Here is a 72089-nt window from a genome sequence, read left to right on the forward strand (position 1 = left end):
TGTAATACCGCACGAGTTGTCCTGCAAAGGCAATAAGTGTACGGGATTAGGCATGGTGCTATGGGATGCTAATGTCTTTGTAATACTGCGCGAGTTGTCCTGCAAAGGGCAATGAGTGTACGGGATTAGACTTAGTATTGCCTAATTCAGGGGATGTGGATGTCTTAGTACAGCTTAGACGTACTTGTATGCTTGAGATTACTCGCATACATGTATGACTGAGCCACCGATCAAAAGTAATATATTGTAGATGGGTTGATATGTAGAAGCTTCCAATGTGGGATGCCTGGAACTTCTATATATGTTCGCAGCTACATAGTATGTTTTAAATGATTTCTATTAGTCGGTGTTTGCTATATCAGCTATGAGGGTTTTCAAAAAAAAGTTAATAAATTGGTAGCTGTTATAGTGCTCGCAAGACTGTAAAAGAAAAGTTGGTTCTTTGCGAAAACTCAGTGAATAGTATACCTCTGAGGTCTTAGTGTAATTATTTATGCTAAGCCGGTGGGCTCATAATTCCACCTGTACGGATGCGGCAACCCCCACAACCGTACAGACATTGATATTTTGGTTGCAGATTCTGCGGATATAGATATTGACTCGTCCACCTAGCGTATAGGATGTTATGATTGGAGCACATCGCGACAGTCATAAGTTATGGACTTATGGGTAGTCTGTATTTTGGGTATTCTATTTATGGCTCATGTCCTATGTAGCATAAGTATTCGTTGAGTCTGTATTTTGATATGTAATTATAGTAAAATGTTTTATAAGCTTTAATCAGTTAAACATGTAAATGGTTCTTGTTGTTGATAACATTTATGTATTAGATGCATTTCCGCTATTGATATGTGTTCCGCTACACATTGATATTTTTATTCCGCTATGTTAGATGTAACTCTGAATATCAGGTACATGTTATGGAACGTGTACGTTAGGTTGGCTGAGCGACAAGTAGTCGCGCCACTGTGAAGATCCATTTATTTATGTTAAAGAAAAAAAAAAAAAAAAAAAAAAAAAAAAAAGGGTTCGTCACATATTCTGGACAAAAGCCAATGATTAAATTAATACATGCACAAAGTAAACTGTCGGAGAAAAACACAAACAAAATCAACATAAGAAAAGCTCAAAAGAGAAGCTAGCTTTCGGAAGAGCCGTCGTTTGTGGCTGCGCGTGTAGCCGCCAAAAGATGCCTTTCAACACTCAAACACCAAAAAGCCTCCAATCACCACCAGCACACCAGACACGGTAAAACAACTGGTTTGTAGCCATCACGCGCAGCCCAACACATAAAAACCACCCAGGTGCATGATGACCACGCGCCGACCACCAAGAGACTGCACGGCCGTGAAAAGCGGCTGAATCACCAGAGACTGACGGCGAGTAAGACTAAAGGGCGTGTGTCCAACAGAAGATGATGGAAACTCATAGATCTAGCCGCCAAAAATCTGACAGTGATAAAACTCGGCCACAATCTCCGCCGTCAATACGCCATGGACGATCACTTCCCTCTGGCACTTTCACCAATGAATTCACCTGCCACCACAAACTAAAAACAAGAAATATAAAACAACCTCCACCGAATCCACACCAGGAAGACAAAACTTTCATTGGTTCACTCTATGGAAGGACAAAAAAACCACTCCATAGCTCAAAAGGCTAGGAGAAAGTCCTTACCGGTAGGAGGGAGGCGTGAAGCCATCTTACCCTAGCGAAAAAACCTCACCCGAAGACTTTCTCTCACAGAAGAAATGGGAGCTTCTCTCTCCTCTCTAATTGTCAAAACTCACAATTTTGAATATAGTAAAAAATAATATAATATTTTTTTTTTAAAAAAATGATGTACCGGAAGCAAATGAGTTTGTAAGCGGTACTTCCATACTTTTATCGGTGCAATGCCACGGTGATATAGAAAGATGAATACACGAATAATGCAGGGAGTCGAATAGTTCAGCCCTTGTACTAGTCAACTACGGGAATGGAAGCAGTTGGCAATATCATAATTCATAAATAAGCTAGAGGTCTTAAAGTCTTGAGCTCAAAGATAGCTTAAGCGTATTTGATTTAGGTCGTTTAGAATTATTTGTTCTAAGCGTAAAGAATTTAGATAGAAAAATTTAGATAGGTGATTGTGACAAACTATTTATAAGACTCACCTGACTAGATAAAATTTAAATTGCCAAATCATTTATTCGATCAGGTAAATTTTATAAGTAGTTTCTCGCAATCAATTACCTAAATTCTCTATACTTCAGACAGATAATTATAAACGATTCTGATTTAGGTATACTCATTGGAAATAAATGAGCAGGACCATCCCCAAATAAAATAAGAGTTATTTTCTCTCTTAAGTCTCTGTTTTATTCTTTTTACGAATATTCTATTGGCTTAACCATTCGACGCTACTTTGGTGGTCATTTTCTTGTCTTGCAGGTAGCCCGTCGACCGGTCTAACCTGTACAAAAAATATTCAAAGCAATCTCATACTTCATCTTTATTTCAATTAAAATATTCTACACCTAGCTTGTTTAGTCTCATACATTTTTTTAAAAAAAAGCGGCTAAAATATTAATTAATTTATTAAATTCACTTGTGATGATTTGAAAGAATCTTTGGCCAAGAACATATAAGGGATTAGCTAAATCATTGTAGAATGAGTAATTTTATTTAGATTTATTATCATTGTATTATGTATGAATCAGAACGTGGGACTTTGGCGTCATAAAGCAACGTGAAATGCTGTAAACAAATATAGAATCTTAGTTGCATTAATATATCTCATGTTCAACAAAAGAGATATATCTCCTAACTCCCTCCGAGTTCTCTCTAGCGAACGAGGAGGTGAAGCTGTAGTCTCTCTCGTCCCTGGACGTAGAGCTTTATTATAACAAGGGTGTGTGTTTTTTCTTAGTGGCTGTGGTGGTATGATGGAGGAGCTATCTTCCATGTGGGGAAAATTCTCCCTACGGGAGGAAGAAAACGTGGGAGTATCTTTAGAAGCACCTGAGATTGAGCCTCTGGTGAAGCGGGGGAGAACGTGCATTGTGGGGAAACTGATTGCAGATCGGATTATTCCGAAGGATTATTACAAGGATCCATTGACCCGAATCTGGCGTCCGATGGGGGAGTTAATGTTCAATGTTATTGGTGAGAATTTATTCATTGCAGAGTTCGAATATGGAGAGGACAAATCTCGGATCATTGAAGGGAGACCGTGGATCTTTGATGGATATTTGGTTTCTTTGGCTGACTTCGATGGGCTGACCCCGCCGAAAGAGTTGAAGTTTGAACGTGAGTCCTTTTGGATCCGGATGTACAACCTTCCATTGGCATGCATGGGCAAAACAACCGGTGAAAAGATAGGGGCTTCAGTGGGGGTGGTGGAAGAAGTGGACGTGTGGGAAGAAGCGGCAGGATGGGGTGAATATCTGCGGGTGAAGATTTCGATAGACCTATCAAGCCCTCTAGCGCGGGGACGCATGTTACACCTTCAGGGTCGCTCAAATTGGGTAGCTTTCAAATATGAAAAGCTGCCTAAATTCTGCTACTGTTGTGGTGTCATAAAACATGGGAGGTCGGGATGCATTGAGCAGGGGGCAGGGAAGAAAAATGGTGACGTAGAGGGGTATCCATATGGGCCATGGCTTCGGGTAGCCTTCCCTCCCAGAAGAGGCACAGGGGGTGACGTGCGGAGGGGAGGCCGTCCAACTACAGAGGGGCAGGATAAGGAAAGGCCAGACATGAGCCCCCAACCTGGCGCTTTCCAGCAACGGCGTCCTCGAACGTCGGAGAAGGAGTCAGACGGTGGATGGAACTCTTTTCTGCCGAACACTAGCTTGCAGAGGGAACAATCCAGCATGGAAGGGGAACAAGGCAACATGGACAGGGAACAACCCATCATGGAAAAGGCACACTCGGCAATAGCAAAAGGTAAGGCACACTCGGCAAAAGCAAAAGGTAACGAAGGAATATTGCACATGAATGGGGCCAAGGTCCAGTTTTTGGGACAGTGGGATAGTGGAGCTGGTCGGATGGTGTATGAACCCATTGGCGCATCTGATTGTCCAAATAAGCTGGAAGAGGAAATATTAGACCAGCTTCATTGTCCACGTGTCCGGAGTGGGAGTAAAGAGAAAACAAGTGAGGATGCAGGCCCAATCAACGTGTCGGCCAGCATAGAAGTAACTGATGGTCTGAACAAAAGGAAAAAGCAAAAAGAAGCAGTCCCAGGAGATACCAACGGAGGCAGTAAACCGGAAACTCGGGGGTCAACCATCTCATGGAAGAAGCGGGTTAGACAGGGGAGACTCCTCCCAGAAATACCCATTGACGGGGGGAGTCCGGAAGGGAAGAGGAAGGATGAGACGTTGGACGATGAGGGTGCTCCACCGAAGTCGAAGAAATACTCTCGGTCGTCGGAGAACGAGTCGGACGGCGGGGGGAACTCCACTCCTCCGAATCCAAGCTTGCAGAAGAAACAGGCCAGCATGGAGAAGGAACAAGCCAGCATGGGAAGGGAACAAGCCAGCATGGAAAGGGGACAAACCAATATGGAAACAGCAGGCTCGGTAAAAGAAATAGAAAAGGAAGGAATATTGCACGTGAATGGGCCCAAGGCTCAGTATTTGGGACAGTGGGATGTCGACGCAGGCCGGATGGTGTATGAACTCATGCGTGCAACTGAGAGCCCAAATAAGTTGGGAAAGGAAATATTAGACCAACAGAGCCATCCACGTGTCCGGAGTGAGAGTAAAAAACAACCAAGAGAGGAGGCAGCTCCAAACAACGTGTTGCCCAGTGTCCGGAGTGAAAATAAAAAACAACCAAGAGAGGAAGCAGCTCCAAACTGCGTGCTGCCCAGTCCAGAAGATACCGAGGGTCTGAACATAGGGGCAAAGCATAAAGGAGCAGCTTTAGGAGACATCCATGGAGGCAGTAAACGGGAAGCTCGGGCTCAAACCATCTCGAGGAAGAAAAGGGCCAGACGGGGGACGCATTCCCCAGGGAAGCCCACTGACGGGAGGAGTCCGGAAGGGAAGAGGAAGGAAGAGAGTTTGGATGAGGAGGGTGCTCCTCCGAAGCCGAAAAAAGGTAGGAAAAATGTCTCTTTATTCTCTGAAGAATCAACAGATAAGGCAGGGGCTGTGGCACAGTCCCGGCCATCCAAATGAATGTTTTGAGCTGGAACTGTCGGGGGCTTGGGAACCCCCGAACAGTTCGAATTCTCCGCCGTTTGGTGCGGAAAAAGAAGCCTGATGTGGTTTTCTTAATGGAAACCAAGCTCGGAAGTCAGTCTATGGAGCATGTGAGAGTCAAATTAAGCTTTGATGGTCTGTTTGTAGTAGACTGCCATGGCCGAAGCGGTGGTCTCGCGTTGATGTGGAAGTCCGAAAATAATATCCAAGTGCAAAACTACAGTAAACGACACATCAATGCAATTGTAAAGAACGTGAACAATGGCAGGGGGTGGAAATTCACAGGTTTCTACGGCAACCCAGAAGTCACGAGGAGATCAGAGTCTTGGAGTCTTCTCCGCTTTCTGTCCTCAATGGATCCGGCACCCTGGCTTTGTGTTGGAGACTTCAACGAAATTGTGTCGTTATCAGAAAAGTCTAACTCATCGTATAGATCTTCTAGACAAATGCAAGCATTTAAAAATGCTCTGGAGGATAGCCACCTCTCTGACTTGGGTTTTTCTGGGCCGAGGTATACATGGTGTAATGGTAGGAGTGGAGAGGACTTCACTCGGGAGAGACTGGACAGAGCAGTAGCAAACGAGGAGTGGACAAATTTGTTTAATGTTGTGGAAGTCTTGGTGCTTCCACGGAGCAAATCAGATCATCACCCCTTATTGGTGTCTTTCTCTAACTCGAGGGATGTCAAGTGGAGCAAGTGTAGAAGGTTCAGATATGAAGCCTGCTGGGGCAAACACAGGGAGCCACACCAACTCATCAAACAGGTTTGGAGGGCCACACAGCATTCTAGGAACCCATGGAATATCTTTCAAGGGAAACTGTTGGGCTGCAAAAAATCTCTGAAGCAGTGGGTGAGGAAGAATTCAGATGCAGTGGAGGACAAAATAAAAAGGAAAGAACAGGAGCTAAAAGTTATCCAGTTACATGATAACGGGGCACAAATGGAAGAGGAAAGACAAATAGAGGAGGAGCTGAATAGTTTGCTGGAACAGGAAGAACTAAAATGGCAACAACGAGCAAAGGTTAACTGGTTGCAGCATGGAGATCGAAATTCTAAGTACTTCCATGCTGCCGCTACCCAAAAGAATCGTCGTAGCAGAATATCAGAAATACAGGACATCAGTGATCAGAGGTGCACCACAAAGGAGGCGATTGAAGAGGCTTTTATCTCTTATTTTCGAGAGCTTTTTAAGGGGGGAACTCAGCTTGAACTGGATCAGTGCATCCAGGCCCTGGACAAAAAGGTTACGGATGCCATGAATGATAACCTGGTGGCGGTAGTTACGGTGGAGGAGATTTCCAGGGCGTTGCTTCAAATGCCTCCTCTTAAAGCTCCAGGCCCAGACGGATTCAGTGCATGCTTTTATCAACAAAATTGGGGACTGATCCACTATGAGGTTTGTCAAGCGATTATTCATTTTTTTAACACTGGAACGCTGGAGTCCAGTATTAATATCACCCACATAGCTTTAATTCCTAAAGTTGCTAATCCCCGCACTGTCTCTGATTTCCGCCCTATTAGTCTCTGCAACGTTATTTATAAAGTGCTCTCAAAGGTGTTGGCGAATAGGCTGAAAGCTATTCTCCTTGTCATCATTTCTCCTACTCAGAGTGCTTTTATTCCAGGGAGATTAATTACTGATAACATCCTAGCTGCATATGAGACTATGCATACAATGCAGACTAGGATGTGGAGCAAGGAGGGTTACATGGGAATCAAACTAGACATGAGCAAGGCTTATGACCGAGTGGAGTGGCCTTTCCTGGAAGCGGCGATGCTAAGTATGGGGTTTGCAGAAAAATGGGTGAAGTGGGTGATGACTTGTATCAAGACTGTCTCCTATTCAGTGATTATCAATGGAAACCCAGTAGGGCACATCATTCCTTCTAGAGGGATTAGACAAGGAGATCCTATCTCTCCTTATCTTTTCCTCATTTGTGCCGAAGCTTTAAGTGCCCTTCTTTTCAAGGCTGAAAGAAATGGGGTCATATCTGGGGTTCCCACTTCCTTTAGGGGCCCCAGGCTGAGTCACCTTTTTTTCGCTGACGACAGTGTGCTGTTTTGTAGATCTAATGCAGTAGAATGGAGACGCATTATTCGAATTTTGGGCATATATGAGAAGGGGTCAGGCCAGAAGCTCAATTTGGCAAAGACCTCTATCTTTTTCAGCAGGAACACTAGCCAAGCTAGAAGGCAAGAAATTCTGGAGTTTTCGGGCTTGTCAGAGGCTCACAGAATTGATTCTTACTTAGGGTTGCCCACCTTTGTAGGCAAATCCAGGACTTTTGCTTTCAAGGATATAATTGGTAAAGTTTCTAGAAGGCTTGACAATTGGAAGACAAAATTTCTGTCCCAAGCAGGGAAGGAGGTTCTATTAAAAGCTGTGGTGCAAGCGATCCCGACGTACAGCATGGGGGTCTTCCAGTTGCCTATTGGTTTGTGCAAGGAGTTAAACAAAATGATGCAACACTTTTGGTGGAGCCATATGTCAAAAAACTCTAAGATTCATTGGATGAGCTGGTCCAAAATGGGAAGACCCAAAAGTATGGGGGGTCTTGGTTTTCGAGATCTAGTAATGTTCAATAAAGCTATCCTCGCCAAGCAAGGTTGGAGACTCATGCAAGATCCAAATTCAGTGGCAGGCACCATCATTAAAGCAAAATATTTTCCCCACTCCTCCTTTCTTGATTCAACTCTGGGGGCTAAGCCTTCCTATGCGTGGAGAAGTATTTTTTATGCCAAGGATCTTTTATGCAAGGGCTTAGTTTGGAGGGTTGGAGATGGAAGGAAGATCAAGGTCTGGGGTGATAAATGGTTGCCCACACCCTCAACCTTTTCGGTTCAATCAATTCCAAAAAGGCTAAATGGAAATTCACAGGTGGCGGATTTAATTGACCAGGACACTATGAGATGGAAGGTGGAGCTCATTCAAGCAGAGTTCAAGGAGGAGGAAGCTCAGGTTATTACTAGTATCCCTTTAAACCCCTTGAGGTCCGAGGATAAACTCATATGGAGATGTTCAGCGAATGGTGAGTTCTCTGTTCGGAGTGCATATCATCTAGGCATGGAGTTGCAAGTTTCAAAGGGGGGTCAATGCTCGTATACAGGAAAGGAGGAAGATTTCTGGAAGGTTGTATGGGCTTTATGTATTCCAAATGTGACAAAGCTATTTACCTGGAGGGCTTGCAATGAGCTACTTCCCACTAGGGTAAACCTGGTTCGTAGGAAGGTGACGAAGATGAAAGCTTGCCCATGTTGTGAGATGGAAGAAGAGGATGCCCTGCATGCTTTGTGGCTTTGCCCCGCTGCCAGAGATGTTTGGGGTAGCTCTGTATCTGTGTTCCAAAAGTATTGTTATGCAGGTACCAATTTTAAAGGACTTCTTGCTCATTGCATGGAGCGTGGTACGAAGGAAGATCTAGAGCTAATGGCAGTTATTGCTAGACGCATCTGGTTACGACGTAATGCATGGGTTTTCGAGGGGCGTTTTGATCATCCCAACACAGTCTATTGTGAAGCTTCAAGGGCACTTCAGGAGTACAAAAGATGCAACACTAAAGAAAAGGAGTCGCCTCTCTCGGAAGGAGGGGAGGAGGCACAGAGCAGTAGACAAACACACTGGATTCCCCCACCAGATGGTGTTATCAAGGTGAACTGGGACGCAGCTTTAAATGTGGCCAAAGGTTGGATTGGCCAGGGCATCATAGCACGTGATAGTAAAGGTGTATGTATGGGGGCCAGGAGTATAACGCAACAGGTGAAGACTGACCCAAAAACGGCAGAAATTATGGCAGCCTTGCAAGCTGTGCAGTTTAGCAAAGAAGCGGGTTTCTGGGAGGTTATTTTCGAAGGAGATGCAACTCAAGTGGTCAAGGAAATATTGTCGGACCCTCCTATGTTCTCAAAGGCGGGACATTTCATAGAGAGTATCCAACAGGAAAGGCACTTTTTTCGGTCAACCAGTTTTCAAGCTATCCCTCGTGATTGTAATATGGCTGCTCATAATTTAGCAAAGATGGCCTCTCATAACAACATAGATCTTTACTGGCTGGAAGACACCCCTGTGAGTGTTCGTAACATTGTTTTTAGGGAACGACCGGGTCCCTAAGATCCTACTAGCACAGGATCAATATGGATGTAATTTTCTTGAAGTAGCAATAATAACGATTTCTGTTCAAAAAAAAAAAAAAAAATATATCTCATGTTCATTTTAGTGGGTCCTTTTCTTTTGACACTGAAAAAAACGGTGTCGGAATGAATCAAAAGTAGGGGAGCCGTTTGATAACCCCGTCTAATGAATCAAAAATACGGGATATTTCGGTCCCTATTTCTTTCTCTCCCAAACGATTTATATATATATATATATATAAAAGAAAAAAAAAACGTAAAGCTTACATTTTCCTTTCAAATTATTATCAGACTGATAATGTCACATTCAAACTTTTAATTTGAACAATATTTTTACGAAACCATTAAAAATTGTAAATATTCCTCCAATGATGAAAATGCCTTAATAAGATAAAATAAAATAATATTTTTTATTTAAAATGAAAAACTAAAACTAAAAATTAAAAAATAAATACATAAAAACCAAGGGTGGCAAAATTTAAAATTTAAAAATAAAATAAAATAAAATCCATCTTGTATTTTTAATTAAGAGATTATAAGAGAAATAAAAAAAAAATCTTTTTTTAAAAAGAAAAATTAAAATTTCATTTTTACAAAAAAATTAAAAAAAAAATCTTTTAAAAAAAAATATATATATATATATATTCTTTTGAATTTTTTTTTTATTGAAAAAATTATAAGGTGATCTTTGCCTTTTTGCTAGTTTTGAGAGGAACATAGGTAATATTTTGGCAATTTGGGAAGACATTGTCCCAATTAAAAATTTGGAAAATATTGTCAATTAAGTGATAGTTTGAGAAGGTATTTAAACTTTTTTCTTAAAAAAAAAAAAAAAAAATTCCATCGTGGAGCCGTTTACTACATCTGTCCCAAATGAATCAAAAATACGGGAATGTTTCAGTCCCGATTTCTCTCTCTCCCAACCACTCTCCACCAAATAATTTTTATTTTTTATTTTTAACTCAGAGAACCTCTTTCCCTCCTTCCCCAGCACAACTCTCAGTACTTCACAATTCTCGTGTATTTCTCTTCCTCGTTTCCTTTTTTTTTTTTTTTTTTTTTTTGTGGGTTATTAGAAGCTAGATCTACCCAAAATCAACAACATTTGACTTTGATCTCTTGCAACAAATCTCTTCCGTTCCAGAACTTCTGCCTCTCCTTTGTAAAGCTCTCTTGGTCCACCGCAACTTTTAGATCCGAAATATAGACCTAAAAAATATTTGAGTTTGATGGTTCTCTACCTTACCGTCTTAGATGGTGTCTCTTCCGCCACTATACAATTACTTCTTACTTTGTCGAGCAAAACTAAGTTAAAATAGGGTTTCTTTGTCAGTACTCACACCGTTCATCATGGACTGCTACAACCGGCTTCGTTGGCAGTGTTTTCAATTACTTTCATTGCCTTCGAAAATCCCTTATGAAATTGTAATTGGATTGTGAAGGCCGTTTAATACGCCCGTCTCAATATGATGACTTTGTTTAGGCATTATTCAACAAATTCTTCATTCGCACACAGATAGAAGAGACCAAGAACATAGGAGGAAATGGAGGGAAACAACTTGAGCAACCGTGAAAGGCGTGAAAGGCTAGTGTAAAATTTCTTCGCTTTAATGTTGGTGTCACATTTTTATCTTTGGCCTTGAGTTCTATCATTTTTGTACTAAATTTTAACTATGATCATTTTCTAACGCTGGATTTCTAACGCTCAGACTTCATTCATCATTTCACAAAACAAGAAGAAAAAAAAAAAAAAAGAGTAATGCTAAATACTACATTTTTTAACCAATTTCTAGATTTATTTATTATTTTTTTTTTTAACAATAACAGATGCAACATTTGGTTGATAGTGCCACATTAAAATTATAGAATATTTGTAAAATAAAAATTTTATTTGTAACATTACCCATAATTAAATGAGCAATGTTACTTTGATTTTGGTGAGTCTACTAGCCAAAAAAAACTATTTTAGAGACCATTTTTTTTTTTTTTTATCTTCTTTTTATTCTCACAAAGTTGATGTTGCTTTTAAAAGTCAATAAAAATTCATCTAAAATCTAACAATAATTTTAAAAATCACATCAACTTTAGGAGAATAAAAATATGGTTTCTACTTCCTAATATTATTTTTATTAAATTTACCTATTTTTATCAACTATAAATTTTAAAATAAATGATGATTTTAAAATATGTTTAGCTAACAAAAGAGAAGGGATTAGCTAAATCATTAATTTTGTATAGATTTAATATGAATGTATCAGAACATGGGACTTTGGCTTTTGTTCATTTTAGTGGCCGGGTCGTTTTCTTTTGACAGTGGAAAGTTGAAACCAACGTGTCCGAATGGATCAAAAGTACGGGAGCCGTTTAGTACGGTTGTGTCCCGAACCCGAATGAATGAAAAATACGGGAGGCCGTTTAATACTCCCGTCTCAATAGAATGAAATTAAATACGGGAGGCCTTTTGATGACTTTGTTTAGCATTATTCAACTTCGAAGAAAGTGTGTGAAGCCAATTTCTCGACCCCACTATTATATATTATATATAGAAGGGGGAAATAGCTGCTCCTGCTACAACCAGTTCACCAAATTCCTCACTCCCAGACAGAACAGAAGAGAGAGCAAGAATATAGGAGGAGGAAATGGAGGGCAACAATTTGGGCAATCGTGAAAGGTTGGTGTAAATTTCTTCCCTTTTAATCTTTGTGTTTCATTTTTGTCTTCTCTTTGGCCTTGAGCTTGTTAGATATTGTCTCCATATATGGCCTATATGCCACATATACAGTGTTTATTATATTTATTATAAATATAATATACGGTATTGCGGTTAGGTAATTTAATTAATTTAGATTACCGTAATGGAATCGTTTGATTGATTTAAAATCAATTAATAATATTGTTTCCTTGATGGGAGGAACAATACGGTACTTACCATATTTGAGGGTCCCTAACCTAGCCTATAAATAAACAGCCTGTGTACACCATCAGTACGGCAATACAGTCATAGGCATAGGTTAGAAGATCCCTCAAATAACCTTTTCTTGTTCTTCAGATGGATCGTGGAGACGCTTGAGCAAATATGGCTAGAGGTAAGCCTAAACCTATTTTGTTTTTCCGCTGTGCATGTTAGCCTAAAGAATAATATGTCTATTATTTCTAACATGTGGTATCAGAGCCAACTTCTATGCTTTTTTGCTCAGCATTAAGTGTTTCATTGAATCCAGAATTTTCCTCTGTGAACATAATTTATTTATAATATAATTTGTTCACGTACCATTGGAAAGCATAAGGGTTTAAGGGTATTTTCATTTGTTTTATACCGTCTGTTTTGTGAAAAACTGCATCTGTGCCTAAAGAGATTTTGTTTTGCATCTGTTCATGTTCATATAGAGTTGAAACCCTTGTTTTTACCGTTTTTCCTTTATAAAACCCACTGTGCAATGCCTTTTGAAACCCATGGCCGATTGCTTATCTGTACAGGCCATTCGCCAGCGGTTTTAACCCGCATAAAGTTGGTACTGGTTTTTTGTGGCCGGCATCGCAGCGGCGTCGTTGCCGATTCGTGGGGAGGCCGTTACCGTGGCCTCTTCCCGTTACCATCACTGGCGTGACGTCGTTGCCGTGTGATGGGAGGCGGCCGCCTGTCACAGCACCAGAGGGCCCTTACGGGCCGACTGGGTTTTGGGCGAACGGCGACCCACGGGGTCGCCGTTGCTGCCAACCAGAGGGCCTTTACGGGCCGACTGGGTTTTGGGCGAACGGCGACCCACGGGGTCGCCGTTGCTGCTAACCAGAGGGCCCTTACGGGCCGACTGGGTTTTGGGCGAACGGCGACCCACGGGGTCGCCGTTGCTACTAACCAAAGGCCCTTACGGGCCGACTGGGTTTTGGGCGAACGGCGACCCATGGGGTCGCCGTTGCTGCTAAGCAGCGGCCACAAATGGCCGCTGCATAAGGAAACAGCGGGATTGGCGGCGGCGCATGAGGTAGAAGGGGAATGGGCGGCGGCGGCGGTTAGGGTTTCAGAAAAGGGTTTTCGGGTCAACGGGTCGGATTATGGGTAGGGTTTCACACCCATTCGGTTTTCGGGTCATGGGTCATTCGGTTTTGGGCCATTATTAAAAAAAAAAAAAAAATGCTGGTCAGGTCGTGATACGGGTCGGGTTTAAAACCCACACGCACAACCCGATATCAAGTGGGCTGACCCGAGTGGGTCAGCCCAATCAAGGGACTAACCCATTCGGGTCAGCCCAATCCAAGGGCTGACCCATTGGGTCAGCCCAAGAGACCCTATTCAGTTTAAAAAAAAAAAAAAAAAAAAAAAAAAAGAAGAAAAAAAAAAAGGGGAGCTTTTAATTGGGCTGACCCAATTCAGTTTATTGAAGGACCCATTTAAGTGGGTTGACCCGTTTTGGGCCAGCCCTATATAGAGACCCAATCCGATTAGGTGGGTTGACCCAAATGGATCAGCCCAATACAGTAACCCATTTCAGTAACCCATCAAGAATAGTAGGCTCATGTGGGGTTTAGAACTTGGGTTCACCAAGTGTAAAGGGCCTTGGCCACCTACTAAACCATTGGGCCATATTTTTTATTATGTCCTCATATTGCAGTTTTATTCCACTTATTATTTACAGTGCTGTATTTTAAGATTATTGTTTCTTTAATACATATATTGAGGAATATATTTTAATTGTTGAATTTATATTGTTATATATAAATTGTTTGATGCCTAGACCTAAGAATAATCAACAATACCATAAATACTGGTGTGTTTACAGTAATATCTAAGAATGCAATGTCGGGGAAAGTTCTGGCAAGGAAAGTCTTGGGATTTAAGTGTGTCCGGTGTGACCCCCCTCACTTTCCTGGGAGCTCATCTGCTTGCACCTTGGAAAATGCTGTTTACCCCATTTAAGTATTGGTTTGTTATATTCCTGAGCTATTAAGGGGGCATCTATAAAGTTGTTAGATGTTAATGAAGTAGTAATTATCATGATAATTTTGGGAGAGCAACAGCATCCCGGTTTTTAATGATAATTACATCAGGATTACACATAAGAACATCATAAAGAATTTTATTAGATGTTCATAAACTGCAGAGTGATTATTATGATTTTGGGAGAGCCACAGCATCTCGATTTTATAATAATTGCATAAAGATCGTACACGTGAACTTCATATAGAAAAATTAACATCGTCTTGTAATTAATTCATAAATTTAATTACTTATCCCCAAAGGGAATTTTTATTTTTATGACTTAATTAGAATAAGATAACAAATTTTGTATTAAAAGTAAAATTTCTTTCGGTTGCCCAAAGGTACGAAGAATTTTATTTATTAATATTTAAATTTGCTTTAGTCTTATTAATAAAGAGTAAATTTCATGCGTGATGCAACCTTTGCCCACAGGTAGGTTGAAATTTACTATTTAAATTGGCATTGGCTAATTTAAAATAAGGTTAATTCATAGCATTAAAGTATTTATTTTCTTGGTTATTGCAGCTGTTCATATTACTCTACTTTGGTACTTTTATATTCCAATACATTATGGTAATATTTTTCTGACTGGAAAAGGATTAATATGCTTTTTCATTTGAGTGTTTCTAATTCCATTATGGGAATGAAGGATATTGTAGTTTAGCTTAAGTTCCTAAAGATTGAGAATTTTTAAGTCATTATTGGTCTATTTCAATTTTGAATTCTCTCTTCTAAGTGTATAATTTTATCTTGTAACACACGTAAGAATAAATGGTTAGTAAATAAACTTCTAACCATGTGTGTTCAAGGATATGAGAGAATTTATAAAGTGTTAACATGATTACTCATGTCAAGGGAAGGACCAATAAATGCAATCATGTCCAACACTTAAAGCATTAGAATAAAGTGCCAATAAAGTATTATGGCAATCAAGATACTTATTTCTCATGCAATAAGAAAAATTAAGGGCATATAAAGAAAGATTGTATGAAGTATAAGAAATGACTTAAAATAAAGATAATCTCATACATCTAGTATGTCGTGAATCTCTTTTAGTGACTCAATCAAATATATTGTGGATTGATTATGGTTTAACAATCCACATTGTCAACACAAATGCAGAGTCCTTTTTAAAATGGATAACACGTGTTTATAATTTGAGCTTGTTGGGATCTATAGGTTAATTTTAAAATTCAGTTATAATTTTGACCTCAAAAATGATTTATATTCCATAATCCTTTTAAAATCTATTTTCTAGTTTGGCTTATTAAAATTTCAATTTTATTTTAAGCTTGAAAATTTTCTTATTTTTGGTGGAATATTGGTTGGGGTTTAAATAAAAGTCTATTTAAAATTGACCTACGTCCCAATTTTTGAAACAAAATTATTTGTTTAATTTTGCATAGTGATGTTGACGTAAAGTAGAGTCTTTGAGAATTTAAAATGCTCTGGTTATGGCTTTGGAGATTGAAATATATCTCCATACAGTAAATAAAAGTCGGTAATTTACTGACTTTGGTTCTTGTGTGGGCTGCATAAGGGAAAGCATACCAACAAGACCATTAGAGGTGCCGAAGATAGCATTTTGAGATTCTTGAGATCATGTACATTGAAAGGTGTTGACCTTTTCATACTCACTGCCTAAATGGTCAGAGATATTTTTTTATCTCTTTTAGTGATGACCATATAAAGTTTATGTATCCCTATCTTCTAAATATTAAAGCTGAGATATTGAATGCTTTCAATACCTATAAGGAAGAAGAAGAGAAACAATATGAAGATCAAAAGATCTAATGTAGGCATAGAGTATTAAGGTATGTACACACAAAAGGAAATGATTAGTAATACTAATCTGTTATTACCCTTATAGAGTAAAGCTTTGAAGACCGTTGTGTATATGTTAAACAGGATTCCATCTAAGGTTGTCCATAAGACACCTTTTAAAGCATGAAATAGATGGAAGCTTAGTTTAAATTATTTACACATATGGGGTTGCCTTGCTAAAGAGAGGATTTATAATCCTCGCCTTAGGAAATTAGATTCAAGGACAACCAGCGGATCTTTTATAAGCTATCTAGTAAACTTTAAAGGGTTTTAATGTTTTATTGTCCTTCATATAAGTCTAGAGTTGTTGATTGTAAAATTTCTAAAGGATGCAGAACCTAGTGGGAGTGCTCATTCACACAAATTGAAATTTGAGGAAGCACTAGAGTTGGCCAAATCTCCTCCTCATAGAGGATGATTGATTGTATTCAGGGAAAATCAGATTGATTATCCTGAGCCACAATCATTTCTAGAACAACCAACTCATACAGAACAGGTTCAAAAGTCTATTCTCCCATTGCAAAAAATGCAGAGGAAGTAGAATTAAGAAAATCCTATAGAATAAGGAGATCAACAATTCTTAGTGATCATGTTGTATATCTCCCAGAGTCTGATATTAACATTGGACATAAAGATGATCCAAATTTGTTTTCACATGCTATGAGTGGAGAAAACTCCACATTGAGATTCAGTGTCATGAAGTAAGAGTTAAATCCATTGCTCAACAGTCTAGCTAGACTCGTAGCCAATGGTTTTACTCATAAGGAAGGCATTGATTATCGTGAAACATTCTCTCCAGTGTCTAAGGATGGTTCATCAAGATGATCATAGCATTAGTAGCTCATTTTTTATCTAGAGCTACATCAAGTGGATGCGAAAACAACTTTTCTGAATAGGAATCTTAAAGACGAGGTTTACATGAAACAATCAAAAGGTTTTATAAATAACAGTCAGAAAGCTTGCAAATTAAAGAATTCTATTTATGGGCTGTGATAGATCTCTCAATGGTAAGATACTTTTTACAAGGTTATTGTTTATAGAAAACCTTGTTGACTAGTATATATACCTTAAGGTCAGTGGGAGTACAGTAATCTTTATAGTCCTATATTTGCAAGTGGTGATTTAGGTTTGCTACATAAAGTTCACAAAACTTTGAAATGAAGGATTTGGGTGAAACCTCTTATGTCTTTTGACATAGAGATTCACAAAGACATAAAGAATATTAACATTGTCTCGAAAGCCCTACATTGAAAAAGTTTTGGGAAAATTTAGAATGAAGGATTATGTACCTTCAGTAGCAATTAAGAGGGACCAATTAAATAAAGATTAATGTCCCAAAGGTATTGGAATAAGGGCAGATGAAAAGTTTTAAAAGTCTGCATTATACATAACCATATGACTGACAATAAGTATATTGAGTCAATAAAGTGCTGCAAATAAAGTCTTGCGGTATATGCAAGGAACCAAGAAGTACAACTTAACCTAAGGATACACTTTCCATTTGAAAGTGGTTAGTTGTTCAGATTTGAGTTTTGCGGATTGTGTAGATAGTAGAAAGTCTACTTTAGGGTATATATCTTTTTATTGAAGGATATATCCTAGAGATGCAGTATGCAGACTATAGTTGCTATGTCTACCAAGAAAGCTAAAATCTAGCGTGCTATGAATTTAGTACACAGGCATGATGGTTGAGACATTTGTTGAAAGTCTCAATCTTGTCGATTTTACAGTTAGACCATAAAGATATTCTGCGGTAATTCTACTATAATCTTCTTTTATAAGAATAAAGAGTAGAAGCAGAAGTAAATCGACATCAAGTATCTCAGTACGAGAGATAACATTAAGAGACATAAAGGGTCTATTGAGCATATAAGTATTGAATTAATGATTGCGGATCCCATGACTTAAAGTTTACCGGTAAAGAAAGAATAAAGTCATGCGGAATATATGAGACTCATTAATTCATTTTCGCTTGGTTTGTCTCTTTTTGGTCTATAGACATAAAGTTATTATAATAAAGATTTTTTGTGCACATTTGTTATTTTATCCATGAGGATAAATAAAGTTGGACCCGAATGACTTATAGGAAGTTCATTCATAAAGCTTGATTATCCATAAGGTACTCATGTAAGGAGTGTTTTAGATCGTGATACATGGAAGGGACGACCTAATTTTATAATGGTTTTACCGCCATGATTCGTGTGAAACATTTCTTATCTGAGTTGGAGGATTCCATAAGTGATTGGCCAAACTAAGGAACCTAATACCATAAAGTCATGTGTCATAAAGGCCAAGTGGGAGAATGTTAGATATTGTCTCCATATATGGCCTATATGCCACATATACAGTGTTTATTATATTTATTATAAATATAATATACGGTATTGCGGTTAGGTAATTTAATTAATTTAGATTACCGTAATGGAATCGTTTGATTGATTTAAAATCAATTAATAATATTGTTTCCTTGATGGGAGGAACAATACGGTACTTACCATATTTGAGGGTCCCTAACCTAGCCTATAAATAAACAGCCTGTGTACACCATCAGTACGGCAATACAGTCATAGGCATAGGTTAGAAGATCCCTCAAATAACCTTTTCTTGTTCTTCAGATGGATCGTGGAGACGCTTGAACAAATATGGCTAGAGGTAAGCCTAAACCTATTTTGTTTTTCCGCTGTGCATGTTAGCCTAAAGAATAATATGTCTATTATTTCTAACAGAGCTCTCTATCATTTTCTTTTCTTTTCAAGTAAAACATTGGTTATGTATGTGCCTTCAACCATGCATACTTCTATTCAACTTACTGATAGATAGAGGTGATCGAAAATCAAAACAAAAATGGATCATTGATTGTTTCTCTACCATTGGAAGTTGAGTGTTCCCAGATATAAGAAGATTGGTGGAAAAAGATACTATTGTATTGTTCATTGTGTCTATAAAAATATTCACTATTTTACAAACCTTTGTTTATTTGGTTTTTAGGGGAACCTATACTTAGATTTGGATGAAAAATAATTGAAATCTCCGACTTGTAAGATTTAAGCTACTTGGACCATCTTCTTTATGCGTTCCTTAGTAATAAATATCCAAGTGTCATTAGATCCATTCTTTTTTAACTATATTAAAGATCTTATCTATTAAAGTTTTCCTCAAGCTAGCTCTCTCTCTCTCTCTCTCTCTCTCTCTCTCTCTCTCTCTCTCTCTCTCTATATATATATATATATATATATATATATATATATATATATAGATTGATAATGACACCTAATATTTTCATAACATGTTAATTTTGGTATGTGATCATATATGTGGGTAGAGCTAATGGGCCTTCCAAGGATAGGTCTTGTTGATTGGCTAACCTAAGCTTGACCCACTATAAACAAACTCGAATTTCAACACTCAACCCACATAATATATAACATTCATTTGTTAATTACATGGAATATTTGGATGTTGATTGTTATAATATCTAAGTCAAGGTTGATTGATTTATCTTGTCTGAGAAAAAGAAAGGTTTGATTTGATTTCTTTTAATTTTTAAATAACATATAATAATCTTGTAATATGAGAAATTCGTAACTCCTCAATACATAACTAAATTTCTTTTAGTTTTTATGTTAAAAATTAAACTTATAAATGACCCATAGTAAAAGCGGTAAAATTATCTTCTTCTTCTTTTCTTTTTTTTTTCGATTTTGCAAATGATCAGGCAGTAATTGGATACGCCAACGGCAACGGTCAGTTTCTCATTACAACGCTGATTAACCTTATCCAAATAAAGTATCAAAACTTAGGCAATTCTCCATTTGATACACACGCTATAATCATGACCCTTTTCATTGTAGCTGCATATGTTTACGTGGTGGCATTGATGGCGATAACCCGACCAAATCGGAATAGGAACTACCTCCCTACTGCTATGCTTAGTTATGACATTTCAGGTTTTTTGGCTTGTTCTTTACTAGTACTTGTCCTCCTTCCTCCCATTGGATGGTTCCTTTTGTTTTTATGTGCATTCTCATTCGTAAGGATATTATACGGCTCATATTGACAGATTTTTGAGTTTCTCTATGCTTTCAAGATTCAATTATTCAACACATTAAAACAAGTTTTGAATCCACCTCATCAAGCATCTAACGGCAACTCGGTGGAGCAAGAAGTTAATGGTGGTGTTCCAACGATAGTGTGAATTGTGAAACCTTCAACAATTTCAGTGTACTTTTCTTATTGCTTTAATTTGTTGTACGTTGTACCATAGTTGTGAGTTTTTTATATAGATACTATCGTTGTATTCTACATGTGACATATTGCATAACATGTATATATATATATATATATATAAGTACATATTGCATAATATTTTATTTCCAATGTTGTGATTGGTCATTACATCCGATCCAAATTCATGGACTGGCCTCTTGCTTAATATTTCACCCAATAATTGCAATTACGTAAACTTAAAAGTGTATACAAGGAATTCAAATGAATCTTTTTAATATATATACCCATTAGATCCTAGCTAATGATTAATTTTTTTTTTTTTTAATGAGGATAATTATGTGATTTGATAGCATGATTATCCGCATCAGAATCTCTTTTACAATAAGTAAATGAAGGGCTTTTACAATAAGTAAATGAAGGGCACAACCATGCCAAGTAAATTAAGATGCAAAGAGTCATCAAATAGCGAACTATTGAAATTTTACCATATTGTAATTTAGGAAGAGACAGAGTATTCATGATATAGCACGTGAATTCCTAGAAGGCTATATTTTTCAACATCATTTCAAATAAGCTCCTAAGGTCAACTACCTTCCCAGTTCTTATCCAATATATTTTATGTACATAATTTATCAACACAACTATAGGCCTAATAATTAGTCTTCAAAAAATTAAAAGAGTTAATGATAATTTATTTTTCCATAAAGAACATGAGAAAGCATTTCTTTCTGTTATTATTTGTGGTGACAAAAGCGACGCCGGTTTTGAAGCAATCGAGTCGACTTTTACGCGTGCAATGCGACGGTGACACAGAAAAATGAATACGCGAATTATTCGTGGAGCCGAATTGTTCAGCCCCTTGAGATTTTTGGCCTGAGGAAATATCCACTGAAATCACACTAAAAAACAATGGCTAGGCCCAAGCGAGTTGACTGGACGTCATCACGTGCCATAAGACTTTTTGTAAACTACTTTTTTCATCCTATTCTATCGGTGAAAAAAAAAACAGAAGAAGATGAAGAGAGAATAAGGTAGTTTAGAGCATTCTTAGTAGCCTCACAAAAATAGTTTTTTAGCTATTTTGGTGAGCCAATTTAATGAAAAATCCTGAAAAACCATTCCCAGCAGCCTCACCATTTTAACCAAAAAAATTTGATGACTGAAATTACTAACCAAATTAGATGAGGCATTTTCACTCAACAACTCACTTACCAAATTTTGTTTTACATTTCTCTCTCACATGATTAGCACACTTTTTCTTTTTATCTCTCATTTTCTTCTCCCATCTCCTATCTCTTACACAATAATGTCCTTATTTCATGGATATGAATGATTTTTTGTAAAAAGATTATATAGAGAAAAAATAAATAAATATTAAAAAATTATTATTTGAATGGAATAGTGAATATTGACTAGTTAAAATGGTGAGACTATTGGGAGAATTTTAATAAAGTGGCTCACCAGAATAGAAAAAAGTGCTTTTTAGTTATTTTGGTGAGTAAAATTTGGTGAGGCTATTAGGAATGCTCTAAAAAACGTCTTATTACTGTTTGTATTTGAGACACGTCAACAGTTCACCCCCAAATTCCTTACTTTTTTTTTTTTTTTTTTAAAAAAAAATAATAATAATATTTTAAGTTTTTAAATTAATAATTAAATAAAATAATAATATTTTAAGATGATGCGGCGAAAATACTGACGTGGTACTAACAGTAATTAGAAAAATGAATGGAAAAATAATTGAATAATCTATTTCAAATTCGCGAAAAAGCTAAGCATCGAATACTTATTTTTAAAAAGTGAAGGATCAAATTTAAATAGCGCTTTGACTCAAGAATTTATTAGACATTAATCCTACATAAAAAAAAAAAAAAAAAAAAAGAAAAAAAAAAAAACACCTTAGCCCATGACTCACAACTCACAAGTGTGTATTTCGCGATATGTTATTTGTAAACATTTTTTTTTTATACATATTATGCACACATTTACATTTAGCATAGGAACCATATATACAAAATAGGTCCTACATACATGAATCTTGTCCTAAATACAAATACGTACAATATATATATTAAAAAATTTACAAATATATTGCCTTTTATTTTAGTTGGGCCTTGGTTTTATGTTGAGAAGAAACTAGAAAAGTAAAGGTTGAGGTTCAAAAGTGGGCCAGTGATGTCCACGTCAGTTAAACAATTTGGTTAAAGACTTAAAGTGGGCCACGACTCACAAGTTTAAGTTGCACAAATTAAACGAATCGTATAATTGACTTAAATTATTTAAACGGAGCGTTTTGGTCAAATACGCGAATAATTCGTGGAGCCAAATAGTTCGGCCCCTTGAGGGTTTTTTTTTTAGTACGGCTGCTTGAGGTTAGGCCGGAGGAAACATCCACTAATTCACACTAGAAGATAATGGCTAAGCCCAGGCGAGTTGATTGTTGACGTCATTACGTGCCTTAAGACGTTTTGTAAAACTACTTTTTTTCTTCCTATTCTAACGGTGGATTTTTTATGCTCGGACTTAATTCATCCTTTTAACGTGAAATAAATAAATAAATAAAAAATGCTGGATATCATATTTTTTATCTGACTTTTTAGAATTTTTTTTTTATTATTTTTACGATGCAATTTTTGGTTGAAACTGTTATATCAGCATTATACAATATTTGTATAATAAAAATCTAATTTCTAACATTACTTATAATTTTGGTGAGTCTACTAGCAAAAAAAAAACCATTTTAAACCATTTTTATCCTCTTAAAGTTGATATAGCTTTTAAAATTATTTATTGGATCAAAATTAAATAATAATTTATTTCAAATCTAATGATAAATTTAAAAATCACATTAATTTTAAGAGGATAAAAAAACAATCTCTAACATTACTCTAATTAAATTTATCTATTCTTATTAATTTTATTTTTTAAAATAAATGATGATTTAAAAAAAAAAAAATCTTTTGCCCATAAGAGAGGAAGGATTAGCTAAATCATTCTAGAATGTGTAATTTTGTATAGATTTAAAGAAAAAGGGACTTTGACGTGGAAGCAACGTGATTATCCTTTTTTTTTTTTTTTTTAGATACTTTGAAACAAAAAAATAGGAAAGCAAGAAAAACTAGGTAGAAAGATGTCTGCCGCCTTTAGAGAGGGGGGTCTTTACCACTTACAATAGGAACAAAAAATAATGGTGAAGGATAAATGAGAATGCAACGTGACAGTCCTAGTTGAATTGCTATCTTTTGTTCATTTTAGTCGCTCATTTTCTTTTGACAGTTGAAAAACAACGAATTTGGATGGTCTGGAGAATATCTAGTTATTGAAATGTGAAAGGTAAAATTGTCTGAGAAGCTATTCAATACCCTGCCTGTTTCGAATGAATATGATGCGTTTGGTTAGAATATTATTTAATATTCGAACCGGGTTTTTATTCAAAAACTCGGAACCCGAACAAAACTAAATAAAACCCGGCTGTCCTCTTGAATATTGTTTTGAATGCAGTTTGAATTTCGAGGAGATGAAATCATGAAATTGACGCATGAATTTTGAGCTGCATTTTCTTTTAGCTGGCAGAAATCAGAGGTGGCAGAAAGCAAAAGCAAATAAATAAAAAATAAAAAATAAAATCAAGAAAACTTTCGGGCCACACATGGGGCCGACGGTGGCCGCGCGGCTACCCCCAATGGCCTGGGGGTGGCTTTTGGACCACCCCAAATGGATTGCGGGGTGGCCCAAAAGCCACCCCTAGGGGGTGGGGGGTGGCGCTCGGCCACCCCCCTCCCCAAGGGGTGGCTGCCACCCAAAACACTATTCTCTCCTTCTTTTTTTAGTTTAATTTTTAATTTTTTTGTTATTTTTATTATTATTAGTTTTATTATTTTTTTTACCATACTAATTATTATACACAACTTTTCATACAATCCAACAACTTTCTACCATTATAAAACGCTTTTTTCCAATCTCAAAAATTCAACACCCAAACACATATTCGAAAAGAATCTAAATTATATTCAACATTCAAACACATTTTCATTGCCTTGAAATCCACAATCAAATTCAGAATATTATTCATATTCGAAATATTCAATACCCAAACGGACTATAAAAATTACGAGATGTTTCGGTCCCCTATTTCTCTCTCTCTCGGACGTTCTCTTAAATAGAATAATAATAAAATAAAAAAAAAATTCCCCTTAGATCTCATTCTTCCCTCTCTCTTCACCACAATTCTAATGTACTTCTCTTCCCCATTTCTACTTTGTTAAATCTACAACGTCCGACTTTGATCTCCCGCAGTAGATATCTTTTGTAACAACAAATCTTGCTCTTATTTTTAGAACCCTTTTGATTCACCAGAAATTTCAGATCCAAATCTAAACCTCAAAAATATTCAATTTTGGTGTCTCTTTGCCTTACCGCCTCAGATGATGTTTTCACTACTAATGTACAACTACCTTCCATTTGTCAATACCCAAATTGTCTACCAATGGCCACTACAACCAGTTTCGCTCGCAACTTTTTCAATTGTCTTCTCCACCTTTAAAAATCCCGGATTTATTCGGTGAAACGGGGAATCATTCACACATTTAACGATCGAGCACTCATGTGGCATCATCATCGTGATTTCGCCACAGAGTTTTCACTAACGGAATGACTTTAGTGCTTTCTTACAAACCATCACTTGCTTTGCACCTTTTCATAGGTCAATTCCCATTGAATATGAAAAAGCCCATCACTTGTGGAGGGTCGTAAACACACTCGCAACTGAGAAATATGGGAAAATGTCCTGAATGTTCGCCAAACTAGGAGACATCACGTCCGTGCACGCTGTAGGTTCGCTTGTTTAGCACTAGGGACAGCCCAATGTGTCTTGAATTGAGCTCATCCTTGTTGCCAAAACATTACATGTTCCGCATTGGTGACACCTTGCAATTCACAAGATCACCAATTTGAAACTCATATTTGTGGTGATGTCTATACGCATAGCCTTTGTCATCACTACGCTTTGAACATCCGCTTGAACAAGTGCAATCTTTTCTCGAGTCATGCACCAATTCAAGACTTACTAATCGTTTCACACCAACTTCATATCATATGAAGTGGCGTTCAACGTTTGCGCCCAACAATGTTACGCGTGGTACTACGTTAGTAGTTGTAAACTACCATAACTAGTAGTCACAACCAATGGCGGGTATCATATCCAACTCCATGGATTCCCACACGCATAACTTAGGCGTATCCTCAAATGTCTAAATAGATCTCTCGGATTTGCCGTTCACTTGTGGAAGATACTGATGAGTGTCAAAAAGTGTATATTTGGACCCCTTAATTTACATTAGTTAAACCTTTAGCTTTGTTACTTTCTGATGTTTTGGTTAGTTTTAGTGTTTTTGCGTTTTTGCGTTTTTGCAAGGCAATAAGAGAAAAATGACAATTTTCAAGTCAAAATACATAGAAAGCTGGATTTTCGGAAGTGCTGAAGAAGTAGATCAATCGAATATTAAGTAGATCGATCGATTTTAAGTAGATCGATCGATCGAATTTTTGCGGGACAAAAACCCTAGCTAACTCTATACATACATCTTTTTCTCATTTTCTCCACAACGAGAGCCGTGGCAGAGACTGCTTGGGCGCCCCTAGGGGCCGATTTTGCTCTAGTTTAGGGTTCTTGGGTGATTTTCACCTAGAACATCCTTCCTTTGTAAGTTTCCTTGTGTTTTCAATGCATTTTTGTTGCTTATTTACGTTTTCTTTAGTTATGTATAGTTAAACTTTCGTCTAGGGTTGATGATGAAATTTCACCATTTAAGAGAAATTGAGTTTCCATGCTTGTTTATGCTATTTGAGTTTATGGGTTTTTATTCCTCTTTTTTTTTTTTGTGAGAAAATATTGATGTTAGTTTTTGTTGACAGGTGTTTTGGTGTTTAAGTTTGGGGGACGCCTTGACCTTTGTCACACCTTGATGTTTCCTTACTTCTGGTAATGTATTTCTACACTACACATTGAGGACAATGTGTAATTCAAGTTTGGGAGTATGGAAAAACACTCTGTCCGTTTGTTTGTTTGGTTAGTTTTAGTTCTCTTTTTATTCTTAAAATGTTAAAAAAATAAATAAATAAAATTATTGTTGTTATCAAGTTTGAGTTAAGCCGTAGCTGTGATTTACATTTTATTGGCTTACTTAAAGTTTTGAACACATCATGTCTTTAGGAATCTGAGTCTTCTGACTTATTTTTGGGCTAGTGAAACTTCACTTGTTTGAATTGAATTATCACGAGCGCATTAGCATGTAATCTGTGGGGTATGAATTTGTGCTTAATTGTGTATTTTGAGAATTGTTAGATGATCTATTGATAAATAACCATGGCTTGCAAGATATTTATATATTTATACAAAAAAAAAAAAAAAAAAAAAAAAAGATCATTTTGAATTTTTCACTGAGTAACCGGGCCTCTCTTGCCTCACTAAGTATTGAGTGTTCGAGTTAAAAAGTGAGAATTTCAATTTGGTTAATTGTATGGCTAGTTTGGTTTCGTAATCTTTTTGACTTGAGTAATTAAGCTCTTAGGAATGTTTCTACATCTAGTGCCCTAAGACCATTTGGTTTGGGAGCCACTAGCCCAACACTCGTTATATGAGTCAATTAGAAAGCTTAATGGAGCTGAGCATTGCACAGCCCACACATAAAAAAACAAAAAACAAAACAAAAACAAAACAAAACAAAAAAATATACATAAATAAACTAAAACAATTTGCATATCTTGCCTTGGTTGTTTCATTTGATAGGGATTCCAATGATTTTTGAGGTACTTATCTTGAGGTTAAAATGAAACCTCATGATTGGATGTTAATTTTACTCTACACTTTTGAGAAAATGTGATGTCTTAATTGTCCGTTTATGAGTGATTTGATGTTGGATCCCCTGTTGATGTTGATGATAGTGTTTGTCTTTTTAAGCATGCTCATGATGTATGGACCATAGTTTGCGTGAAAATTCTTTCTTGTTGACAACATAGTGTTTGAATGTTTGCGGATATCATTTTCTGGCAAACCCTCACGAGACTTCACTCGTCCACTAGGGAGTCCTAAGGGTTTAAAAGGCTTGTTGCATATGCTAAATACAATCGTTTCTCCCACGAAAGAGGACTTATGTTTCATGCTTTGATTTTGCTTTTCATTTTGTTTTGCTAAGGGACTAGCAAAATGTAAGTTTTGGGGTATTTGATGAGTGCCAAAAAAGTGTATATTTGGACCCCCTTAATTTACATTAGTTAAACATTTAGCTTTGTTAATTTCTGATGTTTTGGTTAGTTTTAGTGTTTTTGAGTTTTTGCAGGGCAATAAAAGAAAAATGACAATTTTCAAGTCAAAATACACAGAAAGCTGAATTTTCGGAAGTGCTGAAGAAGTAGATCGATCGAATATTAAGTAGATCGATCGAAAAGTAGATCAATCGAATATTAAGTAGATCGATCGATTTTAAGTAGATTGATCGAAAAGTAGATCGATCAATTTTAAAATCGATCGATCGAATTTTTGCGGGACAGAAACCCTAGCTAACTCTATAAATACATCTTTTTCTCATTTTCTCCACAACGAGAGCCGCGGCAGAGACCGCTTGGGCGCCCCCAGGGGCCGATTTTGCTCTAGTTTAGGGTTCTTGGGTGATTTTCACCTAGAACATCCTTCCTTTGTAAGTTTCCTTGTGTTTTTCAATGCATTCTTGTTGTTTATTTACTTTTTCTTTAGTTATGTATAGCTAAACTTTCGTCTAGGGTTGAGGATAAAACCTCACCATTGAAGAGAAACTGAGTTTCCATGCTTGTTTATACTATTTGAGTTTATGGGTTTTGATTTCTCACTATTCTACTTCGATTTTTTAGATTATTTTTGGATATCTCTTGTAATTTTCGGATACAAGTGATGATTTGATATGGTTTCATTAAATTGATGGCTTGGGTTTTCATTTATGTTGGATATTCGGTGTGTTTCATTCTATGGATACATTTGATGATTTAGTTGAAACTAGATATCTTTTGTGATTTGTGGAAGAATAGATTCATTGAATGACTTAAACTATTTTTGAAGCAAAAGTAGAACATACCTAAGATTTGTTTGAGAGAATTCGAAATATGTGTGATGAGCATGAGACTTTGTTGCTTGATTTGGTGGGTGTGGATTCTAAAATCTTAGAACCCTTTATTTTCATTTCTTTTGTTAAAAACCCTAAATTTGGAACTAGGTTAAAATATGATTAGTTTGAATAGAGATTAATTTTTGCAACTCAATTCCATGTGGGATCGACCTCGCACTTGCATAACGCTATATTGCAAACGATTCGTGTACTTACGAGTACAATTAAAATTTTACAACAGATACATTGTGCTAACATTTCCAAATACACTTAAAGTCAATCTTGCCATCACAAGATTTCCTACATAGTGCTTTAGTCGTGACAGTGGCTTCAGTTGCATGACAGGACATCTTGCCATCAAGATCTCCTAACAGAACAAGCCGTCATCGCTGCCTTATGTTTCCGTCTCTCAACACCGGAGTGCATCAAGACTTGGGTGATAAGTGTGAATTTCACACACTTCAACATAGAGGCATTGCTCACAAAACAATAGAGTATAGATCTCTGCTACCAACTTCGAATCATGAGGAGAATAACACTACTCATGTTCCACAGTTGACAAGTAGTATAGGCTACATCCCAGCGATACACAGGGGTGCATCCCCGCCCTATCGCGATGTATTTGTGCAAGCCACATACCCAACAATTTCAAGGGGTAGTTTAAGTACAGGTGCAATTGTGTGTCCTTGTTTTAACATGTTGACTACGAGTCCATTCTTGCTCAGTCCATGAACCAAGAATGACACTCCCACAAACCAAAGCTCACCTCTCATAAGCTTGGCGAAGAATCCCTTTTACTAAGTACTTCCAACACTGATGCCAAGTGTCTTCCATGCTCGACACGACTGGTCAAATAGATTAACATGTCAATGGTACACTCAGCTACTCAGATGTCTAGGTACCCATGAAACACTTGATTCATCAAGTCCATAAATACCAACGGTGTATTTGTCAATCCAAATGGCATCACCAAAAACTCATAATGGTCATACCATGTTCGGGTTGCTGACTTTGATACATTTTCTTTCGCACTAAAGGTCAATGGCATCTTGGAAGAAAGCCAATCCCCCAATAAAACCGAAGCTCTTTGAGTCAACCGAACAAATCATCGGTTATCAATAAGGAATACTTCTGATTGATTGTCACTCAGTCTAGCGCACATCTAGATACCATCGTGCGCTATAGCGGAAACATCTGCACTATCTGGATGTTCCCAACTCGGATTCGGCTTGAGCTTGGCTTAGGCATAAGCCAAACACACATGTGTACACTCTCAGACATTCATTATTACCGAACGTTGGAGAGGATAGCAGAGTAACTCGCAAACGAGACCCGCAAAGTTCAGACTCTCTATACCATGGGGTAGGAACATAACTTCCTACACGTGGCAACCTATGTGCATTCTATACTTTGATCGTCAATCCACTTCCAAATTGACATCAAAGCCCTAACAAGTTAATATCGTAGCTCAACATGATAAGCTTTATTGTTTAGCATGTTGAACACCGAAGTCCTATATGCATGGATTGAAACTCAACATATTAGATGTTCAAGCTAAGTTTGCCAACATTGAAACTTTACACGCATAACACTGCTAGCTTTCCTGGCAGAGCCTTTTCTCTTGCACCCATGGAACACTTGTCCACTCGCTCCCTACAAGTGAATGTGTCACCAATAGAAATGATCACACACGTTTGACTTTAAAGGTTCGGTACTCATTATCACTACAAAAAACTCAGCATTTAATGGTGTGTCTACAGTAAATGAGTTTTTGACACTTCACTAATTAGTGGCGTGTTAAATCATAACACCTCACTAAAATTCTTAGTGGCGTGTATGAATTAAACGCCATTGAATTAGTGGCGTGTTGGATTCAGCACGCCAGTAAAATACTGGCATGTCTGACTGACACACCGGTAAATTAGTGGCGTGTCATTTATGACACGCCACTAATTTTCATAGAAACTGCGCGGGGATGCGCGGTTCACCCTTTGTTTCCCTCCCTTCCTGTACTCTCTCTCTCTCTCTCTCTATCGCCGGCCACCGCATCAGCTCCGACCACCACATGGTATGCATCTCCTCTCTCTCTCTCTCTCTCTCTCTCTAGCTCTCTCTCTCTCTCTCTCTCTCTAGCTCTCTCTCACTCTCTCTCTCTCTCGCTCTCTCTCTCTCATCTGTAGCTCTCCGCCCAGTTCAAACGCCGGCCACCACTAACGCCGTCCATCCCCGGCCGCACAAGACGTCCGGCGCCGTCCATCCGTAAGGTTAGTGCTCCATTTCTTCTTCTTTCTTTTTTTTTTTTCTTTAGCAAAAATAATTTAGAATTGTTTTTCTTTAGCAAAAAAAAAAAAAATCATGCATAAATGCTTAGATTTAGATTTTTTTTTCCTTTATTTATTAATGCCTTTTATATTAGAAAAAAAAAATGTTAAAGACATGGGCAAAGAATATTGTAATTAGGGAGCAAGTTCTCCCTAATTGGGTCAGTTTTTTTGTTATTTCTCTCTAGCTTTAATGAGGAAGTATTCTACATGGTTCCAAAAAAAAAAAATTATACTTATGCTTTTATTGTTGTTTTACTCCTCCACATGGTTTAGTTTATATTTAAAACTCTGATATTCTTGAAATTTGACAAATATGATAGATACTTAATTATTATATATAGAAAATCAGATCGAGTAAAACAACAATTATTGACAAATATTGTTGTTTGATATATACTTAATTTGACAAATTTAGTAAAATTTTCATTAAATTAGAAATTACAGTGTGTAACATTTATTAAGTTTAATATCAAGTGTAACTTGAATTTTACTCTATCTATCCGTCTCTATATACGTACAACCCCCCCCCCCCCCCCCCCCCCCCCAATCCCTCCAAAAAATACCTCTATATACAAATGTGTGTAACATTTATTTTTCTAGAAATGCTATACACACTCACTATAATACTCTCAGATGCACACCATCTAATGAAGTATTAAAAATTACTATTGGATCGAAAATTCAGTAATAAATATTCATTCAAAATCTAATGAAATATTTTAGTGTTATGTCAGAAAATATGCATTAAAGAGTGTGTGAGAGTTGGCATGTGCACGTTTAGCATTTTATTTTTTATATTTTTTATATAAAACTTGAAAGCCTACGAGTTGAGCCAACCTTCGGTCATGCACAACGTATGTCTTTATATACACATCACATGCATGTGCATTAAAGAGTGTATGTCTCTTACCTACCGAGACATACGTCCCTTATTCAAATTCTACGGGAATCCTACTAGAAGCTAGTCCAAGGCTCTAAGAGGTTTTTTTTTTCTTTTCTTTTTTAGAATTGTTATTAATTTTTTTATATTACATCAAAACATTCCTTCAAACTAAAAACCAAAAACATGTCAAAAAAAAAAAAAAAAAAACACCCACAGTTTTTCAGTACCATTTATATAAAAAAACAAAAGTCATAGTTGCTTATAATATACTTATGCTTTTAATATACTCATCTAAATTGCATTATTGCAGCTGATAAGTCAAGATTGGCCTAGGTTCAGCAGTCAACGCTGAACTCTTTAACTTTTGATACTTGTTGCTCTAGATCAACTTTGACTTGACACTATCTGACTTCACATTAAACCGAATTCCAAACAATATATGTATATATCTTAACTATGATCTTTGTGTCAGGCTAAAGATATAGGCTTTTATGGGATGTAGTTGAACTCACATGGATTTTAGGCCTGTCAGAAAGCTAAAGAATTGTTTGTAAATGCACATGTAAATGGAACAAATTAAAGATGTTCTTTGGTTTGTTTTTTTTTTGTGTATTTCCATATACTGTAGCTTTACATAGACTTTATATTTTTTTGAAAAAAAATGAAAAAGAAAATAACATTAAAAAAACATCAAAACTGTTTTTCACGTTTATGTTACATGGAAATATTTTTTCAAACAATAACATAATGGGACTTGAGAATTAATTAGATCTTTGAAGTCATGTTCTTACACCAAAAGGAGGAAGTTTTAAGACTTGATAATTAGTGATTAGTATATAGTCAATGAAATTTGAAATAAAGGTAGAGAACAATGTTCTCATGTAAGACACTATTTCCTGAGTGAGTAGGTGGACTTCGATACTTTTCTAACAAGGGATTTACTTTATTTTGTTACTATTTTGTATTGTACGTAAAGAAGAAGACAGACAAGACTTGGATGACAAAGTCTAGGGGTATGAGGGAATATAGAGATGGGTGTAGATTGTTTGTTGATTTCGCATTAGTAATTGTAGAATCCCCAATGGAAATATACATGCCCTTGTAAGTCGTGTCGAAATAACCAGTGTCACCAGTCCGATGTCGTACTTGCCCACTTGACAAGGGGTAAGGGAATAATGACTACATACTCTACATGGTTTTGGCATGGTGAGAAGCATGTTCGGGGTCCTGTTGCAGGCGGCGACATGCACTCAATGTTGCGTGATGCATTTGGCATGCACGAATTTAGAGAAGACAATTGTGAGCCTGAAGTCGTGGTTCAAGGAGGTGAAGAAATTGCGTGGAATGAAGAATCAGCTGAAAGGAACGCTCAGAAGTACTACGACATGCTTAAAAAGTCAGAGAAGCCACTTCATGGGAGTACTAAACATAGCAAGCTGAGTGCTACTGTACATTTGTACAACTTGAAGTGCATAGGCGGACTTAGCAACAAGATTTTCTCGGACTTCCTTAAGTTCATCATCCAGTTGCTGTCTGCATGTGATGACACTTTGCCAACTAATACATATGAGGCGAAAAAGTTTCTTAGTGACATGGGGCTTGGTTATGAGAAGAATCTTGCATGTCGTAATAATTGTATGTTATTCTGGAAAGACAATTAAGAATTAGAATCATGCATCGTCTGTGGAGAATCTAAGTGGAAGAATGAAATTCATTTGAACGAGGATGGTCAACCTATATCGTCGAGAAAGAAACGTCCAGTGAAAGTATTGCGATGGTTTCTACTCATCCCCCGGTTACAAAGGCTTTTTATGTCGGAATATACAACGCTCCACATGAGATGGCATGTAGAAGGCCGCACTAAAGACGGCGTGCTGAGGCATCCGGTTGACGGTGAAGCATGGAAATCATTCGATTTCTTACATCCAGAATTTTCAGCCGACAGCAGGAACGTCAGGCTTGGTCTAACCTCAGATAGATTTAATCCATTTGGGAACATGAGCACTTCCCATAGCACTTGGCCAGTAATGCTTGTTCCATACAACTTGCCTCATTGGATGTGCATGAAACAAACATCATTCATATTATCCCTGATTATATCGACCCAAGTTCACCTGGAATGGATATAAATGTCTACCTTCAGCCATTAATTGAGGAGTTACAAGAACTATGGAATGTAGGGGTACGCACATTTGACGCCTTGAAGAAAAATAATTTTGTGATGCGAGCGCAATTGATGTGGACAAAAATGACTTCCCAGCGTACGCAGATTTGTCCGGATGGCCTAACAAGGGTGAGTATGCATGTCCTTGCTGTATGTATTCAATACGGTCTAAATGGTTAAAACACGATAAAAAACATTGTTATGTGGGACATAGACGATACTTGCCCATGGATCATCCGTGGAGGGGCGAAACAAAAAAACATTTGACGGAATCCAAGAATTAGAATGTGCCCCCCATGTGCAAAGTGGAGAAGAAATTCTAGGACAGTTAGAGGGTATGGTATTTGGGGATGAGAACGCGGGCATGGCAAACAAGGATAAAAAGAAAAAAAGAAAGAAGCGGGAGAAGGGAGAAACATCGACTGAAAATGTAATTTGGAAGAAGAAAAGTATTTTTTTTAGGTTGCCGTACTGGAAAGATAATTTATTGCGGCACAGCCTTGATGTTATGCACATAGAGAAAAATGTGATGGACAACATACTTGGCACAATTCTTGACATCCCAGGGAAGACAAAGGATGACATTGCAGCCCACACAAACTTGATGGAAATGGGTTTAAGACATAAACTTCATCCGTTCAAGGCCGATGATGGTAGAACCTATATGCCCGCAGCATGCCACACGATGTCCAGGGATGATAAAACACATTTTTTGAAAGTGATTCGAAATGTGAGGGTGCCCCAATGGATATGCCTCTAATGTTTCTCGTTGTGTAAGACTTAAAGAATGTACAATATCGGGCTTAAAGAGTTATGACAGCCATATACTGATGCAACAACTTCTCCTTATTGCATTGCGTGGATCACTGCCAGATAACGTGGTTAGACCTCTTGTTGAGATGTCTGCATTTTTCAGGGGCTTATGCTCTACAAACTTAACACAAGAAGATATGGACCGACTAGATGGTGACGTCTGTGTCACTTTGTGTAAGATGGAACAGATATTCCCCCCCGGTTTTTTTACTAGCATGGTTCACATGGTCGTGCATCTTGTTCGTGAATGCCGACTCGGGGGACCCGTACAATATAGGTGGATGTATCCGGCAGAGAGGTAAAATTTGTGCATGCTTAATAATTATTTTAATTTCTTGGATATTATAATACAATTGCTAATTAGTACTACTTGAATGATGTTCCTATGTAGGAGCCTTGGGGGATTCAAATCTAATGTGCGCAATAAAGCAGCTCCTGAGGGCTGCATTGCGGAAGGCTACATAGCGACTGAGTTGATGACGTTTTGCTCGAGGTATCTAGATAACGCACCAACATTTCACAACAAAATCCAAAAAAATCCCGATGGTTCAAAGGGGGCAGGAACACGAGTCATCCTTGACCGTATCACATTGACACAGATCCATCGATATATTACGAAGAACTCTGACTAGTTCCTTCAGCTCCGGGCGTAAGTTGTGTTACATAAATATGTATGTTCAATTATGTTACAGTCTTAGGGTGAATAATAATGTGATTAATTTCCAATTGTATGATGCACATGGATACGCTTAGGCGATCACATAATATGGGGCGAACAACGGATGATCAGTTAGAAGCCCAACATCATGAACAATTTTGCGATTGGTACCGTGAATATGTACGAATTATCATCATGTTTAACTATTAAATGTTGAACTTGTACATCATATAAACTAACCAAACTAACTTTGTGCGTTATACATTGTACGTAATATACTCGTAGGTCGATCGAGTGGACGATCGAGGTAGGAAGGAAATGAGTGACAAATTAGTGATGCATTGTAGAGGGCCGAAAGAGACAGCAATAAGATATAACAGATATGTTGTAAATGGCAAACTGTTTCGCACTCGAGCACATGATGCGGGAAAGAGGTCAGAACAACGGTGTGTGTGTGTGCCGACCGTTAATGACGAAATGTACTACGGGAAGTTAACATAAATAATTGAGGTCGAGTACTACGACAAGACCAAGTACGTCTTGTTCAAATGTGATTGGGTGGACACCACGAGGGACATAGGGTACAAGGTGAATGAGTATGGGCTAGTGTTTGTCAATTTGAAAAAACTTGTGCCACACGGAAAAGCTGATCACTGATGAGCCGTACGTGCTAACTACACAAGTTGACCAAGTTTTTTACGTTGAAGATGAACGGGACCCAGATTGGGCTTGCGCTGTAAGAACTAAACCTATGAACGTATACGATGTTGGTGGTGAAGGGCATGATGATGCATGTGCTAACTACCACGAGTGCGAGTCGCTCCTATTGACTAGTAATAATGACCATGATCTGCAAGATGACTTCGATCACATCCGACCTGACGTAAATCCGATCCCAGCGTATGTGTTAAAAAAAAAAATCTATTTGAATATGTGACTCAGTGTCGTAACTCTAACTAATTAGAACACTATTTAGTACATTTTTCAGCGTTTTCTACATTGATTGGTGATTGTTAAATATGTGACTCATTTAAATACTGTAGTGCAAATGGTTGATATATAATGTATAAATACGTTATCTATTTTGCAGGGTACAATGAGTTATAGAATTCCAAGTGTTATGAAGCGGAATAGGGGCCAAGGATCGAGATCTACCAACCCTACGCACACAGAGGCAGGGTACAGACTAGTATTCGCAGATGATCACTCAAAATACCAGTACAACATGCAAGATAATACATTTGATCATCTGCCTCATATGCAGCAGACGGTGAGCCAGTAAGAGGCGTGTTCTCCTGGTCACGTGGCGCGGCTATTCGACTACAGCATATCGGGTTCACATGATACCGAGACACAAGCTCCGGAGGGCCTGCATGATGCACAGCCCACAGAGGGCCTACATGATGCACAACCCACGGAGGGCTTGCACGATGCACAGCCTGCGGAGGGCTTACATGATGCACAGCCCGAGGATGAGCTTGCTACACAAGTGCTGGGCGCGTATCAGATCCGGAAGATAAGTAAGTACATATTTTTATAAATTTAAAGGATATATACGTATTTATTGTTTTGTATTTTATATTCATTTTGAAATAATTAACATCAATATCTATTAATGTTATAAGTACTAATCCGGATGGCAACACTTGTTTTGAAGTTATGATCATTACAGACCCGCACAAGGCATGAGAGATCCCCGTGGGGAAGATGGTCATTCTGGATTATAATCCAGGCTGGCAACCCGTAGGATTTAGCGCCAATAAATTTACACGGCAAACTGGAAAGCTAATAAGGAGCGGGAACTATGTGCATTTACGGGACGACTGAGCGCATGTACTGGCTCGTACAAAGGAGGATATATGGGAAGCCCTAATGGTAAGTGGACTTTTACATACCTCAAGCTCTTTTTTTTTTTTTTTTTTTTTTTTATTTATCAACTTCCAACTTGTGTAGGTGGACTTTTACATCCCGCCAAGTTATGATTTACAAAAAATAAAACGGGGTGCGTTTCGTGATATGGGTGTAAATCTTAAGAATTGGAGACACGGCATAAAAGTTAAACTAGGCATTCAACGGGGCGATACTCCTGAGACAGTACGAGCAAGAGTAGGGGCAAGAAGACTCTCCAACTACCACCCCGAGGACTTGGATGCGTTGTTGAATAAATAGTGTGACGAAGAGTATCAGGTTAGTCATGAATTATATTCCTATTTTGTGTAGTTTCATTAATTTCATTTAGTTGTGTTAGTGTTTACATAATAAGAATGTTAATTGTGTAGGAGTATACTGACCATATGAAGCAATTACAAGCATTGCAAAATACTCCTCATTGCACGGAGACCAAAAGTTATGTGAGGTTGTCACACGAAGAAGTATGTGCACCAATTTATCCCGTTCATATAAATGTAAACATTTTATATATATAAACATGTGTTATAATGTTTTATTCTTTTGGCAGACTGTCAAGGATGGCACTCCTCCTACGCGAGCACAATCGTACATAAAAACTCACACGAGGAAGAATGGACGCTATCCAAATGATATAGTAAAAGAGATGTGTATGCTATTCACATTTTATATATTGTTTTACTTATATGTGTGATTACTTATTTATGATGCACATTAGTTTGACGCACCAACATTTAATACAACATGCAGGAGAGGATGGTGATGCTAATGCCAACCGACTCTGCCGAATTGTCAAGCATAACACAAGGAACGATACGCTGGAAACATGACGATACATATGCCCAGCCGCTCGGCAGTAAGCCGGAGTATGCCGGCAGAGTTCGGCAGATTGGGCCAAATATTTGGCCTGTGTGAGGGTCCATACGCTCATACCATACACCATCACAGCCACATTCACAAAATCAAGGGCACGCCGTCTTTTCGCAATAAATGTTTGCTTCTGAGATGGAGAGAGCACTTGAGGTTGAGCGGGCACGACAAGCTTCTAAGATCGAGAGAGTACTTGAGGGTGAGCGGGCACGACACAAGTTACAAATGGATGAGGTGTTGGCAGCACAATCTCAGATTATGTCCCGTTTTAGCCAAATTGAGTCATTGTGGTGCCAGTCAGTATCCGTGCCCGGAATGTCTAACGATAACGTAGTGCCAGACAAAAATTCCGCACATTATATGAATATATCATCTGTTGATAGCAGATCAGGTAATAATTAATAGATTTTTTTTCCCCGTGGTATGATTACATTTGTTTAAATTCACACTTTGTTGAATGCTTAGGACTTGATATAATTCGATCATATTTTTTCTAACTATATTTGTTTTATTATTCGCAGATCATACGAAAAATGCTGTGCAGTTACCCGATCATGAAAATCTTGCTGACGATTGATATTGGGTAACATTTAGGTTTAGTTTAATTGACAAATATGTACTTGCCTTTTTTGTTTTGGTTTTGTTATCAATCTATGACAAAGATTGATTGTATATTTTGTTTGTTGAAACCTTTGTTTTGATTGTTATGAATTTACGACATGTTTATTGAAACTTTTGGAATAACTTTTTGGTATCAATCTAGGACAAACATTGATTGTATATTTTGTTTGTTGTAAGTTTTAGTTTGATTGTTATGAATCTATGTCATATATATATATATATATATATATATATATATATATATATATATATATATATATATATATATATATATATATATATATATATATATATATATGTTTAATGAAACTTTTGGAATGATTTTTTTTGTAGTTGTGATTGTTGAATAAATTGTGTGGATCATGGATTGATAGATATGTCAAATTTTGATTGTTGATCAATACAGAATTTCAGATTGTAGAATTTTGGATCAATATATACAGAATTACAGGTTTTTGGATTGTAGAATTTTTATCTTTTTTTTTTAAAAAAAAAAAATACCTTAATTAGTGGCATGTCATTCTGACACGCCACAAAGTCAAAAATACTGACTCCTTGATTAGTGGCCTTCTAGAAAGGCCACTAATCACACGCCACTAATGTTTAGTGGCCTTTTACATGCCCTGAAAGGCCACTAAAAATTAGTCACAAATCACATTGATTTTTGTAGTGTATGTAATTATGCATAATGAGATATATGAATGGATAACTCTCAAATAAGCCAAATGCACACAATGCTACAACATAAAGGTATAATACCTGTGGCAGTATAGGCAGCATTTGCGGTGGTTGGACGGACTTTAGCATTGCTTGATAGAAAATCTAATAATATAATATATGGCCTTATGCCTTGAAACAAGTATTTTGCACCACACTGTACGGTGTTAGAATCAAAAGTGATATATATATATGTTCTCTTTGGTGAACTCCAATTTATAATCAAGTGAAGTGGTGGTTTTGTAACTGCCATGAAAATACTAAATGAGCAAATCGTAACAAACATGATAAGTTCAATATTTTCCTCTAAAGCTCATGAACATGAATTAAAGCCAACTTTGTAAAACGGTCACAAACGGTTCAAATAATCAATGGAAAAAACGTTTAAAATATTAATGCATGTTAATGACCAAATGGTCAAAGCAATTGAAGAAGAAGAAGAAAACAATAAAGACTTGTTAAATCCCAACGGTCAAAAACATAAATCTGTTTTTTTTCTTTTCTTTTCTTTGTCATAAAAACTCATGAATATATTTTAATACCAAATGGTAAAACATTTAAAGATGGCTGAAAAGGAAATAATGTTTGTAACACATATATTACAACAATCCCCCACATGTTACAAACACTAAAATAAGAGGAGATTGAAAGTATGCATCAATGTGGTACCCGAAGGTTTTAACCGCACCTAGGATAAATAAGTAGAAACTTAATGAATCATGGTAGAGTTAAACTCCTTTAACCAAATTCACAAGTTGACCAAACTTATCACTCACATAACTTTGACAGATAATTACATATAATGATACCCAATTTATTTTATTTTTTTAAAAAAATTAATACCACCGTTAGCGGTGGCCTAGTTTGCTGCTAAAGGTCAATTATTAGCGGCGACATGCTAGTCGCCGCTAATGTTATACCAACAGCGGCAACATATGGTTCCGGTTCAAACTCTTTTTGCGGCGCCCAAAAATATTATTGCTCCTTTCAGTGTCGACCACTTTAATGGCTACAAAATATCACCACTAAAAAGCTGATATTTTGTGTGATAACATGTAGAAATATATATATACTACTCCTTGAAGTGTATCTCGCCTATACCAAAAGTACCAACCTTAATCAAATTATCATGAACCCAATATTCCATTAGAATAATGAATTTTTATTAGTTTTCAAACTTATCTTAAGACTTGCATAGTCCAGACTTGAATAAGGAGACATGATCTAAAATCTCAATCTAGGCCTCTCATGAGGGATGTCCAATGGGCAAGGGCTATGCACGGTCACATCCAAATAGAATTGTCACTCTAGTCGCTCCAACCCTTTTTAATTAGAAAGATAAATAAATAAATAAGAGCTTAACGACATGGCCGGCTTGAATTGTTGAAATCATCTGAGAACCAAAAGGCTCGCTCAAAACAATATAATTGTTATGCTTTTTTAATTTAAAACTTATTCTTGAAAACCAAAATAACAATAACAAAAATAATGGCGTAATTCAAACCATATTGCATCTTAGTTGACACTATTAAAGCATTTTATGACATCAAATTCGCTTATATGCAACTCATTAGGACAATTTCAGCTGTATTATATAAAAGCCAGCAGAAGCCATAGATGAAAAGTTATGTAGTGTCAAATATAGTGGAAGGAATCTAAGGTTGTGTTTGATTGGTTTCATATTAAATCTGAAACTCTTAATCAGTCTCTCTACTGTTAAATGCATAGGTTTAACTATGTATATGTTGGGTAAAAGCTCACAAGAAAACTAGGTGCAAGTAACAGCGAGATGGGGAATTCGACTAATCATCCAATACTGGCACAGATAATAAAACCATTCAGAACACTGAACTCGACCAAGTGGCTGAATATTGCCTATATTCAGATCCCTCAAACAAAAGCAAATAATAATAAGAATATGAAGCAAAAGTGCAAGAATAGAAGGCAGATAAACTGGATTCATCTTTGCCTTAAAATGAGTACTCAACATGTTCCTTTGTCACCCCCATCTCTCTCTCTCTCTCTCTCTCTCTCTCTTGATAGGAACCTGCGGTTTCAATCTATCGAAAATTAGAAAATATAGAAACTAATTAAAAGAATAAATCGACCGCTTTGAGGGGATCGAATTTCCAATTGATCATTATCAGGAAACACGGGTATTGCATTTATGGTATTGCTGTGATTCTTGATGCCAGTGTTGATTCTGATTATAGCAAATTTTGGAACTTTCAGTATCAATGCCATGGACCCTAAGAGCAGGAAGATTTTGCAGCTTCTGCGTTTGAGACAGGTAACACCACATCCAAATAAACTCTTTGTATCAGGATTTTCAGTGTATATGATGCTTTTAGTAGGGTAATTATGAAGCCGTCCTGTAGTCGAATCTTTGTCGTTGCGCTTAGTGATTTCAGATGTTTAATTCTAAGCGTCATTAATACAATTTGTTTGTGTTAATAGGGTAAGCAAAATGTGGCCTAACACCAACAAATTTTGTCTTCATTTCTAGGCCCTTCTTTAAGAAAATTTCTGGAATTTAGGCCCAGATGTTTGTGCTTCTTTGTTTCTTTAATCGTTGATTTTGCAAAACAAAGTGAAGAAAAGGGATAGGAAGCAAACATAGCATAGCTGGAAGAATGAGTGAGCTTTTGGAAAATAATCTGCACAAGTGTTTTTTTTTTTTTTTTTCTCAATTATGAGATGCTTTCTGGTTGAGTTATGGTTATCTATTGAAGTGTGTGCATGCTATAATAGATTAAATGAGATTGCTTTTGTAAATTTATGTTATATTTTTCTTACGGTTCAGTAATTCTGCATAAGAAGCCATCTATGAAGAGGATTACGCGGAGGATATTGATGATGTTGAGATGCTTGATGTCCAAGAAGAGTTGGAGAAGCCCAATTCCCAAAATGTAAAGGGACGGGCCGAAAGCAGAGCATTGATGTGGTAAATGTAGTGGAGTACTTATGAAATGATTTAACATTATGCTGGTGCAAAAAGCAGAGCATTGACGTTTTGGACATGTTGATGGATACTTTTTCCTTTACTTGGATATGTTGGTTGATTCTAAATTTTGGTTGGATTGCATGTAGTCAGGTTCTGTTGTATTGCATGTAGTTTAGCTTTAATACCAATGATTACTTTTGTAGAATCATTACAATTGGTTTTTAATGATATGGTGTGGAAATATTGGATAATGTAGGAGTTTAATGGTAAGTTTGACAGGTGATTATATATATTGATACCTAAAAATATTTTTTTCAATTTTTTTTTTTTTAAATTTTTAATAGTATTAGTGGCGACAGTGTCACTGCTAATACTTATTTTTTTTTCTCAAATTTTTAATATTATTAGCAGCAACCCCCGACTTTGGTTCAAAACCCACTTAGCGGCGACATGTTGGGTCGCCGCTATTGATCATTAGAGGCGGAGTATTTGTGGCTACCCCATTTGCGGCAACAAAAAGACTTTTAGAGGCAACTAAATAATCTTTTATTTTTGTAGTGTGATCACTTCGAGGGGATCAACTTCCAATTTTTGCATAAAGCAATTCATGTTTTCATTCCTTGAATTGCCATGCGACATCAAAGTAAATTTATAGAATAAAACATTTACTTATTTAGGTAAGAAAATATAGGGTTTAGCCTATTAGGGAAATAAGAACAAAATATACTAATACAATTTATTAAGGAAATAAAAATCTAGAGTTCCTAACGATGCTAACATTTCCTCACCCTTGAAAACAACATTGTCCTCCCTTAAAAACAACCTTCTCCTCAAGGTTAATTATTAAAGAAACATGTCTCAAATCTCGTCATCGATCCCATGGCGGCCACCATATTTTCATTAAATGTAGTATTGTCTCGGGAATGAAGCATGATAGAAGAACGAAAGGAAATTGTTTTAATATTGATCATTCTATCAGGAGAACCATTGAGGAGTTTTGAATCAACATCACTCTTCTGAGATATGTAGTGGACCCTCACAATTTGGAGCAAGCACTTCTTTGGAGCCATTGGACTTTATTATATCAATTCATTTCCAATAAAGCCTTGCCAAATTTGATCATAAGATGCTTCTTCGTCTAATTGTATAGCCCATATCTCAACTAGTTTTTTATTCACTATGAACCCAACCACAAAGGATAACAATTTATCATCCTCGTTCATAACGGGATTCATGTTCTCCTCAGTATTAGAACAATTATCAATATCGCAAACATTTAAAAATTTGGATGAAATGACTTCCAACTTCGAAACTTTTACCTTTGTCACGACTGACTCATCTTGCATGATAGGAGTTTTGCAAGTTAGGGTAGAAAATGAGTTGCTTTTTCCCTTTACTTGGTTCATCTACCACTTTGATTATTTGGCAGCTTTCCTCCCCGAGTTGCTCATCCTCTATCCTTGCAAGTGAAATAGCAACTATCAATGTTCGGGGTCATCAAGCCTTGACTTCCAATCGGATTCCTGGCCCAAGTCCTTCGATATATGTCCTCGCTAGTTGTACTTCAGACCAATTACGAATTTGATTAGATAACTGTTCAAAATGACTTATGTATTCCTTAATTGTTGATGTTTGCCAATTTTTTGCTTGCTTGTCATTCTAATGCAGGAGATCGAAGACTGACATTAGTGTCGGTTTATTTTATTTATGCATATCTGTTTTAGTTTTCATTTTTAATAGGAATTGTGATTTTCTTTTTCCATTATCATTATGTTTTTCCTTTTCAATTATGCATGTGTGTTTTAGTTTTTCTTTTCCAATTATGATTTGTTTAGTTTTTTTTTTTGTTTTTCCTTTTAATTTCCTAGTTAAATTATGAGTGTATCTTAGCTAGTCTCTATATATAGGGGTTATACATTTAATGGAACAATTCAGTTTTTTAGTATCAATAATATTTCAGTCTTAAGAGTTTTTCTCTGTTTGTTTCTTTGGGCGATTAGGGTTTTTATCTTCTCTAATCGTTATTTTTTTCTCTTCCTGAGTTTCATTTTCAATCTTTAATTTTTAATTTCTGCTGCTATTGTACGTTGTCAGAACAATTTTAATTATGTCCGGCGTCATATCGTTATTTTTATACATTGAAGAACTAAATAGAACAAGGAGCCCTTCAACAAATTCCTTCAAGGTTGGCTCACCACGAGATACTGCGCGTCAACCAATCAAACCATTGTAATGCCTTCCCTTCGAGATAATCAGCTGCTATCTTCACATTTGATACTTTTGCATTCTATAAAATCAAAAATAGTGTTCTGCTCGTGATACCCAGCTAGAGGGATCTCCTAACGTGGAAACTCCACTTATATACGTGGAACTTTGTATTCTTGATCTCCTCGTGATTGCACCTTTGGTTAAACTCGATGTCTGATTTTCCCAAAATTCACTCCCATGCATCTTTCGACGTTCTTGGGACTGGTCGATGGTTTGTTTGATGGAATCATAAACCAGTTCCTTTGGTTGTCCGATAAATTTCGAGTTAAATCATGACACAGGTGAAGCCATTTCGATCCTCGCTTTTCTTTCTATCTTTTTTTTTTTTTGTTTTTTTTTTTTTTGGCTGCACTTCAAGGAATTGAATAGGATATTCTCAAATTACAGTAAACCTCGGATAAGGCTATTCCCATCCCTTATACTTTCGACCAAATATTACTGTTACAGTTATTGAACAATGCAAAATTGATTGTATACGACTGATAAGAAGAATTCAACTGGGCAATAGAGCCTGGTAGGATCTCGACAAGCACGGCAGATTTAAATGGAAACTAACAAATTCGTCTATTGAATTAATGAATGCAAGCATACTCTCCATTTGAGATGCCAAATTGATGGATTAGGATCCCTTAAATTTCTTAAATATTTGATATTCTCAAATTGTTAAATCCTAAACAAGCATCTATTTTATATGGACAGTTAACACATTATGAATCGTTAAATGTAAAACATGTCTATAATTTAACGATAGGAAATGTTAAAAAAATATTCTCTACACACCTACCCTCACATAGGATAGGACCCACTACACGAGTCTCAATGTGTACGGTATGTTATTTTTTATTTTTTGAAAGAAAGTTAGCCTTTCAATAAACATTCAACAACAATTACAGATCACCATCAACACCATTAAGGTGTGAACCAACACTGAGCCAAGCTCAGATTATACAAACACAAGAAAAACGCCCAAAACGAAACTGCATCCAGAAGAAGACCGCCTCCTAAACACCCGAACAAACAACAACCACCAAAAGTCACTGGAAACCACCGAGTCACGGCAAAAGGAAACGGAGAGTAGCTCTCACGCGCGACTCAGAACGCCAAAGAAAGTTGGCACGTGAGAGCTACGCGCCGCACACAGACCATCTTTCCGGCCGACAAAACCAGCAGCAAAACCAGAAGACCCCGGCGGCTGAAGATGAGGGGCGCGTGCCGATTCGAGGACAGCAAAATAAGCAGATCTGGCCTCGCGACATGCTTAATACGTTGAGGAGCGGCCCCGCTGCCACCGACAGCACTAGGAGAGCTCTACTCCTCCTTCAACAGCTCCCTGAGCGTTTCCCTGTCAACAACAACAAAAACCAAACAAAGCCAAACCTTCAAAGTCCAAAAGGACCTAGAAGGGGCGTAACCACCACCGGATCTAAACCGTGGGGACAAAAACACCACTCAACCCTAACGGTTGGGGGGCTTCTAGCCTCCACTGGAAAGCCAGGGAGGAAACAAAAACCCCTTAGCCCAACAAGGCTAAGAGGAAGACAACAGGAGCCGGGAGAGAGGCATGAAGCCTCCCCCGGCGAGAAAAAACCAACAATAGAGAAGACTTTCTTAGAGGGAGACGCTATGTTTTCTTAGAGAGAGAAAGCCAATTCAGTTCAACTTTTTACTATTTATGTTATTTGTAACACTCCCTTTTGACAATTTGAGAATTTCAAATATTTAAAAAGTTTCAGGAGATCTGATCCCGAATCGATATCAAGCATAAGGGATGATCAGCTCACGAACATCGAGACAATGCGAGCCAGCTAACACCTAGCTCATTCATGAATCACGACCATCACATGCAATTTCCATGCAGAACCACTTAAACCAGCTCTCCTAGAAAACTCACAAAACTCTAACCCAAATGACCGCCATGAGCACCAGAAGCAGCACCCCAGCTCAATCTGTTCCCTAGCCTTTACACGTAGAAAGTGGCGTTCCTCTTCAAATCCGAAGGGACTTCCTCCAAGGACTCCGTCTCTGCGCCACCGTCTAGTTTGACTGCGGAGAGATCGCCAGTGATGTTGATGCTGAGTGACTCAGTGAGGGTGGCGCGAAATAAGGGCAACTTTAGTTGGCTAAATAAAACTGTAGACGTTTGTCTCCTCTCCTCCACCTCCGCTGATCAGGTGAAGTTCCGAGACAAACGGAATTTCCGAGATGTCAAACGGACGCTAAGTGACAAAAAAACATTCACAAAAAGTTATAAAATAAAAAAGAACGTTTTTATCTTTATTAATGCTACAAACAAAAGGTAATAGCTTGTTATTTTAATGATTCGATTCTCACCTCGGGACAGCGATCCATCCATGAACCAGTTGCATCCTTTATATAGCCATCCGCAACACACTTAGTCAAATCCTCAAATGAAGTTTCATAATTATTATCGCAATCATCAGCAAAAACTTCCGCAAGTTTGTCAAGAATGATTTGCTCCATCATTTGTGTTTTTTGGGATTTATAATTATCCGTCATCGGTTGTTTATCGAGGGATTTATACCTTTCCATCATCATTGTATTCACCTTAAAATCAAGATCATTGAGGTCACTGCGCGGCAACTCATATCGCTTGCATAATGAACAAGTACAAGGTTGACTCAAGATCCGAATTGCATATTTTTGTAATACAGGAAGATGATTGCCACACAATTCCCACCATTTGTCTGCACAATTCAAAAGAATAACATAAATATACAAGTTTTACTAAAGAAAAAAATAGAGGTTACAAAACTTACGAGGTTGGTATGTTTCTAGCATCATCATGGCTTGAGTTGTGAACAGGCTTGAGTCTTTTGTGCGGTATAGTTTTACTTGGCTCATGAAAGCTTCCCTCTCTTCCACCGCAACCAAAAGTGTCATAATATTCTTTACACCATCCATCATTTTAACATTCTCTTTAAATTTCTCACTGCACATGTAAATAGGATTTAAAAAGGCAGCAACTACATGTATTTCATGAATAATATTACTTTGGCCATCATCCAAAATTTTGCAAATGTCATCAGCAAAGGCCTGATAACTGTCACAACATTGCTTGTCACGACATTGCTTAATTGCATCTTGTAACCTTTCCATCATCTCATATAAGTATCCTGATGTTGGGCCATCACATTGAACCAGACAAATAGCTTGAAATAGTGGCTGCATAACTTGTCTTATCATTTTTGCTCGACTCCAAAATTCTTTGCAGTGAATAAGATAATCAATAAAGTGTGCACCTTTGAAAAGTTCTATCGCCTGCCTGCCATTAAGTGACTTCCCCCAATCACTAGACAACGTTACAATAGATACCTGCAAAGCTTTTAATTCACTTTCAACTTCTAAAAGTGACATGAGCATGAAAAACCCAGAAGCAATTGAATCCTTTTTAGCTTGTACTCTTCTTAAGGAGGGCACGTTAACTTTATGCTTGTAAATATATAAAACTATCCACTTCGCTGCATTAGTTATAATAGACACAAAAGGAACATTATATATGTTATTCAAGAGTGATCTAAACCCATGATTAGCACACGGGGTCTGGTAAATCCAAGGATACTTTTCGTAACGCATATCCTTAGTTGATTTGAACTCACCAATGTAGCAACGACAATCATTAAAGATAAATTGTACTACATTTGTAGGCCCAATAGACTCTATGATGGAAGACACTATTTCTTCAAAGCACAATTTATTGTCCAGTAAAGCAATATAGGCCACTCCTATTGGTGTATATGCAAAGATATCCACTAAGGTATCCATTGTTGAGCTATTACGCCACGTGTTGTACATCAATGTACAACCTGTTTGAGCTGAATATTTTATGACCTTTGTAACATAGTTCTCAACTTCTTTCTTAAGATCTGGCATCAACCGTGATTCGAGAGTTAAAGAGCTTGGCAATTCATAACCGGGACCATTATTGGCAACACAATTTATAAAGTCCTTGAAGAGGGGTGATTGAACGACATCATAACTAATTCCCTCCAAAGTGATCAACTTAGCCAATTGTTTATCCACTTTACACTGATCTTGTCCCTTGCATAGATTTGGCGTATGTGACGACGAGGAACCTGAAATAATTTCACCCTCAAGAACATCATTTGATGCTGCCATATTTTTAGCTCTCTTAGTGGGAGTGTCAATCGCTTGCAGTGCTTGTTTTGCTTCTAACTGAATTGCTTTAGGTACTTGTAGACAAATTTGAATATCACGGCCATTAAACCCGGACAAATGTGATTTAAATCTTGAAACACCCCCAGAAAAACGTTTGTTACAAAACTTACAGATAAAAAAACGACCATTTTCTATTTCCTTTGCATGTTCCCAAAATGAATCTTTCCTTTTAACCATGTTGAACTTTTTTCCTACAACAAATGGATTAAAGCCAAATAAGATCAATTCAAATGATCGAGAAGGCCACAAAGGCAAATCAATAATCACGAACTCGATAAAACACAAATCATCTCTTGATAAACATGGTGTATGTCACCACAAGAAATGATGTAAATAAAATATCCATAAATTCAGAGTATTAGCTGCCTCAATAATATTCTCCAAATGCCTCAACGATTGTACAGCATGCCTTTAAGTCGATCTAGTATTTTATCTTTAGAGCTTAGAGAACTTTTATATATATGTGTGTGTGTTTGAGCTTAGTGTAACTAATTCCCCAAATTCATCTTTGTGGCAGAATTGGTTGTAGAACCTCTAACACTATGTGATATTACTAGACCTTCGAAGACTAATGGAAAATATGCTTTAGGGTGTTATGTCTAATATAATCCACACCCTAAACTAATTTTGGGTTTTGGGGCGGCGACCTCCCCAAAAATAGTTTTGGGGGTAGTCAGCTAGCCCAAAAATATAATAGAGTTGCCGAACTACTCATAAGCATGTTTCTAGGTGTTCAACCACCCCCACCAACTACTTTAGCAATGGTCAACCACACCAAAAATAGTTTTGGGATGGTCAGCCACCCCAAAAAAAGTGATGGGGTTGCCAAACCACCCACAAGCATGTCGGGATGATTGGCCACCCCATCAACAGCCTTAGAGGTGGCCAACCACTGCAGAAACAATTCTGAGTGGTCAATCATCTGATTCATCTCCGAAAAAAGTGGGGTCAGCCGAACTACCCCAAGCATATTTGGGGGTGGTCGGCCATCTTCATAGACTGCTCTGGGGGCAGCTAACGACCTTCAAACTATTTTGGGGTAATTAGCTAACTTACCAAGTGTTTTTGGATAGTCGGACCACCCCAATAGTGGTGGTCCGACCACCATAATTAGCTATAACAACCCTCAAGCCTATTACTTTTTAAAGGAATGGATAATGCAGCAATACTCTTTTTAAGGATGTGTTTAAATATCAGTCATTTATTTTATAGCTAACTGTTGAGATTTGAGAAATTATAAGCCCATGCAATATTCATATTAGGATCTTCTCCGGTTCAAGAGAATTAGAGAGTATCGAGTCCCTTATAACATAGGGATAATTTAGTCAAACAAAAAAAATGTATATAGATATAAGGGAAAATTGCACCGCTGGTCCCTGTGGTATTCCATAATTATTTTTTACTCCCTATGGTTTAAAAAATTACTGGGAGGTCCTCATGGTATGCAATAATTACAAATCGATCCCTGGCGTTAAATTTGTTAACATTCCGTCAAATGCCACGTCAGCGACACGTGTCGCCATCTTATGGCGACACGTGTCCATCTTAATAAAAGAATATAAATTTATTAAAAAATAAATAAAAATACTTATTTTTTAAAAAAAAAAAAAAAAATCAAAAAAAAAAAAACTGAACGGCCACCCATTTGGGGGTGGCCTGGCCGCCCCCAGCCACTGGGGGGTGGCCGCGCGCCACCCCCAGAGGCCGCAGGGGGTGGCCCGCGGCCACCCCCAAGCCACAGGGGGTGGCCCGATGGCCACCCCAGGCAACTGGGGGTGGCCGCGCGCCACCCCCAGACAACTCCGGGGTGGCGCGCGGCCACCCCCAGGCCACTGGGGTGGCTGCGCGCCACCCCCGGATCTTCCAGGGGCCACCCCCGGCCACTGGGGGTGGCCGCGCGCCACCCCCTGCGGCCTCTGGGGGTGGCGCGCGGCCACCTCCAGTGGCTGGGGGCGGCCAGGCCACCCCCAAATGGGTGGCCGTTCAGTTTTTTTAAAAAAAAAATAATAAGTATTTTTATGTATTTTTTAATAAATTTATATTTTTTTATTAAGATGGCTCGCTGACGTGGCATTTGACCGAATCTGTTAAAAAATTTAACAGAATTTGACGCCAGGGATCGATTTGTAATTATTACATACCATGAGGACCTCCCAGTAATTTTTTAAACCATAGGGAGTAAAAAATAATTATGACATACCACAGGGACCAACGGTGCAATTTTCTCTAGATATAAATATCCATGCAATATAAGGGATTATATACTATCTGATTCTCTTAATGGTGTGTTTGGTTCGTATAAAAAGTTGAATAAAGTTGAATAATATTCTACTTTTTTTTTAAAATAAATCATATTTTATTCAACTTATTCAAATTTTTTTAAATTTTATCTCATAAAGTTAAACTTCGTAATTCGCGCAGTGTATTCGAATAATATTCGAATTCAACACCCAAACGAATCATTAAAATGGAGAGAATCCGTTTCCGCTCCCCGTTAATGAAAATAATTGCACACCCTCATGTTTTTTTTGTCCCAAAAAGTCAACAGCTGGAAAATTTGTGCCGATTTTTCAGCCCATTCTTCTGTAAGACTGAATAGTAAATACAGATAAAATTATAAGCAGAGATGGAACCTTAAATGGCTCCTGAAAAGATGCGCCCAAACGGCTAAGGAGAACAAGACACGCGTCCCGGATAACATCAAGAGTCAAACAATCTCGGGAATCGTGAAGAACGCGCCATGCAAGGGGAAACACGTGGACCGAGAATCAATGGAATGAAAAGAATATCAGAAGACATGTCAAGGAAACCACTGGAATCCGACACGTGGCTCGAAAGGACAAAGTGAAATTTCAAGGAAGCCACAAAGGACAGAAATAACGGCGACAGTAAAAACCTTTGCCTAGGAAAGGACCCTATCGATTAAATTCCCACGGCAACATTTCGGATAGAAGGGATCCCGGGTTATGGCTATTCCGGGAATTGTCCATGAACAATACTCATACCAGGTCACTCAAGAAGCGGATACACCCCAAGAGACCATGACCGGTGAGTATGTCGGAAGTTGATTTCGGACTAAGTACATACCAGAACTACCATCAGTTTGGAGGATATACGGGATCTTTATCCCGGTATTCTTGAAAGGATTCCCGGGGAGGTCTCAATCTCCGATTCTTCAAAATAATTAAGTTCTTCTTCCACACTATTTGGGATAAAAATTCCATTCGAATTCAAATAGGAACAATCCAAGCTAAATAGAACTCCAAGTAGGACATGACTCCCTTCCTACGTACCCTAGGTATAAAAAACTATCTGAATTAATAGAATTATTGTGATTTCGATACTCTATACGAATTGTTTAAAAAATTTGACTTAGGCATACTCTATATGAATTGTCTAAAGAAACTAACTTAGACATCAGAGTGAGACCCCGACAGACCCGACAAGTTCCTTTATTTAATTTTTTTGTCTTGCAGCAATCAGTGAAAGCATTACCCAAAGGCGTATGTCCCTAATTCGAAAACTGTCCCAACGTTAAGTTTTTGGCCGAATCACATTTTTTCTCCATCTTTTTTTATTATTGTTTTTAATTCTATTTTTTTCTCCATCTATCTTAGCCCCCAAGTACCATATTAGAGCCAGGTTTTATACCTTGGGGCAGACCAATATACATATAATAAACAAATAAGAGTCAAGAAATAGAGGGGTAAAATTCTGTCATGCAAAACAAACCAAAGAACAGACAAAATGTTAACCAACTGAAGTTCCTGAACATCCATAACCCCAACACTAGACGACTAACCATAACTACTACAATTAATTTCCCCTTCAATAACAACAACAATACTCCCTTACCCAACAACATCAGCAAAATCCCAATACCAAAACAAATTCATTTTTGACAATAAAACCACACTTCAACGTACCACTATTCTTTTATATGTGGCCAGTACAAACTCAATCCACCAAATCCTCATTTTCAGCTAACACTAAAAATCAACATCTCTTCTCTTCCGATCCTCCGAAAAATCCAAACAAAATCGAATTTGAAAAAAATAAATAAATAAATAAATAAATAAATAAAATTCAACATCAAACCCAAAACCAGCTCCAAATTCGAAATACTCAACATCATATCAAAATCAACTACAAAATCTAACCCAACAAAATCCAAGCCCACACCTCTTATCAAACTCAATCTTATAAAAAATTAACCCAACACCAAACATAATCTTCCACAACAATAAGAACACCACAAAGGTTAAGCATCAAAATCACAAAAATCTAAAGTTTAAAGAGGTCACCTTGAGGATTTTTCTCCCAATCTCCCCTTCTTTTCCTTTTTCTTCTTTGGCTTCCCCGAACGATCCAACCTCTCTCTTTCTCTCTCCCTCCTGTTAGCACTACTTCAGACAACACCAACGTTTGCGACAATTATGCACCTCACGGATTGCAGATCGTGTTCATGTACATGTGGAATAGTTTAAATCTTCTCGTTACCTGTGTATCATTTGAAATGTAGATTAGATAAAAATGTTTTCTGTTTTCATTGAGATTGCAAATGCAACAAATTCAGCTGTATACGTTTTATATAATGAAATTTACACACTGTTTTGGGATAAGCAAACCAAAACAGAGAGTTTCCTCAATTTGTTTTCTTACATGGAATGAGAGCTCCATCTCCCTCTTTCAGCTTCTCAGCAGAGCTTTGTGTACGTGAAAGGTTGCTAAAAGAGAGCTTCTAGCAACTTCGCTAACATCAAATGAAAAAGTTTAACATGTGAAGGCAATACATAAGCAAGAGAGGAGCTCTATAGACGCACCAGTTAAGACTACGAATTTTCTATTCCGTCTTTTTTAAGAAAATTTTGTGTGGCGTGAGTATTTGGGCCAGCTGTAGAGCATTAACCAAAGGACGACAAGAGTGATGTCATTCACATTGTATTGTGATATGCATGTGCACTCATTTCACACTTATATTCGTTGCCCGAGTCATGCACGTGGACTCATTTCAAATGTATGGAATCCATTAAAATATTAAATATGAGTGTGTACAAAATACGTATAAAAAGTTTGTATAAATAACAAATCATTGTATCGTGTGTTATAAACATTATTTTTCATGGGAAAATAATTTTTTTGTACACAATCACTTTGTATACACATTATACACACATTCACACTAGATGTGAAACCCATGCATATTCTAACCATTCTAAAAATAAAAATAATGATACTTTCTTCCAAAAGAACATGAGAAAAGTATCTTCTATTTGTTAATTAAATAAACTAAATATTTGTAGTGACAAAAGCAATGACGTTTTGAAGAGGGTAACACATTTTTTATTATATTTTATTATTTTTCAAATAATGTTTTGGTTGTTTTTGTTAAATTTGAATTTTACTCAAGTTTTGTCTAACTTTTTTTCATTTTGTCTCAAATTTTTTGAAGCATCCAAAAATAATTTCAAAAAACAATTTTTTTTTTTTTATATTCACAATTTTAAATATAATAAAAAAAATACACACAAAGATAACCTAAGCGTATTTGATTTAGATAGTCTACAATTATTTGTTTGAAGCGTAAAGAATTCAGACAGGTGATTGTGACAAACCATTTATAAGATCCACCTGACCAAATAAAATTTGAGTTGGCCAATCAAGCTTACTCAGTCAGATGAATTTCATAAGTGGTTTCTAATAATCAATTGCTCGACTTCTCTATACTTCGAACAGATAATTGTAGACGATCCTGATTTAAGAATACTCATTGGAAATAAATGAGGAGGACCATCCCCAAATAAAATAAGAGTTATTTTCTATCTTAACTCTCTATTTTATTCTCTTTACGAATATTTTACTGGCTTATCCATCCGACGTTACTTTGGTGGCTATTTTCTTGTCTTACATGCAGGTGGCCCGTCGACTAGTCAAACTCTACAAAAAATCTACTTATGTAGTATCAAAGTAAGTTCATACTTCACATTTATTTCAATTAAAATACTTTACACCTAGTTTATTTAGTCTCATACAAAAAAATAAAATAAAATAAAATATTAATTAAGTAATTAAATTCACTTGTGATGATGATCTGAAAGAATCTTTGGCCAAGAACATATAAGGGATTAGCTAAATCATTTTAGAATGAGTAATTTTATTTAGATTTATTATCATTGTATTATGTATGAATCGGAACGTGGGACTTTGGCGTCATAATAAACAAATAGAGAATCTTAGTTGCATTTTAGTGGGTCCTTCTTTTGACTCTGAAAAAAACGGTGTCGGAATGAATCAAAAGTAGGGGAGCCGTCTAATGAAATAAAAAATACGGGACATTTCGGTTCCTATTTCTCTCTCTCCCAAACGATTTATATTATATAAATAAAGGAAAAAACGTAAAGTTTACTTTATCCTCTTAAATTATCATTTAATCGGTAATGTCCTTCCAAATTTTTAATTTGAACAATATCCAATCAAATCATTAAAAATTATAAATATTCTCCCGATAACGAAAATATCTTAATAAAATAATATGTTTTTTAAATGAAAACTAAAACTAAAAAAAAATAAATAAATAAATACATAAAAACCATTGGTGGAAAAAATTAAAAATTAAAAGATTTTTTTTTAAAAAAAATGGTTCTTTTTAAAAAAACTCAATGTTGCTCATCAGCTACTTAAGTCCGTCCTTTTTTACGGAAATAGACTCATGTGCGATGCACATGGGTTTTTAAGAGCAATTCTTCCAGAAATTTCCCTAAAAAAATCAATTATTATTTTTTTTTTAATAAAAAAAATGACTTAGAAAAAAATGGGGATGGGCTCGGCCACCCCATTCGGCCGGCCTAGGGTGTCGAACCATCTCGATGGCCCATGAGAGCGGTTCAGCCGCCCCCATGTGGCCAAATGGATGTGGCCGAAGCCACCCCAAACCCTAAGCCAAATGGGGGTGGCCAAAGCCACCTCTAAAGGGATGGGGTGGCTTCAGCCACCCCCATTTGGCCACATGGGGGTGGGCGAACCACCCCAATGAGCCTTAGGGGTTGTTCGCATTTTAAAAAAAAAAATTAAAAATTAAAAAAAATTGATGTTTTTAGAGATATTTCTAAAAAAAAAAATCGCTCTTAAAACTAGGGGTGAGCAAAAACCCGCAAACCCGCCCCAACCCGCACCCCCGCCCCGCCCCGCCCCGCCCCGCCCCACCCCTAAAATTGCGGTTTTTGATTCTTTTTTTACGGGTATGGGTTGGATTTTAACCAACTCGTGCGGGGCGGGGCGGGGCACGGGTTTAATCTTTTTTTTCCCCCGGATCCCCGCCCCCCCCCTCATATATTTTCCTTTTCTTCTAGATTCTTCTTCTTCTCTTCTTCTTTTTCTCTTCTTCTTCACAGATTCACAACCCCCCTCTCATATATTTTCTTTTTCTTTTTCTTCCAGATTTTTCTTCTTCTTCCTGCACCATTCTTCTTCTCTTCTTCCTTATTTTTCTCTTCTTCTTCACAGATTCACAGCCCCCCCCCCCCCTCTCATATATTTTCTTTTTCTTTTTCTTCCAGATTTTTCTTCTTCTTCCTGCACCATTCTTCTTCTCTTCTTCCTTATTTTTCTCTTCTTCTTCACAAATTCACAGCCCCCCCCTCTCATATATTTTCTTTTTCTTTTTCTTCCAGATTTTTCTTCTTCTTCCTACACCATTCTTCTTATCTTCTTCTTCACAGAATCACCCCCCCTCTCATATATTTTCTTTTCTTTTTCTTCCTGCACCATTTTTTTTTTTTTGTTTAGGTGTTCTAAACCCGCGGGGATCCCCGCCCCTCAACCCCGCCCCATCCCCACCCGCCCCGTGCGGGTGCATGGGGATTTTCGCGGGGTGCGAGGACAAAAAAGGGGCATCACCGCCCCCCCCCCCCCCCCCCCCCCGCCCCATGCTCAGCCCTACTTAAAACCCCACATGCGCCGCATGTGGGTCTATTTTAGTAAAAAAGGACGAACTTACGTAACAAATGGCTACATTGCAAAATTAGGATATTTGGTTGGGGTGCATTGCAATTTTTTTTTACTTTGAAGGCAAAATTAAGAAAGATGTGAAACATTAAGGGAATAAAATGTAATTTTTTCAAATAAGTAAATGTAGGGCACAAACTTGTAAATTAAAATGCAAAGAGTCATCAAACAGTGAACTAGTGGAGTTTCAAATAAGTATACTTTAGGAACAGAGAGAGTATTCAACTTTGGATTTGGATAACTTAAAATGCCAAGTGATTGAAAATTCAAAAATATGTTGCAAGATTTTCTAATTGGAATTGTGTTAACAAGTTTAAAAGATGTTTTTAGTGCATAAAAATTGTACCATGCAAAAAAGAGCCGGTGTGGTGAAGAACTCAAAAAACATTTATTCGACTTTTTTTCTCTAAAAAAAAAAAGCTCAAAACTACGTTTTAGAAAAATGTTGAAAATGAGTGTTTTTGTTTTTTTTTAAAGAAAAAAGAAGAAGCTATTTTTAACTTATTTTTATAAACAAAAAGCTAAATTTTTCAACATAATTTCAAATAAGCTCTAAGGTCACCTACCTTCCTAGTTCTTAGTTCTTATCTGATATATTTTATGTATAGGATTTATCAACACAACTATAGGCCTAATAGGTTTCTTTGGTGTGGGAAGAATGTTTGAGCGAAAGCTATAGTGGCTTGGGACAAGGTGTGTCTCCCCAAGAAGGAAGGAGGGTTGGGCATCGATCCAAAAAACTTGAAACTTGGAACCAAGCTTGAAGCTTCCATGATTCACCATATCTGGACTCTCTTAGCCAGGTCTGGATCCTTATGGGTGGCCTGGGTTGAGAATAATTTGTTGAAGGGGAAGAGTTTTTGGCAAGTATCCATTTCCCAAAATTGCTCTAGGAATTGGAAAAAATTGTTGAAGCTTAGAAGTATAGCTTCAAAGTTGGAGATGGCCGAAAGATTTTTCTGTGGTATGATGTGTAGCATCTTTGACAGATATGGTTACAGAATGATATATGATGCTGACAGTGCAATTGGTCCTAAAGTGTCTTCTATTATTCGGGAAGGAGCTTGGTATTGGCCTAGCTAGTGCCAGGCCAGATCGGACAGTTTGGTGCATGTCCAGAGTAGACTACTATAAATCAATATTGGGAGAGAGGATATTCCTGTTTGGAGGTCTTTAACTGGGATGGCGGAGGTTAACTGGTATAATTTTGTATGGTTTGCTTTGGCAATTCCTAAGCATTCTTTCATTCTATGGTTGGTTTTTAGGGATGCTCTTATTACCAAGGAAAAGATGTACACTTGGGGATACACGAGGCCAACGTTGTGCCTCTTTTGTTTTGCTTGTCAGGAGAATCGAGACCACATCTTTTTCAGGTGTAGCTTCAGCCGGCATGTTTGGAGGAATGTTATAGTTGAGTGTTTGATTTTTGACCCTCCTCTGGATTGGGAAGCTATTGATAGTTGGAGTAATGTTCATTTGAAGGGGAGAAGTTTGCATGCTACCATTTGTAGGCTCTGTTTTGGGGCTACTATATATCATCTTTGGAGGCACCGAAACGACTTGTTGCATGGTAATACTCCTTGTTCAGATGAGCTCTTGGGTCAGCAAGTGAAGTGGGAAGTTAGATCTAGGCTGATTGCAAGATGCTCGGCTAAGAAGATTGTGAATAGCATATTGCTGGTTAGGAAATGAAATTTATAGCAATTACTTTCTGTGTAATTTTTGTTTCCCGTTTCCTTTGTTATGTTGTTGCTACTGTGAGTAGCTAAGGGATCCAGCTTTGCTGGAGTGTACTTTTTTGTTGAGTTTGGTTATAAAGGTATTAATTCATCCAAAAAAAAACTATAGGCCTAACAATTAGTCTTCAAAAAATTAAAAGATTTAATGATATTTTTTTGGAAAAAGTACACATAATTCCTTCAAACTACTATTTCATTGTTAATGTCCCCCCCCCCACTCAAACTATTAATCATGTCAATGTCCCCCCTAAACTACAAAAAAAAAAAAAAAAAAAAAAAAAAAAAAAAAATGTCAATGTACCCCATAATGACAAAAATACCCTTCATGAAATTATTAATTTAAAAAAAACTAAAAAAATATTAAAAAAATATCAAAAAAATATCCAAAAAAAAAAAGTTATAAAAAACAAAAACTTGTTTTTCTTCTTTTTTCGTTTGCTTTTTTTGAAAAAAAAAATATTTTTATAAATTTAATTATCTTTTCATTTTTTTTTTATAAAAAATTTTCGTTTTTTTTTAAAAAATATATATATATTGGTGTTTTTTAGTTTTAGTTTTTTTTTTTTTCAAATTTATAAGGACATTTTTCTTTTATTAAAAAAAATTTAGGGTTATTTTTATTTTTTGATGATCTTATAAAAAATATTGACATTTGTTAATAGTTTAAAAAAAAATACTAATACAATTAATAGTTTGCGGAAACGTTAATAATTAATTTCATCTTCTTTCTGTTATTATTTGCAGTGACAAAAGCAATGCCGGAGGAAACATCCACTGAAATCACACTAAAAGACAATGGCCACACTAAAAGACAAAATAGACAATGGCTAGGCCCTAGCAAGTTGACTGTTCAACTACTTTTTATCTTCTTATTCTAACGCAAATTTCTAATGCTTGGACTTAATTCATCCTTTCATAAAATAAGAAGAAACAAAAACAAAAAAAATGTAACAATATATGCCACATTATTTAGCCATTTTATATATATATAAAATGTTTGATTGAGACTACTATATTAATATTATAAGATATTTGTAAAAGAAAACTTTAATTTTTAACATTACTTATAATTACATTCATTTTAAAATAAGCCATGATTTAAAAATATTTTAGCCAAGAGCGATCGTGCAAATCCAACTTCAAACGTTCGAATGCTGCAGGTTTTAAATAGATATAATAATGAAGAAAGATTACTTTCAAATTACTTTGAAAGGAATTTTATTAGTAAATTTGAAATGCTAAATTGTGCAATAGGTTACCTATCATGATCCCATTTTATTACTATTGAAATATCAGTATTAATTAAGCATACATTACAATTCATGTTCATGAGAGCAGAAACAGAACTGAAATTTTGTGTGTGAAGGTCCGAATCTAAGTAAATAAATAAATACATAAATATCTATGCTTTAATCTTTAAAAAAAAATTATAATTTTTTTTAAAGAAAAATAAAAACAGTGATATTATGAAGATTTTGATAAATTTAACGAAAAATTTTAACGAAAGGCTGAAATTAAAAAAAAAATTAAAAGATGAATATCTTAAATTAACACATTTTAAATTTTGAATATTTTTTTTAAAAAAAATGAAAAATTAAGAATAGTAAGTTAAAGTTTTTTTTTTTTTTTTAAAAAAAAAAATTGCTAGGAAGAGTAAAAACACGGATTCTCTTTGATCAAATGGGCCCTCAAGTTGACAAACCAAAAAAAGACAAATAAGGCTAAAAATAACTCCAAGACGCATTTTAGTGGACCCAAATCACTCCCAGACAAAAACAGAGAGGTTGTCATTGGAATGGACACTACCACCATTAATTACGTACAAAAGCAATTACGTGGCACCTAACCTCACTCTCAACTCTCGAGGCCACCTATCCTTTTCTTTCTTTCTTTCCTTTTTTTTTTTTTTTTTTTTTTCACACAATAACTAAAGAATTTTTTACTAAACCAAAAAAAAAAAAAAAAAACTGAAGAATTTTAATAATGAAAAAAAACAGAAGATAATGAGTATTATGAAAGTAATGAAAGAAGATGATGGAAGATAATAATTTAAAATAATTTAACAAAATAATTCAAAGACATAATACAAAGGAGAATCATTTAGTGTAGACAAGGAAGAGATAATGAACATACTTGATATTATTGATTCGAAGAAGATGATACAAAGCCTTGATGCGAGGCAAGATAAGATACAAGGAAGGGAAGGGAATAGTACTAGTAGTACTGATACAAAAAGATAGAAAGGCTCAAAGATCGAAAGGCTGATGGCTTCTTTCTGAAAGCTTGTAAACCTCTCAAAAAACTTCTGCCTTCTAAACATAACTTACAAGCCTTTTATAGGCGAAAAGAAAAGGAAGATTACAAATATAAACAGTAGAAAATATTCTACATATCTTTTGAACAGTAAGGTAGGTAATAATTCAATATTTCGTAACAATAATGTTGGCAGCAATAATTCGACGTAATCCTGGACAGCAGCAATAATTCGATGTATCACGTGCCTTCTGAACAGTGAAGCACCAATAATTCTTGAGTAGGTAATAATTCAATGTTCCGTCCGCATGACTTCTGAACAGTAATGCAGCAATAATTCTGAGTCTTCTGAGCATCATTTGTCTTTTGCGTCGGCTGGTAATGATTCTGAGTCTTCTGAGCATCATTTGTCTTTTGCGTCGGCTGATAATAATTCAGAGGGTCTTCATAAAGCCTTCATTCATTGTATAATTCCAAAAGTCTTCATTCAATGTCTTGCATCTATTCAAGGGCATCTCAAAAGTCTTCATTCATTTAATCATCACTATAATAGTCATCATAATCAATATCTTGGTCAGAAAAAGTAGGTTGCCATTTATGTTCTGGATAATCACATATGAACGTATCATGCCTCCATTCATTACAGTATGTGCAATATTCTAATCGTTCTGTACCATCTGAATCTAATGCAATGCTTTTATCTATAATATCCAACGGACTTATGTCTGTCTGATTTCCCCATTTCTCATTTTGGTAATTATACTTGCTCTGACGAAGAAGTTTTTCCCAAATTCCTAAATCAGAAATATCTTCTCCGAAAATAATAATCCTATCATTCTTTGCTAAGACTTTTCTAATTGGAGATAATTCTTGGACTGCATTTATCATGGCCTTTTTCTTAAAAATTCTCCATAAATTCATAATTCCTAATGGATCATGCATTTTAAAAGGAATCCTTCCCATTCTTAATTCGGCTATTTGATCACTACTAGAAGGATTGATTAGGATGCAATGCTGGGCTGGCTTGACTTCCATATAATTCTCTGGATCAAATTCTGGGACTGTACTCCAAATTCTTAGGACAGTAGTCTGATTAAAACTCATACCCTTATGCCTTTTTCTTAAATCATTCTGCATAATTTTCACAATATTACAGACTATGAGGGGAAAGTCACGTAATTCTTCATTATACCTGACAGGATAATATGATAAAAATCCTTCTTCAAAAAGCTGAGCTCCTAATTCAGGATTTCCTATTTCATAATACTCCCAATCTCCATTCATTCTTTGTTTGGATATACCATAATCTTTTTCAGGAATATAAATTAATCCCGGAAAACTACAATGAGGTTCAAAAACTCTAAGAGACTTTTCACCATAAACTTTCTTATATTCTATATCTTCTCCATTGGCAATTACCATCATTCTTTGAATCCATCTATCAAAATATTCAGTATATGAAGGATCATGGAAAATAAGGTTTTGATCTCGCCAGGAAGGTCGAGAACCCTTTGTCGAGCTATTCCCATTTCCTTAAGACTAATTCTTTGGACATGGTAGATCTCAGTGGGAGATCTGGCCCGATTAATAATTTTCGCCGCTGGCGGATTATTATAAGGAGCAATGGATTGTAGCAAAATCTCATTGCAGATTAAATGATACTCGAGGGCTTTCATGGATTTTTCATGAAGATTCCTGTGTTTTTTGATGAAAGCTCGAGTTAGATTATCCAATAGTATCTGAATATGAATAGGATAATTAGTGGTATTATCCCTTAAAAATTTGGCAGAAGTTTGAAGAACTTCTTCCAGGATGATACTATTAGTGTGATCCGGATTAAGAAACTCAATCCGTTGAGGAATTTTCTGTAGAATTTCCGCTGGAAATTCTTCATACTCATTCACCTTAGCCTTTCCTTTCTCCGCTGGAGTTAGGCGCTTAGGATTTTGTGGAATTTCCGCTGGAAATTCTTCATACTTATTCACCTTAGCCTTTCCTTTCTCCGCTGGAGATAGGTGCTTAGGATTTTGAATTCTTCTAGGTGTCATTATTCCTGATATAAAGAACATATCAATTATCTGCAAAACTAAATACTTGGCATTTAAAGTGTTAGTCATAAAATTTAGATAAAATAAAATAATTCTAATAACTGAAACTATTATTTGAAATGATTTTGAGAAGATTAAAGCATCATTTGAAAAGGCACTGGTAAAATTAAAATAATTTGATTCATGATTTTCTCTGTCCCTGATTTGTTTGGAAATAATATTAATTTCTTTGAGTGTGGAAATATTTTTTAACATGCTAATATCTTTAGCTATAGGAGGTAAAATAAATTTGAATAGAATTTTCTTTCCCATAATTTCAGTGCTAATTCCTTCTTCTGTTTTTGTAAAAGGGTCAAGTAATGCCAAAAATGGAGTTCCTAATATTATTTTTGAGGTAATATTTTTTATTAAGATAAATGTAGTTTTAAAACATATTCCATTATTACAAATATGAACATTAGATAATTTATTTTCTATATTCAATCTTGCTCCACTGGCTTGATGCAATTTTTTAGTTGTCTTTTCATAATATTTTGTGGGTATAATTCCTTCTTGGATACAATTCATATCTGCGCCTGAATCTATTAAAGCTATAGTTGTAATGTGAAATTCATTATTAATTATTAATGTTATTTCAACATTCCATTTTTGAAAGATTATTCTATCTATAAGATTTATGAATAAATTATTATCTTCAGGGTTTTGCTTAACTTCATTATTATCTTGAATTTCGTCAATTTTAATTTCACTAACATTCTGCAAAACTTTATCTGTTTGTTGTGTTTCTGATTTTAGTGATATAATTTCTTGTATTAATTGGTCATTAGAAATATTAAAATCAAGTCTTAATTCTTTTATTTCCTATTTTATATTTTTTATTTCTGATTGTAGATCTTGAATTATAATAGGACGTTTTTCCTTTTTAAATCTATTAGAAACATCAGTAAAATTATAATTTATGCCATTACTAATAATTTTCTCCTTTTGACTAATTTGTGACAAATATTTTATTTTTATTTCTGGATCTTCAATCTGATCTATTAGCTCTAAAATTATTCTTTCTTCTCTTGTTAAAGTATTTATTTCTTTTCTACAGGTACACATATTTTTATCTTTACAGAAACATAATTCTATTCCATTTTCTTCACTTGAATCAGAATATTCATCTTGGGAAGTAGAATCGTTATCATCAATTTGTAATAATTCTTCAGATTCTGTATCAGATTCAGATAATATATTTAAAAGCTGAGATTTTAATTTATCATCAATATCTAATTCTTTGATTTTATCTTTTACTTTACAATTATTTTTGTAATGACCGGTTTGTCCACATTTATAGCAAACAGGTTGTTTTTTATGCTTGAATTTATTTGTCCTGAAATTATTAGGGTTTTTTGATTCATAATATTTCTTATGAGGTTTATATGATTTGATTTTCTTATGATTATATTTTTTATGCTTATGTTTAGTAGATGGTGCTAGTAAAGGGGGAAAACCATATTGTTCACAAAAAGATCCTAATTCTTTTTTGGCATATTTCATATCCTTTTTTAACTGATTTGTTAGTCTTAAATCATTACACAAATTCAGTCCTATATGTTTGATTGCGTTAATTATTTCTCCATATGTAAGACTCGTATAATCATTGTGACCATCATTATTCAATTTTTCTCTAACCTTATGAGCAAAATATTTGGGTAATCCTCCTATGAATTTTTCTTTCCAATATGGGGCTCTATTATCTGTTCTAACTAATACTCTTGAAAGGAAAACATCTTTATACCATCTAAAATCTGTTAAAGTAGGGCATTTTAAATGTTCTAAACTATCATAAATATTTTCTCGATATACTGAAGGATCTCCTACAAAATGTTTTGTAATTGCAAATATTAAAGTATTAACAGCATCTTCTATAGGTTGATTATGCTCATTCATTATAAAATTCCCAGCAATATCAGTTTTATAATTTGTTTTTAAATATGATCTTTGTTCTTCTGTTAAAGTATTATCCCACCATCCTTTTAATTGACCTGTAAATCCTGTTATTAAACTATTTGCTACCTGATGATCTGATCTATTAGCACCTTTATAAACATTTGCCACCATCATCATTTCATGCAAAACATTTAAAAGTTCATATTCTAATAATCCATCTATATTCCATTCATACAAAGCATCAGCTGTGTAAGCAGCTCTTATTCCTAATTCTCTTTCTTCAAATTGTATATCAGGAGGTGTAGGTTTAGGATACCAATTACGGGTTATGGAAGTATGCATTGCGTATTTGCCTTTGTAATTATTTCTGGCCTCTCTTCCTGGATTATTAATATATCCTGAAGTCATTTTGTTTATATCTAAATTTTTGAATTGAGATTGTAATTTATCTATGTATGATTCAGTATCAGTATTTTTTGTTTCTTTATGATTATTTTTTATGGTCAAAATTTCTTTATGATTTGAGGTAGAAGCATGATTTTTTATTTTTAAAGTATCTAATCTTTTAGAAATTTCTTCTAATAATTCTGTATTGTCTTTTTTAAAAGAAAATTGCAAATTAGGAGGAGTTTCATATGGTATAAATAAAGGTCTTTCAATTTCTTTTTCTTGATTTTTTATTGTGAATGGGTTTATCTGATTTTCAATTCTTTCTAATTTATCACCTAGAACTTTTATATAAGTGTTTGTAAAATTATTCTGTTGTATAATATTATCCATATTCTTATTATCATCACTAAGACTTACATTTTTAATAGGAGAAACAATTATTTGTGATCCTCTATGTGAAAGAGTTATAGATTCATAAGGGGGATATTCTTCATGAACAACTTCATTATTCTGTACTTTTATCCAACTATTCTTAGTTCTACTAACTGTATTAATTTTGTTAATATCAATTTTTGTATAATTTTGTTCAAACCAAGGAAAGAAGTATATATCAGTTCCTAATTCATTCATATGATTATACCATTTAGTTCTTATTTGATTTTGTAAATATTTTGAAAATGTATTAAAAAACCATTCTCTCTTATCATCATATTCAGGAGACATAAAGTCTTTTCTTAATTTTTCCTTATTTATCTTATAATTTTTATTTAGTTCATAATCTTTTATTATTACCATGATTTGTGGATCTTCCATTTGAGATTGAGTTGGAGAATTTTGATTATTTATTTCATTATAATTTCTAAGGGGATTATTCATTTCACTGACTCCTGAGGCTACAGAGTAGAAAGGAGTATCTACAAATTTTCCTTTATTAATACCTTGTAAATTTGTTTCTAATTGACTTAAATTATACCTAGGAGGAGAAACAGGCTTATCAATTATTTCATTATATGAAGTTGGAACTCTTGAGCCAGAAGCTATTGAGTATGATTTTGATTTTCTATAAGGCTGGAAATTTAATCCTATAGTACCATCTTTTGCTTGAGTAATATAATCCAAATCTGTCTCATTATTCTCTATTTTTGGGAACTAAATTTTCTAAAGTCCACTTATTAGGTAAGACTATATCATCCCAACAAATTTGTTTTGGTATGCATATTGTAGAATTTTGAGTATTACATTGTAATAATAAAGTTTGACCTTTTGAACTTTCTAATAATGCTTGAGGTTCTAAGGTTGTCTTCATAAGCTTATAATGAATTCTGTATACAATATTCAAAGGTAAAGCATTTTTCATCATATTATAGCCATCAGTTTTAACATTAAATACTAATGCATGTAAAAGAGTAGGGTCAAATAAAGATAATGCAAAATTCGGATAACAATTAAAATATACGGGACCTTCATACAAAGATGATTCTATTGATCCTAATAAAGAGTCTTTAAATCTTAGATGTCTACCATCCCTTAGACACAATAATACACTATTATTCAATCCTTGCCTAGTTAAAGGTTTAACAGCTACTTGGACTAATCCTATATGTATAAAAGAATATTTTTCCTTATGCTTTTCAATACTATCTTTTGAAAATAATTTAATAGTTTCATATTCCTTATTCAAAGAAACTATTTTTTCCACAGTTTTGATTGTATAATCTGATAAGAAAGATAAATTTGAAAAAGTTGATTGTTTATAAATATTTTTTGTAGGGACAGAAGGTAATTTCCATTCTTGAATATTAAGATTTAATTCTTGATCCATAATACAAATTTCTTCATTATTTATGACGTTCTCATTATTACTATCAGATAAAGAAGGCCTATGAGACCTAGAGGAAGAGCTCCTAAAGAATGAATCCATCATTTGTTTTAATATTCTAAGTTTTCAATAATCAATACGAACTCTATCGGGACCACTGCCGGGACCACCCCAAACGCTCTCCTGGCTAACCGGGCTGACCAACGGACTCACGCTAAACCAACGCTAGCAGTTCGGAAGGGAATAGTACTAATAGTACTGATACAAAAGGATAGAAAGGATAGATATATATTTTGAGTTTTATTTTATAAAAACATAAGTTATAAACCGAACCAGATAAAAAAATTTTATGTTCTTATTTTATCATTTCTACTATTTGTTTTTATTTTCTATTTATTCATCTTTTCTTTCAATATATATATATATATATATATATATATATATTTTCTTCAAATTTCTATTTAATAGACAATAGTTCCTTTCAACTGTTATGTTTCCACATAAACTACTAAAAAATATTATTATTTTTATAAGACTAACAAAATAATAAAAATGACCATAATTTATTTATTTTTAATAAGATAAAGATGTCTTTATAATTGAAAAAAAAAAGTCAAAAATAATTTAAAAAAAAAAGTTTGTTCGATACTTTTTGAAAAGATAAAGTGAAATAGTGCTCCAAAATGAATATGGGCAACTTGTTTTCTGTGGTCAGGACTTCACTTGAGTCCCAATCATCAACGCGGCCACGTGGGCCATATCATTTCCAACACCAACCCTCCCATCTTGGAGGAGAAGGGAGATTATTAGGCTGTATGCAACGTTCAAACTGCAAATAGATACCTTTTTATGGCTTGTCGGAACATGCATAGGTTTTACCCAAAGTTTGATTCATTTATAGTCCGTTTGAGTGTTAAATTCGAATATTATTTAAATATATTGTGCGAATTACGATGTTTAACTTTATGAGATAAAATTTAAAAAAATTAAATAAAATATAATTTATTTTAAAAAAAAAAAAGTAGAATATTTTTCAACTTTTTATTCTAACCAATAGTATCCTAGCCAAAGTACTGAGTACGAGATGGAATTGAATTTAGTGGGGACAGATTATGCTGGAAAAGGATTATTGGGACTGATTAACATAAGATCAATGCTTAAATTTGGTGCATTGGATAGAAAGACTGCAATCTCGGCGGGGTTGATCGACCAGAACTTTTGAGCATTAATTGATTGCATTGTGAATTGAGATTTCTTAACCTTGACCCGGGTTTAGAGTTGTAATTCAGAATTACCTTCTAATCTGTCCTAATTGCAGCCAGAGTGTGGTAATTCAGATTTACTGCAGGATTATTTTGTTATCATTACCCAAAGGAAAGTTTATAGGACTCGGGCCGGTGATGTAACTTTCTGGTAATTACAGTTGCTGTTGAGGCATAAATGTCAATGTGGTGCGTGCGAATAATTGTAGCAAGTTGTAAATAAATAAATATATATTTGGGTCGAAGTTGTGAAACTAAATCCATTATTTTTAATTGCCGTTAGATTTTTTTAAAATAATAAATAAATAATAAATTATGACGCATCACATTTTTAGGTTAGTTGACTAATTGAATGAAAACTCATCACGATTCAATGATGCCATCCCATTCGTTTTAAAACAAAGTTCCAATATTTCCAGTACTACAGAATCATTTATAAGCTTTCTTTCTTCTTCTTCTTCTTCTTCTTCTTCTTCTTTTTTTTTATATATATATATATAAATGAATTTAGAAATGAATAATGATTCATTACCACATTTTTATACAACTTTTCACCACCTTGCTTATGTGGCAAGGTGGTCCCTCACCTTATTTTATTTTTAAAACTCAACAAGTAGTAGGGGACCACCTTGCCACATAGGCAAGGTGGTGAAAAGTTGTATAAAAAGGTGGCAATGAATCATTACTCTTTAGAAATCATATAATTAAAAAAAAAATTCATCCAAAAAAAAATCATATAGTAAAATTTCATATATTTCATCTGAGTTTTAGAACAAGCAAGATATAACTTAGCTGATACATACTTTAAGCTTGTAATGTAAAGCACATGTACAATAAGATGCGGATGCATTAGATCATCACTAAAACCAAAAGATAAATCCATTGAAAAACTTTGGCCCTTAAAAAGTCCGTCAATTTTTAACATAACTTGTGAATTCAACAAAAACTTATTACAAAATTAGTAGAGTTGAGGAATCTAATTAGTTTAACTAAATGGGTCAGGTTAGGATTGACTTATATACCTATGTCTCGATACAACTTGAACCAGACACAAACCGTTTAATTAAATTGGCCGAATTATAATTAACCTTTACAATTCTTGATCCTCCGCGGAGGTGATCGATAGAAAGCTGGATTGGTTTCCATTTTGAATTAACTCAAATACAATATACGTACAAAATGTGAATGAATATGCAAATCCTATAAACAAACAAACTTGAATGTCAATATTCGTACCCTCACACAGAGATCGACTACATGTGTATGTGACGCATGCATCATTTTTCAACTTGTTGGGACAACCAAGAACTTGTGTTTCAACTTGAATTAAGAATTGGGACAACAAATTTACCGAGCCAATTGAAGAGTGTCCACCATCTCAGGAACAACATGTATAGTGGATGCAAATCACTAAGGTGATGGAGGCGCTTGGCAATTATCTATTCGAGAATCAACTCCCGGAGGATCAACCATACTTTCAAGAAAACTCGAGGACGACTTTCGTGTTAGAAGGGGTGCTTGATGTAGGACAAGATTTCTATCTTTTTCCCGAGATGCCCTTATACTGAGAGGATCCGACGTGACATTGGAATTATGGCCAAACGGGCTTATTCATGGACAATTGTGTCGTTGGCACCAAGTGGACATGAGAAAAGTTATTTGCCGACATTAGAAATACAAAAGGAAAAAGATGCCGAGGCCTAGATACCTCGAGGCCGAGACCGAAAGAGCATTCCGAGGCTGAGTCGACTTAAAGTTGCTGAGGCCCAGATATGAAATTTCCCGAGTCAACTTAAAAATTATTATTAGATTTGGATTAAATTTTTATTGAATTTTAATCCATAATTTTAAAAGTCATCTAAGGTCAGAGACGGACCCATGTATAAACCAAGGGAGGTCATGGTCACCCTTGGTTTTTAAGCATTCATCGTGTGCTTCAGTATATATACTCATCAGCAGCCAAGCTTTTGATGGATATTATCCACAACGTGGCAAGAGGTGGATGGACTCAAATTGGGACAGTTATTTTTTGAATCAAAACAACGAGGGTGCAATTATTGTCTTTGCACTCTGTGTGTGGCCAGGAAACAACACACATTCCATAAGCTTCATGCAGACTCATCAAGGAGAATGGGTCGAAGGCCTAGGTTTGGTAAGGCTCTCTCTCAGCTCTCTAAGAAATTAGTGATGAATCTTTGCTAGCTGTTAGAGAAGTTAATCTTGTTTTATTGTTATTATTATTTTCTTTTTAAACCTTTACTGTTAAATATTAACGAGGAGTCTTTTTTCTTCTTTTTTTTTTTCTTTTTTTTTTTTTTTTCTCCTTTTGTACATGTTTTGTCCGAAAATATATTACTAGGTGTTCACAGTTCTACCTTCTTTTTCTTACCATTTTTGAATGGTCTAGCGAAATTACTTTCACGTTAGAGGTTCTAGAATCATACCTGCAGGCAATAGCAATATATATGTTTGGAGAATCAGGCTCTTGAGATTTAGGGATTATTCAATCATATGTATGAAAAACCATTTCCATATATATATATATATTTACTTAACCTAGTTTGATAAGTTAATTCTCATTACTAAACTAGCATTAATATGTGAATTTGTGAATCAGGTATAAATATTTTCAAGTGTCTCATGTAACGTAAGAAGCAAGATATAGGTGATCTAATTCATGTTTATACATTGTTGATATACTAGAGAGTTATAGGATCGGCTTGTCTTTTATCATCTTGATCCATATCTTCCTCTCATGCTAACCCAATCAAAATCCACACGATTAATTTAATTTTTAATTTCTAGATGGAAATAAATTTCAATTTAACGTTTGATTTAAAGCATTAAACACTTAAAACAAGATGCCAAACTTGCATGTAACAAATAATCATCTCAAATTGAAAATACAACTCAATACATTAACAGAAGTATATGAGTTTTTTTAATTTTCATTTAAATAGGCCATGCCATGAGAATACATATATATTTAATTTCCATATAAATACGCCATCTATGTGCCCTTTTGGAAGTACAAATATGAGTTTCTTTTGTAACATCCTGGCCCACAAGGGTCTGGTTTGTTAACTCTAAACTCTCAGAGGCAAATGGTTATTAGGATGCTAGAGGAACTTATAAACCACTACGATGCATATCATGAGAAAATCATATTTTTGCGGAATCATAAGGTCTTAGCATAATAAGTGCATAACAACATAGCTTAATAAGTCAAGTGGTCTCTTGTTTTGTCTGTGCCTGCGACACTTATTAACACATAACATTGATGCAACAAAAGTAACATAAGTGGATGCCATGATTCCCCTCAAAAGCCTAAGCATCCCAACCACCTGCATCATCCATCTAAAAACCTGAGAAGGGGAAGAAAATAACGAATGAACGAAAGGCTGAGTAAGTAATAATTACAACTAGGTTAAACATTAAAACAATTGGTTAGGGTTAGACATTTAACAACATAAGTAAGATTAATCGGCATAAAACATTTAACTTTGAAATAAAACGCAAACTTCTTACTAACTTAAACCTCATGTCATTTGTAACTTTAATATTGTGATCATGCAGACAATTACACTTGGTATGCATGAAATTGTGTAATCCAACCTTTGAGGATTCAGCAACACCGTGGCCGCATATATGCCCTGCTTAAATGATTAACATATTGGTCCACTCAGCATAGCAACTTAGTGATGGTCATACCTTCACGTAACCATAACCACAGTGCGATGCACTTCATTCTAACTCGATTCTGTGCTACTAACTTTTTCATAGG

At 35.9% G+C, this 72089-nt stretch overlaps 2 protein-coding genes across 2 annotated transcripts; one reads left to right on the forward strand and one right to left on the reverse strand.

Moving 5' to 3' along the window:
* Nucleotides 1-46298: 46298 nt before the first annotated feature.
* Nucleotides 46299-53661, reverse strand: LOC133880419 (uncharacterized). Its single transcript, XM_062319369.1, has 5 exons — nucleotides 53518-53661; nucleotides 53160-53355; nucleotides 47436-49046; nucleotides 46990-47363; nucleotides 46299-46874 (listed from the first exon to the last, which is right to left on the reverse strand). The coding sequence occupies exons 3-5, from the start codon at nucleotides 49030-49032 to the stop codon at nucleotides 46779-46781; spliced, it is 2067 nt and encodes a 688-aa protein (XP_062175353.1). The 5' UTR covers nucleotides 49033-49046; nucleotides 53160-53355; nucleotides 53518-53661; the 3' UTR covers nucleotides 46299-46778.
* Nucleotides 53662-58041: 4380 nt separating this feature from the next.
* On the forward strand, nucleotides 58042-58551 carry LOC133879119 (uncharacterized). Its single transcript, XM_062317661.1, has one exon. The coding sequence runs from the start codon at nucleotides 58042-58044 to the stop codon at nucleotides 58549-58551; it is 510 nt and encodes a 169-aa protein (XP_062173645.1).
* Nucleotides 58552-72089: the final 13538 nt, after the last annotated feature.

Source organism: Alnus glutinosa, chromosome 10, assembly GCF_958979055.1.
Source record: "Alnus glutinosa chromosome 10, dhAlnGlut1.1, whole genome shotgun sequence".
Taxonomy (NCBI): domain Eukaryota; kingdom Viridiplantae; phylum Streptophyta; class Magnoliopsida; order Fagales; family Betulaceae; genus Alnus; species Alnus glutinosa.

Coding starts and splice junctions, on each gene's coding strand:
- LOC133879119 (XM_062317661.1), top strand. CDS start 58,042: ATGGCGGAGGTTAACTGGTATAATTTTGTATGGTTTGCTTTGGCAATT.
- LOC133880419 (XM_062319369.1), bottom strand. CDS start 49,032: ATGGTTAAAAGGAAAGATTCATTTTGGGAACATGCAAAGGAAATAGAA. Junction 47,364..47,435: donor GCTAGAAACATACCAACCTC/GTAAGTTTTGTA, acceptor TGAATTGTGCAG/ACAAATGGTGGGAATTGTGT. Junction 46,875..46,989: donor GGATGGATCGCTGTCCCGAG/GTGAGAATCGAA, acceptor TTTGTCACTTAG/CGTCCGTTTGACATCTCGGA.